This window comes from Rhea pennata, chromosome 3 (genome assembly GCF_028389875.1).
Source record: "Rhea pennata isolate bPtePen1 chromosome 3, bPtePen1.pri, whole genome shotgun sequence".
Lineage (NCBI taxonomy): Eukaryota > Metazoa > Chordata > Aves > Rheiformes > Rheidae > Rhea > Rhea pennata.
The window spans coordinates 46141683-46213771 of NC_084665.1; the positions used below are offsets into that span (position 1 = coordinate 46141683).

At 37.4% G+C, this 72089-nt stretch overlaps 1 long non-coding RNA gene across 1 annotated transcript; it reads right to left on the reverse strand.

Moving 5' to 3' along the window:
- Nucleotides 1-14660: 14660 nt before the first annotated feature.
- LOC134139248 (uncharacterized) lies at nucleotides 14661-24332 on the reverse strand. The gene is made up of 3 exons (XR_009958097.1): nucleotides 24237-24332; nucleotides 23921-24003; nucleotides 14661-15231 (listed from the first exon to the last, which is right to left on the reverse strand). It is a non-coding gene; the product is annotated as an uncharacterized LOC134139248 (long non-coding RNA).
- Nucleotides 24333-72089: the final 47757 nt, after the last annotated feature.

Genomic DNA, 72089 nt, shown 5'->3' on the forward strand with positions numbered 1-72089 from the left:
TGTCTCCCTTCTTAAGCAATCTGTATTTTAAAGGAGAAAAACTTTCTCACTTTGATCCCTTATGGTTGTATCGCTCCATTAAATTTGCAGTTCTCTCACAAACAAATTTCAAATTTGTTGTTCTTATCTAACATCACATCTTCATTTTCCCTTCAAAATTTCATTCCATCCTAGTGTGTACCCTTTATTCTTAATCTTATGTCAAGTCTTTGGCAGAAGTAGAGGAGTCTTGTTCCCAGGCTCAGCCCTCCCTGTTGTACTTTCAAGGAGCAGTAACAGAAACTGTGTTTTCCTTCAAAGAGATGAGCTTGAGACCCCCCCCCCCGGGTTGCTGGGGGCTGAGCTCCTGCCCTCCCGAGGCTCAACATGAGGTGCAGCTATGCAATACTCATGCAAGGTGCATTCGGGCAGTTGCAGGCATTTGTGAGTTTACCTGGGGCTTCAGAGCTTGCGGTGGTGTGTGTGTGTTGGGGGGGGGTTTCTAGCTAGAGTTTTATGTGTCCGGTAGCAAAGTATTTTGATCCTTTCTTTCTGAGCAAATGCCAGCAGATTTTATCCCCAAAGAAGACTGAAATCGAAAAACCCAGCCTGCTGAGCAGCTGTGCATTAAATATAGCACTGCATCCAAATTGCAATCCAGCATGCTTCAAGCATTTATTTGTAGGTGCTGCGAAAGACATTGCATGTGCTGGCTTGTGGTCAAAGCCAAATTACAAGTTTATGGTCTATAAGGCCTAATGCAGGTTCCCCACACTGAATATTATTATTTGCATTACTACTGTATTCTGTAGTCATAAACGCAAGACAAGTCCTCTGAGTGCTGGGTGCTGCACAAACAGAACCAAAAGATGAATCCTGCCTTAAATAGTGTACGCCCAAAGGGAAGGCCCGGGGGACGAGAAAGAGCAATAAGCCATTGACAATAAAGAAACCAGCAGTAGTCTCACCAGTTCCAGTGCTGCCAATTCTGGGAGGAAATGTAGCACAGAAACGCCTTGTCCTCATCCAGGTTTGCAAGAGAAGAGAGAGTTTTCTGACTATATGGCTGTGGTGTGAATGTGTACTGCGCCAGCCAGTACTACCTGAAAACCTCACACTCCCTGAATACTCCTGTAAATCTGCCCTGTTTTTTTCCAACCAGTGTCTATAACTCATTTTAAAATACTGGTTACTGATACAAAATATTTCTGTTTGGTCTAAAAATTAGCAATGCAAATGACTCAGCACGTTCTTGGACCCAACACAGGCCAAGTAGTGATCAGCCTTCTCTTCCATGTGAGGACAGCCACAAAAATGCTCAGTGTCCAGAAGCAGTACCTGCTCTCAGACGTTAAATCCGCTTCACACATGGAGCTGCAGTGGTGCAAGATTCCTCACTCCATGTTTGCCATATGGCAGTAGCAACAAAATACTTAACTGCAGAGCTTAAGTTTTTGTGTTTATCAGTCAGGTTTTGTGTATAAATAATGTTCCAAGCAGATGAATTCGGTTACACAAATAGGTCTACACTCTAAAATAGTTCATTTTTGTATATAATTCTTTAACACTGGACAATGTACACAAAATTAGCTGCAAAGCAGGTGAGTGTAAACAAGACCTCAGAAAAAAAGAAAAAAAAAAAGGTATGGGGAAGAAATGGTAAATGGAGATCACATTACCTTTTTTTTCTCTCTCTGTGTGTCTTTGTGACTTTTTATGTAAAGATTTTGAAACACATAACCAAGCTTTCTGTTGAATATATTTATGCTTTCAGTAATTTATTCCACATGCTCAATACTATTTACTTTAAAATCTTTGCATGAACTGTCTCCTTGCTTGCTTCCATCCTTTTTAAATTGCATCCTCTTTTTTTTTTTTTTTTTTTTTTTTTTCCCTGGCTCAAGTTCATCCTATTCCACCTCAGAACACTAAAATCTCACTAAAAACTCACTGTTTTTTTTTCTCTTGTCTTGCAGCCCAGATTCTTCCCTCTTACCTCAGGCTTAAAGGAAAGGATCATCCTGTTTCACTCAGTTTTTAAGATTTTTTTGAAGATTCACAGCCAGATGAAAAAATTAGGATTTATAATATCCCTTTTAACTGAAAAGGAGCAGAAAAGGCAATTGGGAAAGAACTGTGGCAAATCGCTTAGTCTCACACCAGAAAGATAAGGCAAAATTCTTGTTCCTTCCAGTAGTGCCTGAGATGGATCACTGGACAGGGTCCTGAGGTGTACTCTGCTTTCAAGAAAATTTCCTGGAGGTAGTATATCCAATTTCATGGCTATGGATCCCAGCAGGGCCGAATCCAAGATGATCTCCTGGCAGCACGTGACATACAACACTCTCAGCCTGGCTCACCATGCTGTAGAGGAGTCCCTCCTCCACTTGCACCCTCCTTGGAGATACCCGTGACATCGTCCTGCTGCATGCCCACGTGGGCAGGTGCATCCCTCTGCTCCCGCTGCAGGCTGGCAGGCAGGAGCAGACCTGCCCAGGGACTCATCCCCCTGCATGGCAGATGTTAGAGTTTGGGTTTTTTGACTGTAGTACTCTTCCACACAGACAGAAGTCCTGCTCATGTGAACAGGGCATACTATGAAGGCAGTACTACGCCATCACTAGTTTACAGTTGAGTAATTATACCCTAAAATCTGACAGATTTAGATATGTTCTTGTCCTGTAATGGTAGAAAGATTTTCAGTCTGAGATTTCTCTAAACAGGAGAATCCAGGCCTATGCCTAAACCTAGAATCCATGCATACCTTATTTGACAGTTCTAAAAAGAGTTAGCTTATGCCTTGTTACCAGGGAAAAAGAAACTTATCCAGTCATAATATGCTCAATCTACTGAAGATTGTCTGTCTTTCTCTCCCCCTCTCCTGCCCATATAATCTTGAACTTCTAAAAACAACTTCAATTTGACAAAAAAACAGATCTCTCTAACATACTAAGTATTCAAGAACATCATAAGAGTCTTTATCTGAGAAGAAGAAAAAGAATTGAATTAATTCTCCTCTCAAGACTTCCACCGTTCAGCGTCCCAGCAGGCCACTGGCCATGCAAACTGCACACATATAGAGCATACAGACTGACATACAAATTAAACAACAAATAAACACTTAGTTCTGAACTAGTCCATAGCACATCCTGCCTCTTTTCTTGATAGTTGTTAGGGATCCCTAGGCAACTGAGATTTTTGCTAGGGAACATGATATAAAACCACAGGAAACAAGAATACATTAGTTCCAATGATTCTGAAACAGTTTGTTTCAGAAAAAAATCTAAGGAAAATAAATTTAAATACTCTAATCCTTTTTCTCCCAAAGCAGCAACTTATTCTGTCTCAACTTACATGCAAAGTCAGGGTGTAATTGTGCCATAATACCCAGTTTCCATCTGATCCTTGCAAAGGTGTAAAATGCACTACTAGGAGAAACATTCCTTTCATACCCATTCCTTTTCCTTAAACCCACAGACCTCCACTCCTCCTCACTTCTCCATCTTTGCTGCTGTTCTGAAAATATCACTTCTGTCCTTGCTATAGGAGTGAGATAGAGAGCTGGCAGAGAACTGGGCAGGAGAAGCTCGTCAGGAACTGCTTCCTCAGTCAGGACAGCTTAGGTTGCAGTTGCAGCTGAAAGCACAGCTTGCTGGACATACTGTGTAGCAGCAGCGCATACTAAACGGAAATTAATCTTTTCAAACACAGTCTTGGATGCTCAAAAAGCATGTCACGTGGAAGTCCTAAGTCTTAGAAAATGACTGAAGAATCTTCTTAGTCACTTCTTACCCCTCGACACACACACACACACAATTTCCTGGTTTTCCCACAGTAAAATTTAGAGTTCTGTTAAACACCTTTCTCATAATCATTTGGAAAGGTTGTTTGTGATCCTGCTGACTGGCAGTGTAAAAGTGTACTAAAATGACATCAAAAATGGAAATCTCTTGACATGATTCAGTCCATCTTTTTTTTTTTTTTTTTTTTTTTTTTTTTTTTTTTTTTTTTGGTAATGAAGCTGGCAATTCGTATTTTCCTTGATTTTCCCTGTCTACTTAATTCAGTAAGCCCCTCCAGCAAGAAATCTTGCAGGAGGCAGGGAGTCAAGATAAATCTGCACACACAAGTCTTCTCTGCTCATTTGTCCTGTTTGTATTCAGCTTTCATGATCAATCTTATTTATGGCAGTACCAAGTGCCAGCAAGCTCAGCCTAGGTCTCCTGCTCCTCCTCTATCCTTGTGACTCCTTGAGTGACTTTCTACATTTGACATCTGTTCCAGAAGTCACCTTGATATGTCTCTCACAATTATAGGAGGACATGAGAGTAACCGAAAAGCCATGCAGATTAACTCTATTAGAAGGCAGAGAATGTCTCAAAGGTACATTTGAAATTCAGATGAGAAACCGGCTTATTGAAACTCTGTAGTTACATATATTGCCAGTATCTAAAATCATAGGATGGTAAGGTTGGAAGGGACCTCTGGAGATCATCTAGTCCAGCCCTCAGCGTAGCCCATACAGGGATTGAACCCGTGATGTCGGCATTATCAGCACCACGCTCTAACCAACTGAGCTAAGCCCCCTATTTGGTGATCTCTTCTGGAAGAGCCAGTAGTTTATCGATTACAAAAGTAACAGCCTTTAGGTAAGTATCTATCAAGTACCTTAAAAGTCAGGTCAGAATATCAGCAAAAATTTAAAGCTAAGTTCATTTGAATTCAGTAGAGTTTTTATCTAGGATTTCTGTACTTTTGACAAATATCTACACTGTCACCTTCAGCTTTTCAATGAGTAGGTATTCCATTTTAGTAGATACAATTCAACTGCAGAGCACCAATTGCCACTAAACTACTCATCTCTGCTACAAGATAATTTTGAGTAGCAGCAAGATGTGACTAATAGATGCAAGTTGTATTGAAAGGGATTGAAATCTGGTCCATTGAAATTTGTAGCTGTTTTGTCATTGACCTCAAACATGCTGGAATTTTGCCAGCAATCTCAGTTTAGTTCCCAGCACAACTAAAAAAATGTTCATTAAGGGTCGTTATGGTAGATTGGATGTGACATCCTCGTTGACAGTCTTACCCAGAAGGCTACAAATGTAATAGTTACTCCATATGATTTTCCCTTTCCTCAGTAGACTTTGCCTTTTTGTGTTAGAATGGGAAAAACTGCTAAAATGATATCATGATCATTATCACCAGGCTGCAACCACTGTGTTTTATAACCACACTACAGAGCCAGAATGCAGCCCTCTGAATAGCATATGCAAGACACAAGTGCCACTCGTGAGGTCACATCAAACCTTCCAGGTAGAGCTGAGGTGAGAAATTGGGTCAAATGATTGAATAGGATTTCTAATCACCAGAGATATGTTTGCTCCCAGAAGAACTGGGTAGTCTTATTCCCACTGTCTGTGTGGCATCCTTTGGAATTTCTAGTTTAAATTCTGCGAAAAAATAGAACTCAAATACAAATTCCTTGGAATTTTATCCTAAATTATTATCCCACAAATTGCCACTGATTTATTAACATCATTGTGATTTCAGAAGATTTTATCATTGTGTAAGAGGATAAAGCATTTCAGAAATTACAGCAATCTGATTTAATCATTGTGATCTATGTATATCATAAAAATACATTATAAACATAATGTATGTTTTTTACTAGATATGGTTAACACAAGCCCACAGCAAAATAAATTCCAGTGGACTTGGAATGACTGAAACCATATAAATTTAATCGCATGAAACTCTTAAGAAGTTTGAACATTTTTGTCCACAGAGCAGAAAATTTTGCCAAGACTATGCAACAGTTGCCAGATTCCTTCAAAATTTGTTATCTGAAAAATTAGTATCTTTGTATAATAAGACATTAACCTAATATAAATTAATCAATAAGGATTTAACTGTGGATTTCTAAAGCAAAATTAATTTTTACAATTTAATTTCTACAATGAAATCAGTCTGGTTTCAGGAGAGAAATACTAGGAGCTGTGTTCATTGATGTAAGTATTGTTAAAGGTAGATTAAAATTGACTTGCGATAAAAAACTATCTTGTCTGGAGAGAAAAGCTGTCCAGACCATCACATGGCACACAGATCTTACTCACAAATAACACAGACACATAAGATGCAATGAGTTTCATAGTTGTGTTCAAAGTCCACTGTAAGGCAGATTGAACAAAGTGCTGACTTTTAGTCTACCCTCAAAGATGAAAGCATTTATGTTTTCACAGAAATTTTTCATTTTAAGGTTATCTGGATTGTTGGTAGGGTACATTTCTTAACCTTTTCTACCTACTTTGTTGCCAAGCGAAGGAAATGGGGCTAGAGGAGGTACTGCTGCCCAGAAGGGGTGACAGGACTCAAATTAAATTACAATCAGAAATATTTCTTGTTTAAGAATACGATTAGGAGGAAGGACATGTCCTTCTAGATGCCACAAGTGTCCTGAGCCATTTTCAAAATATTTCAGGTGTGCCTACTGAACATGCTCTTGTAGTTCCTCTGTGATCCTTGCTACTTTTTGGGTAACTCTTCATTTGTTTTTTGACACAGGATTATGATACAGATTAACGGCAGAAGAAGTATCATAACATGGAAGGAAAGTACTGTGGGCTTTCCTGGTGTAAAGAGGATGATTTTCATGTCCCAAATGAGTTGCTATTGCAGTTATCAAAATATGTATTTATACACATCCAAACTGATTTCAGCAAAGGCCTGCTACAATATAAATCAAATGAAAGACAGATGAACCAAAGATAAGCCCACTGAAACAGAGGAAGAAAAAAAATACTTCATTGTAATTTGAAAAAGGTCCAGGATCAAAGGAATGCAAAAATAAGCACATAAATGAGATATTGAGCTACTAATTCTTTCCTTTTTTTTTTTTTTTTTTCCTAATCTCAGTGTCAGCACAGCATTTGAATTGGGTAGAGGTTTTTGTATTAACTCAGTGTTTATATTGGATTAGAACATTCCTGACTTTTGCAAAATCCAAAGTAAATATTTTAAACAGGCCCTTATCAGAATCAATTTTCATGATGGCATTGCTGTTTGTACATTTTTCTTCCACCAGCCAAAATGCAACTGATTATTTATAATCCATCCAGTAAGGATGGAGAATGGAACAAACCATTCTTTAAATCTCTATCAAGCTTCTTTAAATCTGTATCAAGCTAACGATTACCTTTTGGAGGCTATTTTCGCCTCATTTCCTGTGCATGTGTAGTAATGTAATTCAGAAGGAACTTCAGTGTAACCTGGCATGAAAGTAAGTCAGACCTTTTTATTTTATCTGATCATACTTACTACAGTGAAGTAAATTTATTCAGAGATTAGTTTCGTGTGAGTACATTTCTGCATAAATAGAGTAGTGAAAAGGGCCAGGGATCTTTTGCTAAATACATCTTAAGGCTACACTTACTGACGTTAGGGCTGTCAATGTTCTAGGTAACGATGTGCAGAAACCGGAGGAAATATGTTCTCGAATATGGTAAAAGACTGATTTCCATTAATTTAAGTGTTATTGTTATACAAAGTCCAATTATATTACTGAAGGAATGACTTCATAGAGGCCTGTGACAGGGGAGCAGAATCACTCTGGTGTCCAGGAATGCAGCTTTATGTCTTATCTGAAAGCCTGTGTTGTCTTCCTTTTCCATAGCATATGGGATATTTGGCAACAACTCTCTTTTCTAAGGCCCCAGAGGACTAGCATTAAAAGAAACTCACAAACGTGCAACTGATCTACTTATCCAGATCCTTTGAGAGAGTGCAAGATGTTGTTTGGAAATGTTTCACAAAACAAAGGTAAGAATCCTGCAGGTTCACTGAGTCCACAGTGTGTAGACTATATGATGCAATCCAGATGTGTCTCAAACCGGCACTTTTATATGGAAAACCTTTTATTCCTCCCGAGAAAAGGAAAAATAATTTCCAGAGAAATCTGAGAAGTATTTAGCAGCTTAATTCCACACATTTTATTTCATTTTTTGCCAGTAACAAGTCTGAACTCTATTGTACTGACCTAGTCAGGAAATGCAATTGCTTTAGATGCAAAGGGGACCTAAATACAGAATGTTAATGAAGATTCACTCTTTTTGGCACCCAGACAGGAGCACTACCCTAGGAGAAGACTGAAGAAGAAACATTTTTCTCCCAGTCTACAACTCCTGTGTAAGCTTTGGGAAACCTGCATCCTTTCACCCGAAGGATACCAGTGAATTTTCCCCCTCATGGTCTAAGACATAAGCTGGAAAATGTGTCTCATGTTCACCTTAAGTGCTTAACATCTGGAAAGCAAATAAAGTCAATGCAAAATACATTTCTGTAGGTTTTTTTTTTAACCTTATAGTTTTTTTAAGTCAACATAAGGTTTGCATGGGAGGAAGAGAAGTATCCCATAATTTTCCAGAGTTCGCCCTTACCAAGATCTTCTACTATACTGCAAGGTATACTGCAAGGTATTATTTCCATCCTGCGATGCTGCATTACAAATGTTTTCTTTTAAACAATTTATTGGCACTATTGTCAAGATATTTTTTTACAGCTAATTCACTGTCTGCCATTGTGATGCTGGTTTTTGATACTCAGGCCTGATACTGAGACTTCAGTGGCTTGCGTACACTGTTGTAAAAAGTCTCTGCAGTGCCACTTTGCACTGATTTTATCTGCATTTTATTATAGATAAAGAAGTACTATATCTGGGATGAAGAACCACAATCCTATTAAGCAAAAAAACATGTCAAGCTAGTATAGCAAATGATCATTAGGTTTGGGGTAGGGGAAAGATGAAGGAAACTGTAATGAGGAGAAAGAATAACTAGATACAGTGTGAAACTAAAGGAAAAGAGGCATGTTTAGAGAGGCAGACTTGGGAGTTATCTATGTCAAAAGATTATTCGATGTGGATGGAGAATGTGTGCAAAAAATCTTTTGTATTTTGAATCAATATTTTATCTGAGATTGCATCCTGGGTAGATAAATGTCTTGAATCATTTTCATATTTTTAGTCTGACTATAAAAAGTGCTACTGAAATAGCTTAAAATATGATAAAAATTAAGTTGGTCTACCACTGTCGAAACAAATGTTCTCTTTACTAGAAGGTTGTTCCCATTATTTTCATATGAGTTCTGTTTTAATGCTTTCATTTTTCACACAACAAAAGTCAAAAGACTTTCCCCTACATTTATCAGTTATTTTCATTTGAAGTGTGAATTATCAAAAGAAAAAAAAATCTTGCATTGATTCTCAGCTGCCTAGTGCATTCAGAATGGACATAAAATGATAGTAGTTCAATTTTCTTTCAGCTTGCACTTATATACACAACTATAAAAAGTACAGATCAGTAAAGAATGAGATTTTTTGCCTGATGAGGGCAGCCCAAAGAATGGCTTGTTTGACCATGGACATTCCTATCTTGTATCATAAATAACATGCTGGGATAAGTGAACAACACTGCTGCATACAGATCCTCATACAATGAGAAGTATTTTTACAGTTCAGAGGTAATTTCTACCGTTCATGTAAAATATGTCTCTTGCAGTGATTTAGGTTGTTACACTGGAACAAATTCTTCATAACAAGGAGTAATGCTGACAACACCGTACTTGCTAGAATAGAAGAAGGGAGAAAGTCCTGCTATGGCTACTCCTGCAGGAGTTCTGCACCTGTAACTATAGCACTGCATGCATGAAGTACAGTAAAATAGATGCACAAATGGACAGGTCGCTGTGAAGAGAAAAAAGGCGTTGCTCAACTACTTGCCAACTGTCCTGTTTTGGCACACCATGAAATAACAAAGTCTTTGTGACCTCAGTCACCTGTTAAACTGACAAATGCCAAGTCTGACATGTTTTTCGATAAAAGCCATACAGCAGGCAGCAAAAGTAGAGGGAGCAAGCGTTACATCACATATTCTGGCCAGAAGGATTTCCTACCCCGCTACATGACATGCAAACACTTTAATGCATGTTGTATTTGGTTGTGGGCATGCTTATAAAATACCAATAAGGAACAAACTTGAAAAACCTTGTCAGATCCCCAAAATTTATTTCAGAGGTTATGTTCATGGAGGGAGCTGGTATCTCACTGGATTGACTGATAGAAAGAACAGATGAATTCTCAGGCTCAGAGTCACTGGTTTACACAGACTTGCTGCACTACTGTTCACATAAGAAACTGGCAGGTTTTATACAGTGTTCTTTGTAAAATACTGACATAGAAAGGTGATTTGTAGTACTTTTTACACTCTGACTGAGGTTTTGGAAGACTTTAAAAACTTTAGGTATTTGATTTGGTATGACACGCAGACAGTGTGTGTCTAGTAACCCCTCAATGGCAGACAGACGTATGCTTATAGCCTTATATGTTCAGGGCTCCTTGAATTTCTAACCCATACTTCTGTTGACTTTATTCTTTTATTTTTGCTTGTATTGTTAGATGAAAAATAAAGCACTAGTTGGCAACAATATGTGCTTTCAAAAGAAGCACGGACACATTCTGTCTTCATTTGTGCTACTCTAGACTTAACAAGAGAATTATTCACAGAGATACAACTTGGCTATGTTCCCACGAGTGCTTTTTGTTTTATCATCAGAGAACTTTTGTTTTCAAGTCTTCTGTCAGAGTCTATAAAGGATAGTCAATCAATGGCCTATGGGGTGTGGATTTGCTGGACTTGGTGTATGACAGGAGTCAAGGTCACAAAAAAATCACCTTACTTTTTATATTATTAGCCAAACTTGTTAATGCTATATTTTATGTTGACAAATAGATATGGAAAAATAAGCTCTAATTCAACTCACTAGTTGCCTCCTAGAAGGATTAAAGGTTCATTGGGAGAGAAATATGACAACACTTGCATTGCTGCTGGCCTTCCTCAGTCTTTTCTGAGGTTAGATAATGAATTTCAGCTGTCAAGCTGGCACATTTCTTGAGTACTAATTTGACTTTTAAAAAATCTCCTTTTGACCTAATGTATATTTTTCCAATATATCCTGAAGACTTTTTCCGTAGCAACAACTTTCTAATTGAAACCTTCTATTTTTCTTTTTTTCTAACCTTTTTCTTCACCCATTCTTTTGCACAAGAGTATAGATAACCTTGCCTAGTTAAATTGTTTCTTTTTGTGAAATATTAAATCTTCTTGTTTTCATTATTCAGAAAGGCTCCTCAGAATATATAGCTTTCTGGATCTCTCACAGAGAGTTTGTTATTATTTAATTTCATATAACTATGCATCAACTCTGCTGGGCTTATATTGTAGCAAAGGAAATTCAGGCATTAGGAAAAAACTTTGTAATGGTAGGAATGGAATGGAATGGAATGGAATGGAATGGAATAGAATAGAATAGAATAGAATAGAATAGAATAGAATAGAATAGAAAAGAAAGGTTGCATAGGGAGACTGGAGAATCTTCATCTTTAGGGTTTTTAGAACTGCCACGTATAAGAGGTAAATTTCCTTATTAAACAGTCCAGATACTTTTCCCTTATAGTAAATGGACTCAGGGATTTCTTGATCTGTTTTCTAATAGTCTATTAAAGCAATCAGGGCTGTTCCTTTAAGTTTGTGTGAAAAATATTAATTTCATATAATCAGAAGAAAGGCTATATATTTACTCAGGGCCAAAGAAGAAGGCACCACACTGCTAATGTGTGCGCCAAAATTCTCCATCGCTGGGAGAGTGGACAAATTCTTCAGACGCATATGGAACAACTTCTATAGATATTTTATTCATTACTTCATAAAAGTTCTAACATGATTGATTTTCTGTCTATCACACGGGTATAATAAACAATAGAGTATTAGTTCAGAAGAGCAAAAAAGACAATCAAATTAAATTAGATATTAGGAAAAACTGTCATGATGCAAGTGGTCAGACATACTGTCAGGTGCCTAGACAGTGAAGCCTCCATCCCTGGATATATTCAAAATTCAAGGACAAGGCTCTCAGTAGCCTGCTCTAGTTGGCTGTGCTTTGAGCAGGTGGTTGGACTAGATGATATCCAGAGGTCTCTTTCAACCTGAATTATTCTGTGCCTAAATGCTTGTTACAATACAAATAATCTACAGAGTTTTATCAGTCATAGGTGATAACCAACTAAACTTGAACTCCATTATGACAATGTGGCTGAGGACTAACCTCTCTTAGATATTAGCCTTCCAAAGGTAACAAGTTTATTAGAACATAGTACCCAGCTGGGATTATCATACACTTGTGTAGATGTCTAGCTGAAAAAGTCATTTAGAGAAGCCACAAGAATAAAGGAATAAATGTTCTAACAGATTTATTGGTCTGATCTCATAGCTGACCCCACTTTTCACTTGAGGTTGGCCTAGGGACTTCCAGAGGTCCCTTCTGCACTGAGTTATTCTATGATTCTACCCTCTTCTAAACTCTTACTGCTTGGCCACATGGAGAGATTAAAAAGTGACCAACAAGGCACACAGTTTTTAATGAAAAAAAACATAATATCCCAAAGGCAGACACAAGCAAGTAAACTCAAAGAGCTCTTTGTAGTCACAAACCCTCTATCCACACTATCCATTTATCTTGTCTTTAATATATGTGCTTTTTTCCCCCTCTTTGACGAGTCAATTAATATAAATTTCATGGTAATCCCATTTCAAAAGACGAATCACGCTGACTTGTAAAGAATGACACTGAAAGGCCAGTCCACTGAAGGGTTTTGCAGAAGATTGGTGATATTTCTACATGAAAGCTAATATGCATCTGTTGTTGCTATAGTGGCAGTAATAATAACTAAAGAATATGAGCTCAGATTTAGAAGGATAAATAGCATTTCTATTTCACAATTATCTAAATTCTTTTTCTGAATCTTGCACAATATCTCTTCACAAGATTTCTGCTTTCTTTTAAAATATCATTAAATGAAGCACTACAGGAAATTTTCAGGCAAAACATTGAGGTCACCTCACTTTTATATAATGTTGCTTTGCTTTCCTCAGTAAAAGAAATTGAGTTTCTCAGCAGTCTCCATAAACCACAAATGCTACATGCTAATATTATCTTGCACATCGACTATCCTTGAACTATTAAAATTACATGCAGTCACTCCTTTTTAAGTAATAAAATGCATCTTTTCAGATGAATCATATGGATTTTTTTTAAGAAAAGCAACAAGAAAAATATTTGTAGGTTAAAATGAATGTTTGTCAATATTTATCCGATATATGCCTAGCCAAATGTATTTTGCTAATTAAATAAATAACTTTACTGAAGTTTAAACAAGCCTCTTGGCAAGCAAGAGAGCAAGGTGTATAAGGTTTTGCTCTGAGAAGGGGGGACCTGGAACTCCAAAAATTCTCAGATATGAAGAGAAATTTGTAGCTGTCTGTGTCTGTGCTAGGTCTGTGTTATAGAAAGCCTGGCAGGGAGGAAAGAGTATGCTGGCTGGTAGGTATAGCAGCATCTCTCTGAACTTGCAGGCATCTTTGAGAACTAAGAGAGCAAAGACAGCTAAGGTCTCTCAAGGCTGCTCGTTGTGCTATGGCTTTTGTGAGCTTTTGTGAATCTGCCCTCTGAGGCCAAGAACTCCTGGGTGTCTCCCTTCCTAGCCCACTGCATCCTTCATTGTCCTTTCATTAGCCCGGCACTCCTATCCACTCTGTCCTCATGTTTCGCCCAGCAGAGCAAGGCTTCAGAGTAGGGTGCTTCAGAGGTAGGGCACAGAGCTGTGAGCAAGGGTGAGGAGGGAGCAGGAGAAAAATGGTAACTCCAAGCGGACAGACCCCTGCTGAGACACACATCCTGTCAGGGACACTCTAGGAGGAGCAATCTCAGTGCTATCTCCCAGGCCAGGCTGGGCCTAAAGAGAGCCTGTTTCCACTTTTCTAGAAAATCAGTGTCTTTTTGTTTTTTTCCTCCTTTTTGCTCTCCATTTTGATTATATAAAATACACATCGTGTGATTCAACGTTTCACATATTTTCTGGTTCACTCACAGTCTGTTACACTGTTGTGACAATACCTCAGTTGTTCTTCAGGTTACACATGTCAGCAGGCAGATGTAAAATTTGTCTCTAACAAGGTTAGTCCTGTTATATAAAATAACTGAGTTATTTTTTTTCACAGTCTGCCAAGCAAGCTTTACTGTAACTACTGTTTAGGAAAGGATGGCAGCATAAAGAGTAAAATGCTGTTTTGACAACTGTTTCTTAGACTTCTGGTTCTAGCATATCGGTAACTATGACACCATTCCTGACATAGCACAATTTCAAATAAAGAAAATCAAATAATATGCTTCACTAGCTGCTGAGATAAAGACAGATTTTCTTTACCCACTTCTCTAACCCCCACATATCTAGAATTGTTTGTATGACCTTGAGATTCTGCTATTTTAACTTTGTTTTCCTTTACTTTTCTTTGGTTTTAAGCACTTGCTATAGGCCACTGCTAGAAGCGCAAGACCCAACTAAATGACCAGACAAGTAATAATAAAGCATACATATATATGAAAATCAGGTCAAGGTAATAGTCACATATATATAAGGGAATCAATGTAAGCTGTTAAAAATTATTCATATTACACTTGACCTTTTAGACAGGTATCCTTCAGATAAAACTTTGAAGTTGATAAATGTTTTCTATGAATAGAAAACACAAGACAGAATATGGATTAATAAATTTTTATTTGATTAACACAGATGATTCACTTCAGTGTGTATCTATACATAAGCTGCAAGCAACCTACTAAACGTGAAGTTAGCAGATGCAAGAATCGGGCCCAGGTTTAGGTTCAATGGGTGAAACAAAACACAACTTAACAAAAAAAAAAAAAAAAAAAAAGAATCAATATAAACATTTTTCATCTTTTTCTTGCCACAAAGAACTCCCTGAGTTCAAATGGTGAGATTGGTCACCTGGGATATGTGAGTTCTGGAGTCTGGATCCCTTTCCTGATCGTTACAGAACAGAAGAATCCTGATATGGCAAGGAGAAAACTCTTCATATGTCACCTTTCTATAAACCTCATTGCAGGTCAAAAAATGAAGAAGTATAACTAAGCCTCATTTAAAATAGGCTTGAATCACTGCTGAAAGCCCAGCCTAATTTAACTAGTTTGTTAAGCTAGCATGGAGAAGGAACATCCTTGCTTTGTTGGCTTGTTGGTTGTCGTTGACTGAAAGGGGAGCCTTATGCCTTGCGTCACACTTGCTTGTCTGGCAGAAATGACTCCAGGTGTCACTGTTAGGGGAGAAAAGGATCAGCCACATACCTGCAAACACAGAGCAAACACTTTAGTCATACAGCTTGTGCAGCCTGTTACACTAATGCATGCATTCAAAATGCTTGAAGCTCAAGGCGTTTAATGTGAAGCTGAAAATTTAAACACAGTAAAGCAGAAGAGAAGTGAGAATACTAAATAGCTCTTAATATATGTGAGAACCCAGGCTGAGCAGTGGTTGTGGATACACTATGTTTATCATTATTTCTATTTCCAACACCTCCCTTTGCCTAGATAGATGAACTGTTTTCTTGTCACCCAAATATTCAATTCAGTATATGCTACATGAACTGCAGGCCCAGTTCTCTCAATCTGTATCTGTGTAAATAATTCCACTCATTACCAGAGAGCCACTACCTATGAGCTAGAGAAGGAAATGAAGTCATCATTGTCCCTACCAGATTTTTTTTTTATTTGTTCCTTCAAATTTGTTGAGAAGACTTCATTGTTCTTGTTAATTTATAGCAGAAGCAACTTGAAACCCTGTGCTGCCTCTTTTCATAATGTGATAAATAAAAATGCTGAAATAAAGAAATATGACCAGTCAAATAAAGACACCTAGAGAGCAGAAGGAAAAGAAACCTTTGGCTGGTCTCAAGTCTCCTAGCATTCCAGCGTGTCTGATGTAAGTATGTTAGTGCTACAACTTCATACAGCACATGTGGAAGTGTGAGTCTGGGAGCACTGGTTATTTCAGTCTGACCAATAAATCACAATTACAGCAAAACCTCTTGTTAAATAAATTACTTGAACCATACTGAGAATTTGAACTGCATTTAATACCACAGAGAAAAGAAAATTTTCAGATTGATTCAAAACTCATGGGCTGTTAAAGAACTCTACCTTCAGTTACTTAGAAATGCTTTTGTTTTTCACTTTTAAATGTAAATCTTTCATTAATACATGTCCTATCTGTCAGGGTGAGAAATGGTCAGAAGTTGCTAATTAAAAATACTGCTTCCAGATTACAAGCAGTTTTTCTACAATGGAAACAGTTACAGCTAAGTGCTGTTCATGCTACAGTCCAACCTCATCAGTGTCCACACCCTGATGTGCATTTCACCTACTGGTGTTTCGTTACAGTCTTTTCGTCCAGGTGCCCCCTCTCAAGTCCCCATTAATGTCAGCACTGCACAAAAACATGCTCCTGCTGTCTCTGGGTCTGGGCTGGCTCACACAAAGCCGATCTGGTGTCACTAGGAGTCAGCATGGGTGGTCCCCCAGCAAGACCCCCTTGCTGCACTGCATAGCAGCATGGGCTGTGTTCACCGGTGGTCTCCCCATTGGTATTCCTGGCTGTATTCCTAGGAATAACTTCAGGTGTGACTTGTGCTCAGAGCACATTTGTGGGTACATTGATTGCCCAGCTACTGCATGGTCTGGCACTCTCTGTGACCCTCGTGTGCCTTCACAAGCCATGATATAAAGGACAACACAGGCTCTTTGGCTGACACCTCCATACGTTCTCAGCTCAGGCTGCATGGAGGCTGCTGGCTAGACATGGTACTACAGGGGAGGTATCCTGGGAATGCAAGACTCTTCCTGAACCGTCTTCTCCAACATAGCGTTAAAGTAACCTATCTGACCGCAGCCTATCTTAGACACTTCTTATCATAATGTATGAAGGTGAAGGACCTACTCATGGCACTATCCTTCCTGTGAATGTTCTGTATGTGAAATTGTTTATTATAGAAGGTACTTTACTCCTGAAGGTGGCTATTCTCCTTCAGATTGAATTGAGGCACAGACAGTAAAGTAACAGATCTATTTTTCCCTTATTTCCTAATTACTGAAATTCCCCTCTGAAAATTATAGAAAAGATTATTATTTAACAGTCAGAACCCAGTGGGAGCATAATTTCAGGATGGTCTAAGGACACAAGCAAGACAAGACTTGTGGGTAGAGGTAATATCATTTATTAGAAAGTTATTGTAGTTGAAAAAAACAGGCAAAGTTTCAGGCACACAAGGCTTTCTTAGGTTTTCTTTACCTGTTAAATCTTTGTAGTAACAGAACTTAATAACACAGATAATTCAGTTTTGCTTTAGCTGCCAAGATATTAGTTGTAATAGAGGAATGACAGTGCCAAACAGAACAGTTATTGAAAAACAGAAAATATTTGTATATGAAAAACATTTTCTTCTTTTGTTCCAGAGGGTTGCATACCCATTCATCACAATAATTTGCTCAAGTGCCAAACTGAATTTCCGTGACCCTGCTTATGAGTAAGAATGTTAATTTTTTGAAGTCTTCTAAAATCTCATGGACTATTTTACTAGAAGGTTATTTCAACCAAAAAAATCTGACTGTGGACCCAATCAATATCACAATCATTAGATTAGCTTAGAGATAGGAATTAGTTACCCACACTACCCAGGCAGGATGCCAAATAAGATACAGTGAATAAAAATTTAATTGCAGCATATGCTACAACCCACAATTAATTTTAATCGTATTTAATTCTCTAGTTTACAAAACAAGAACAAGTAAATTTGAAACTTTTAAGAAGTTATATTGCTTTTAAGGAAAATATAATAACTCTTTAAGATCATAAGAATAGTTAGATATGATCAGAGCTGGGATAAATCTGCGTGAATGCATGAAAACTAGCCCAGAATGCTTTTAGCAGCATTTCTTTTGGCCTCTTCTCTTTGTGGCTGGTAGGAAAAAAAAAAAAGAAACCTTGTTTTGGGTGCTATAATTTAAATATAGTGACCCCAGTGAAGTTTGGAAAAAAATGGCCAGAGAAAATTCACAAGCCAAAGAGGCGTATTAGAGCTATCAAGCTTAGCATGAGGCTTGTGCTGTCTTTGACTTTTATCACACTTATTTAAGGTTTTCATGGGTAGATGTTTAGTTTTAAAAGAGGACTATGCCAAAAATTTTACACAGGACATCCCAAAAAGTTTTAATTCTTAATTCAATGGGATAATATTATAGATTCCAAGAGGAGCAGACTCAGAACTTTTGCAGGATGTAGTATTTTTTCAGTGTGAAAAAAAAGAGACTGTGTTAAACACACTGCTTTCTAAAAAGTTGTTTAAGAGAAAGTATGATCTAATATGACAGTCTTTTACATATCTGTTCAAGTAGATTCCAGCCTAATTATGTTCTAAATTGTCTCAAGCTCTTAACAATCAGTGTTTGGGAAAAGAGGGTTTTACCAAAACTGCAGTTTCAACAGAATCTATGCTATTTATGAATTTGAGGTTATTCTGCCATACAGTTTAGAGCTACATTTAAAAAAAAGACAGAATATCAGAGCAAGCTCTAATAGAAAAAACATCATAGGAACATCAAAATGAACCATTTTATAATTCTCAAAATACTTTCATTTTTTTCAGTAATTAAAAGAAAAATCAATGGAATGAAGGGAAAATTCAAAAAACAACAAAAAACCCAAACCAAAACCCAACAACTTGTCTTTTGCCCAGATCACCAGTGCCATGTTTAGCCTTTCCTTATCTACAGTGATTTAAATTTAAAGCTCAGTTATCTCATCAAAACAACTTCTTATCTACCTGTAAGAGTATTTTAAGACTACTCAGACCTGGAGTGAGAAAAACATAACTTTACTAAAGTCCTAAAATTTGAGCCAGCTCTGACCTTTCCTTCCATTTAATGTTCTGCAATACCTTCATCATTACATTTTCTTCTGTGGTTTCCCTTTCTCGTTGAAGTCCTGCACTGGTTTCACTCTTTGTTACTGAGCTGTGGAATCAGCAATGAGGCATGGGATCCATCCACAACATAGACATCCACACTGCACACATGAGGCAGTCACGTGTAGATCAGAGCAGGTGGGGAATACCTCTGGAAGAGATTCATCTGGTACGTAGTAGATACTTCTGTTAAGACAAGATGAATTGCACCCAAGAAGTACCTGCTTTTCTCCACTGTCTAAAAAAGAAGTCAGCTTCTTCAGCAAATAGGTGTCTATATTGTAGATGACTAAAATGAGGAACATTACCTTTGACATTTATGAGAGCCTGTGTTTCTTTTTAGAAAGGACCTAACTAGTTCAGCATAATAAAGACAAAATATCTGTGTACACATTGTCATGGGTGTAGGAATATGTAAGAAAAGAAAGAAAGAGAAGAAACACTAGAAAAGAAAAAATGAAAATGTCAGGAGGGAAACTGAGAATACATAAGTAATTTTATTCTATATTTCTGAATGACCTGGAATACAATGTGAAAGCATATGTGTCTGTGTGTGTTTCAAAGTATACAGCTGGCACTGCAAAGAGTGGAATACAGACAGTGAAATCCCTAAATCACTATGGTTGATATCAGTCATTCTAGTGGAATTCGCAATACTGACTGGAATTTTTTTAAGTGGTACTTACTTAGTTTTGCATACTGGTGCATTAGCTCAGTTAACAACAGCCGGCTCATACTGCATTAGCTGAAAAACTAATGCATCTCAGATTGAGATGGTTACAAGTATTTTTGCCAGAGTGCAGACCAGAGTCTATCTGTTCTGAGAACTGCATATAAAGGGGTCATACCAAAATGAAAATATCTCCTTTTTGCTGATCCAGAGAAAGATTTAGATCTTCCTAGGACTCAGATAGTCTGGTAAGAAAGAGATAGCCACAGAGATGTCTGTGAATCTCCTAGAGATCGGTCAGAGACTAGTGATACGAGAGGGGGGAGGCCTCGTGCTATATTGCGGTGTAGGGGCATTGTGGACTTCAGCGTTCTTTGCTGTCCCTCTGCACTCCACAGTGAGACACCTCTGAAGCAGAGACAAAACAAGAGACTAACTAGCCAGAATATAGACTTATTTTCATTTCACAGTGTCACAAAAAAAAAAGTCCCAGAAAAGCTAGGGAAGAGGAAATAATTAACAGAAAGTTCCAGAGAAATTTGTGATGTAAGTTCCTTTTTTAGGTGAAGCCAGCGTTGTGTTTTTATTTAGTTCAGCCACAAAATGCTGATGCTAACACTGTCCATAGATTTCAGGCTTCTGATGATCTCACTTGCTGATGGTTGCTCGGGCTGAAGTACTATTGTTTGCCCTGTTCACAGTACATAGTTTCTACATCACAGTTTCACTGTGCAGTATACAGTTTCTAGCGTTGTTTTTGAAGGAAACAAGGTTTAAGTGATTATGCTGCATGTTTGCATGCATGTATCTGTGTATTCTTCCTAATACATTTTGAACCCTTTGGCTACTTTGAAGATGTTTTACTGGGGGGAGAAAAAAAAAGAAAAAAAGAAAAAAGGTCTTGTAAGGACCAAAGTATTCCAAAGTATTTTGTGCATCTGGTGTCAAGGGCAGGGAAAAAATTCCTCCTAAGAGAAAGACTGAAGCATCAGTTCACCCTGTGTGGAACTATCAAGGGAAAGGGTTGTTATAAATGAGCTACTCACTGGAAACTCTTCAAGCAGAATTCGTAATTCATTTGACAATAGAGAAACCAAACATAAGACAAATCCATAGGAAATCAGGCTTCAATAGCTCTGCTGCCCATGGGCTTCTGTGTTCTAGGGCAGGCAATGTGGCTTGGCTCTCATTCTCCAACTAATAACAGGAGACCAGAGAGCAAATACACGAGCCCTTGAGACATACTAGGAAAGTATAAGGAAACGATGAGGTTTAGTAGCTTGTACTCCTGGGAAAGGACAATTGCCTACATTCATTGGTACGAAACTTCTCAGTAGCTTACAAGAAAGTTTCTCATCTTCTGCTGAAAATATTAAAAGCAAAAAGTACTTTAATCTCAAGATACATGATCACCCAAAGAAATTAGATTCAGTTCCTCTTTCAGGTTTTCTCTGTTCTAGGACATAGACTGTAGATGTTTTGTGGAGAATCCTGTTGCTCTTTGACTTTCTGAAACCTATTCTATTTTTAATAATGACCTGAATTTGTAATTTGTGTCTTTTTAACTAAAAAAGCCTGACTGGAATTTAAACCATATCACCCAACAATTTTTCTTTAAAAACACTGAATTTAGTAATGTCTTATCTGTTAATAGCGTTTAGCTCAAATTTTTATTAATCTGATGAACAATAATCATTTTCCTCACCATATAATTCCATTGGAAAATTCTGTGAGCACATTCACTCTTGGCACCTCCTGTACAAGTCCTTTGCTAGATTTTTATTGCCGCAGAGACATCTGCTTTACAAAGACTACCCTAGGCTCCCTAGAAAGTCTCCCTTCCTCTATTTGTATTGTTCACCGCTTAGTCCATTAAACATTAAGTATCAGACTAGCCTAGAAAAGTCATAATTAAATAAGTGAATTGGTCTGGAAAACATATCAGTACCTTTCAACATTCACTAACTTTCTTGTGACATCCCCACTGAATTTCCAATATATTTTTAATAATCTGTGAATGGGTCAGCTAGCAATATTCTTCTTCTGCATGCTGCTGCAGCTGCATCTAATTTGAAGATCTAGAGACAGCCAGAAATCTCAACAAGCCTTCTGCAGACATGCAAATGCATCTTCACCCGATGCCATTGTTCTTTTAAGCAGAGCTGAATAAAAGATGACAGTAATCATCAATGGCTAATTTCTTCCACCGGTGAAAGAAAAGATTTTCTCAGGAAAAATGAACAAAAAATATAGTTTTCTTTTACCTAGTATGTATTAGGAATTTATGTATTACATAAATGTGTATACATATATACATATATATGTATATATATGTATTAGAATTTGTGTTATGTATATATGTGTTAAATAGTTGCCCAAAATTATTTTTTGTAATACTAATCCAAGGTTTCTGGTCCAGAATGGATAGCATATACCAGTCTCGGTTATACACAGTGAAGATGCACACCACTTTTTGAAGTGGTCTAGCTGGCTAGTTGCATGTTTACGGCTGGGACAACTTTCAATGTAAATCCAGAGTCAGACTCTTATCTTCAATGATCCCTTCACATATTGCCATAGTTTTGAAGGCAAAAGACTTATATTAAGGGAACAATGTAAAATATGCCATCTCTTGTGCTCTCTCAACAGTCTATTCCAAATATGCAGACCTGTTCCCTTTATATTATATAAAGTATCCTGCAAAGCCAGCGTGGATTTTCTTTAACTCAATAGAGTTGTTACAAAGGTCTAACTGACTTCAATCTTTTCTATAATTATCTTCCCTCGCTTCAAGTAAGTGGAAATTTTACTGTTATAAACCTACAGTTGGCTAATAATGATGTTCTAGACTTGCTTTCTCAGCAAATCCTAGCAGTCACAATTGATCCTCCTAGTTGTGTCCTCAAGACCTTTGAGAAAAATGACGTGTAAAGACCCAACTGTAACAAGTTGAACAAGCTTGTCTCAAAGAATATTGGGGATATGTTAAGGTTCCCTGTTCCAAAATGCCTCAGTGATCATAGCATACTTGCCAGACAAACCAGGATTCATGTCCCCTAAATTTGGCTGTCTAAAAGTACAATGTCTAGTCTAAGCTGCTTTTCTGGGCCCTGCTTCAGTAGCCAGTGAGGTTTGATAATCAACGCATAATTCACTCTGTTCATTTTCAGCACTTATTTTAAATGGGATGAGTCATCTCCTAGCAATGTCTCCCAACTGACTAGGGAGAGACGGATGAACTTAGATGAAATAGCTATCTTTTAGGTAGCTAAAGACAGAAACATGCCAGAAATATTAACTCTTCTGTCTTCTTCCCAAAAGAAGGAATATTTAGTGTGTGGCATGCATTTTGGTGTATAATTTTTTTATGAGCTTGTTTTGGCTAGGAGTTATGTTTGGTCTCCTTTGCTTTCGTACTTTAATAATAAAGAAAACAGAACAGAAGTTCAAGGAAGACCCTAAACCCACGATCACCATATTATTATTTCTGCTTTTGTTTTTTGATATCTTAATTTTTAAGTTAATTTTGTGGGTCTGGACTCATGATTTTTGGATGCTGCAGTGCACTATAGACAGCCATTTCGCTGCTGATACCCAAGGATATGCTAAAAGCACTAATAGACACTAGGATGTCTGACAGAAACAAAAGAGTACATGTAAGTTCACAGTGTTTTTCTGTAAGTATATTTCTTGTAAAAGTAAAACTAGAATTGAGGCATCTGGGTGCTAGTTCTGTTATTGCAGTTCCCTTGTCCAGCTATGAGTGGCTGGTGGTTGTATTAAAAACTAAGCGTTAACATGAAGGGGGAAGAACTCAAATCCTGTCAATACAGGGTCGGTTTCAGTCACCCGTATGTAACCAGCAGTGCAAACTGCAATAACCTGACTACTTCTTGTTCACACAGCTGGCTAAACTCACAGGCTGGAGAAGACCACACAGGAAATGTTAGCCTAAGAATTGGATAGTGCCTAAGGTGGTATAAGGCTGTTTTATTCTGTCTTGTGGAAGCTGTGCCTAAATAGATTCCAGAGTTAGTGGGGCTTGACAAAGAATTAAAAAAATAAATAAAGTTTGTGAGTGTTGTTTTAGCATTGTGAGGGAAGCAGGAAATGAGACATTCCCCTTCTGATCTCAGCTCCCAGTGCTGTATATGCACCTAAGCAGTGAAACAGGAGTCAAAAGCCACAGCTTCCATCAGTGTGCCCTCTTCACTAGATGCAACAGGCATGGTCCTACCATTTCAGATGATGCTATTCTAACTTGGCAGCATGCATATTGATTTTACAGCCTTGCCATCAATGACCACAACAAATTTTTATTTATTGAACTAGTGACAAAACTACTCACCCTTCAGGTGATGGATAGTGGTTGTCCTGGCAGTGCCAATAGAAAGACCAGGTAGAGAAAGGACCTGCATTCATTAGTCTCATCTGAAAATGTAAGTCAGGCAGCATGAACACAAGATTTGGTATTCCTTGGACATCATGTCTATCCCATTGCAGCATTTCTTAGCTGCTTACACCCAAGCTGTCCTTTGTACATTACTGAGGATCTGATAAAATCAAAAGGCACAAGGAGCATGGCTGCAGTGAAGATTTAGTTGCCAAGGAAAACTTCCATTTAAAAAGAAGAACAAAGCAAGCAAATAAATAATGAAGCTCACCTGTTTAAGCAGAGCTTTCCCAAAACTCTTGTATAAAAAGACCAAGCAAAACATGCTGTTCCTCTCCAGGAATCATGAAGTCTTCTGTTATTCTCCAGTGTTATTAAACTGTCAACACCTGACAGGAAAAAAACAAAACAAAACAAAACAAAAAAAAAAACCAATCAAATACCCTATACAAACATCAGTTATGCAATTTGCAGTTTGCATTTGATTCTGAGAAAACAGCTGTGAGTTTCGGAGTTTTTCCATGAGAAACAGAGCGGATCCCTTTGCTGAGGGCCAACATTTCAAATGAATGTATCATGGGAGAGATCATGAAGTTACCATTTTAATATTTTATTATTTTATAGAGCCAAAAGTATAATTTAATTGCTATGTATATATATCTTACTCTTAGTTAGGTGATAAGCAGTTATTTCCTCCTAAAGAAGCTGATAAAAATTAAAGTAATATATAGTTCAGTAGAAGTTTTCTTTCAAAATATTGAAACTTTATTAAGAAAACTGAAAAGTCTGACCTGTGCAAAAATATTCAGCTTGGCTGCAATCATCATTGAAAATTTGCCCTTCTTGGAGAAATTATTCATTTAATTGCTTGGAGATCACTTAATACTGTAAAAGTTTTTAATTGTAACTACCCCTTCAGTATAAAATAGAGAGAAATTGCATAGTTATTCACATTCTTGGCCTTCTGCATATACAATGCACGTAGTACCTAACTCATGTGATTTGAACATGAAAAATGCTGCATTAAAGAACACAAGTTGTTATTTCCACTGACATTTTGGAAGAGAGGAGACTGCAAGAAACTCGGCAAACAAAAATTGTTATTCCTGTGCCTGAAGTTTTGAAGATTTGTATTCAGAGGATACAGCGAAAAAGAACTGCTGAGGGCACAATGAATGGTTTCCTGGTGCCTTCCTGTTTTATCTTAGCCAAGATCTTTCTCTTCCACAAGCTAACAGGGCAATAATGTTCAAAAGCATATCACAGGTAAAGAGATGAGATCCTGGTAGTCAGTAGACTTTACCACATAACACTGTTTTCTTATTATGGTTCTAGTAGAATAATGAAAATTTTGTAGTCTTCCTCCTTCTACCTTTTTTTAGAGCTTCAATTACAATAGCCAAGAAGAAAAGAAAGCTGCCTTCTTTAGGGTGACCTCTTGCCACCGTTTGCCTGTGGATGAGAGGTCCTTCTCCTTGGAGCAGCCTCACCTGTGCCATCCATCATATCCTTTGTTCCAACAACCTTTTGTGGGAAGAAATGTCCAAACTACTTCCCAAAAGTTAAGGTAGGATGCAATAGGGAGAAATATTTAAACCAGGTTGTAAGGTAACACGTGTATTATGATGAATTACTACTGTTGTTTCACAGAAGGAAGATTTCACTTCCACAGATATTTTCACTGGCAATACTGTTTGTGTTATTTTTGCAACTTCACAAATATGAATATCTTATCTGGCACCCTAGTGAGATAGATTTCTGCTTTCTCCTGTAAGCTAAATGCCATAGGCTGTAAAGAGAGGGAGATTCTCTCTCAAATCAACTACATCCATTAGTAGAAAAAAAAATATGAGTTTTTTTTTCAGGACCTTGTTTGTGACCCATCACCTAACATTTTTTGAAAGCCCAACTAGCCTTGGGCCTTTATATTCACCAGATATGTTTTGCATTTTTATTCTAGAAAAAAGAGCAGTTGTCCACGATTTTAAGGCAGCCAGAGCCTGTCAAGTGTACACTGCTGCTGTAAGATGTATATGCACCTACAGGACACAGCTTTAGAAACTATCAGACTGTAAAAGGAAAATCAGAGTTTATTTTACAAAGATGAAATAAAATACCAGTTTCTGACATGAGTTCCTTGTGTATTAATGAAGACCAAGGAGACATAGATATTTTTTATAGACCATAACTAAAATCATTTAAAAGTACATTACAATCCTGTAGTTAAATATTCCTCAGAGCCACCAGCTGCTCTAGAAGACATTTAAAAGTGAAGAAAGCATTGAAAAAGCAGCAGAGATTAGGATTTTTTTTTCCTGAAATTTTTCAGTAACAGACAGCAACTGAATCACAATCATCGTTGTAAAACTGATTATTCAATTATTATTTTATTGAGCATCAAGAATACATTTAGTGCATTATAAATGTAAGCTAAGACATACTCCTTTACCCCAAGAAAGGGGTATTCTAAAAATCCGTCTGACAAGGTCTCATGTTGAGCAGGAATTGTTCAGGATTTTCTTCTTTTAAAGGGAACACATAAATAAAGACTTTATCTGGGATTTTATCAGGCAAAACTTTGCATTGTTTTAGTTTTGTTGTCTTCAGTGGGTTAAAATGTTGCAAAACTGAAAACTGTAGTAAATTAGAGACAGATTTCATTTTATCTGAACCTCCAAAGGGTGGGGTGAAAAAGTTATAGATGAATGGATCCAGCTTTGCTCTCCTTATTTAATGACGTGTTAAAAATCAGTATGATTTGGGTTTTGCATCTCATTTTTTGGTGTAAGGTGATTTGAAAACTCACAGAATCTACTACATTTTGATAGTGAACCTATACTTTAAAGGGAGCATTTCAGATAAATAGTAGCATTTTTGATTGCTATAAAATTGTAGTCATTCTGAAATTTTGAAGAAATATCCTACTTTCATGAATGAATTCACTGAACTCCTCAAATCATCCGTTGGTAATAGAGAGGAAAAGGTGGTTGGACACCTTTGACAGAATTTTGGCCTGACACTTTCATCCACACTTTGCTTGAATAGGATGTATTTATGCATACTGGGGCTCTTGCAGAGGCTGATATACCTTTAAAAAAACATCAGAGAAGTTACAGAGTCTCTCATTCATGTTTAGATATAATTCCTTTTAAACATTGCAGATCTGTTCAGCTATTCATCCTGGTAGATGTTTTTATCCTCTTATCTTTCTTTTCTGCACAGGTTTACTACCCATATTTTGCTCTGTTTGTGGATTTGAACTTGTGATGTTTCTCTTGTTCCCTCAGAATATGTCTAAATTCTGGAATTAAAGTGATGAGCAGTTGATATAGCCAAATATATCATATATGCTTAGCCATAGGAAACTGTTCCTTTGGTTGTACCTACAAGAATGTGTCAGAAGAGAGTTCAGTCAGACACTGCTTTAGAGTTTTCTTTCCCTTTTAATTTTAAATGCATGAGAAACAAAGTGATCTAGAGATCTGCTTTGTTCTCTCAGTGGTGTGCCTTACTTAGCTTCATGTTTGCAGAATTCTGAAAACACTATGAGTTTTACAGTTTTGCAAAAACTGCTATTTTCAGTTTGCTGTGTGTTTGTAAACTTACCTCAAACAGGCATGCCAATGCAGATGGCTTAGGAGCCTCAATTTTTCACAATTTAATATACCTCCTTCCATATCCCTGCTATAGGTCCACACATGTAACCACAGATTCATTCTTTACGCAGTTTCCAAAATGGTACGTTTATTTAACAAAACAAGTTTTTAACTTTTCAGCTGTACCTTATGTCTTTGAAAACACATAAAGAGCATCTTACCCTGAGAATACATGAAATGAGGTCTAGCGGTTTTGCAGTCTACAGCTATAGAGGGGCCATTGTACTGAAAGGGAACAGAATCAGTATCAAAGTCAGCATCAGGAGACAGGATTTAACTTATATTCCCCTGATCTACAACTAAAGACTCTGGCCTGGGATTGAAAACTAAAGTTTTCCCAGTCCTTTTGTTCTATCAGAGGCAAAACACTTCTTTTTTCCTTCCTAAAAGGTAACTACACAATTAGTTTGAATTGAATTGGTGTGAAAATGAACCCACAGGAGCACAAACTCTTGGCACAAACTTCAGCCACAGTTATATGTGAAAAACTATGATTACATTTCCTGGTTTCATTCATTTGTGCTATCTCGTGAAACAGTCCAATTCAAATTATAGAAAAATACGCTCAATCATTCAAAAACTAAAGCAAAACACAAATTTGAAACACGTCAAGGATAATGCTGATTATCAAAAGAAACCTTTAAGTGACAGAAAAAAATAAAAGTTTATTAAAATGCACTACAGAGTGAAACTTTCTCTTAAATTAATGATTTTTTTTTAAATCTTGGACAGTGACAATTACACCATTGCTGATTTAAAATTCAGTAAGTTGAGCAAAATCCATTAGAAGCTATCTTTTGACCTCACACAAGGCAGAATTTCTGTTCTATGTCCATTATGGACTTGTGCACAATCAAGTTATTCTTAAGAAGGTTTGGTTTAGAGGAATAGAAATGAACAGCAGTCCTTACATTGGCAATGACTATCAATTTTTCCTGTCAGCATTTTTCAAAGGATTTCAGGAACTACAGTTGGTGGTGCCCATCTGGCTAGACTTTGTGGAAAATGTAGTGTTGTGCTAAATATCAGAGGGCAAAGGAGCTTTTAGAAGGTGATAGAAACTCTGCGTTTTCCTTTGGTATCAGGTCAGCCATTGACATTTCTAATGATGCTGTGACATAATGGAATACTCCAGTTATCCGATATGCCACTGAAATTTTCTGAGGACTAAGTTTTCTCCATGCCTCTAGAAATGTCTCTCTTCCATGCATGCTTAAATATGATATAAATTAATACAATTTCTTAACTTGCCCCTGGAGTGCCAATAATTCCCAGGATGAAAAGACAACAGAAGGCTGTAGGCATCAGATGATTTATCAAAGATTTATCTCATATTTTTTTATAACACAGTGGCTTTTAAAAATGATATGTCTATAAACCTTTACCAATCTTTGTATGGAGCCATAGAGCTCAAATGACTTGTTCTGTGCTGAGTTCTGGTGCATGTATCCAGAACTGTCCATAGATCAAAGTAAATACTCGATGATTTCAAACAATATTTTAATGGTTATATGGATACAGTTACGAACATCTCTGTACGGAGTTTTCTGCTGTTTGTACAGCTCTGTACTGGCCAGCACATGTTGAATGCCTCCACCTGGAGCAACAGAATTGCAATGGGGCCTCCGAAGAAGAGTCAGACAGATGGGTGGTGCTATGGCCTTACCCTGTCCTTATGTCTTAACCACTGCATCAGTCACCCACGCAAATCTCAAATTTTTCCTTTACCTCATTATCCTCAGAGTGTTAGGAAACCAGGTCAAACCAAAGGAGCCAGTAATGTGGTTTCCCAGCACAATATATAAAATCCCCACGGCTGTACAGATTGCCATATGAGAACTAAATACTGACCTTGTTGAAGTTAATGTTTAAATTCCCGTTGATTTTAATGAGGTCAGAATTGAGCCCGAAGGATTTAAAAGAAAAAAAGCTTAATCTCCCTTCCAGCCTGGACAGTAAGGTTTTTGAGGATTCTCCAAAGCACTGGTCTAAGAGCACCTTATCCCGTAGTAGAGCTTATGTCAGTCAGTGCAGCTGTACAAAGATTGCTTTGAGTCAGGTGCCAGGAATTAGTAGGAAATGAAGTGTCACTCAGCTAACCATGTCACTTGTTCAGCCTGGAGGCCAAAAAATGTTCTGATGTTTTGCACAGAAAAGGAGTAGTATTTTGCACTGGTTTCATATTTTCTTTTCTCCCTTGTCACACCAGCTGAATCTGAATGACATCTTGTTTAATTATTCTATGTAATTTCTGAACATCTGAAGTTCTTTAGTTTCGTCCCTGTGCATCACTACATTGAGTTTTAGAAAACAAGTATTTGGGTGGAGTATGTACTGATGTAGTTAAATTTGAAGTAAAGAAAGCATGTTTTCAACCACAATCAATTCCTAACCATCCAGTTTCATTCAGCTGTCATCCATGGTATGCTTTGATACGTTTAACAAGCTGTCTCTGTCTTAACCACAATACTTTGGAAAATGACCATTTTTGCATTTATCAACATGTTGAACCTAGCTCAATTTTTTTCCTATAGGAGCAAGACACAAGGAGGAAGAACAACTTTCTCTGTGTAATACAAACAGCTGTGAGCTTGCAAAGCTTCAGAACACTCTGTATTAGTTTGTTATTAAAAAATGTATACATAGGAATTGTAGAAGCAGGGTTGAAAGATGTATTTAATTCATAGCAGATGCTACATAAAATGATATCACATTTTCTAAACTAGAAAGGCAGGACAAATCCTAAATCCAATCAACAAAAACAATGCCACTTTGTTCTGTTGCTCCATTTAATAGTTTTGATAATCCTTTAAGTTCATATAATAGGTTAGCATAACAAACATAGCATTTTAGGCATATATCTGGAACCCAGAACTCCACACTCAAGCACAAGGGATACTTTTAAAATCCACTGAGGTTGCCCCTACTAGCTTTTTACAAGGGAAATAGATATTTTTTTAAAGGCTGTATGAATTTTCAGCTACTCACAGGGAAGATGATTCATGAGAACACCCAGCAAAACCTCTGAAAGATCAACACATGTGGACCTGGTAGAAGGACAAAATGCCAGCTCTCTTTTGGATTTGATTAATTAATTGCTGCAAAAAATATTAATTTAAGCCATTGTCCTCTTCTGTTTATAAGGACCCATGGAAAAAAAAAAAAAAAAAGAAAAGAAAAACATAACCAAGTCTTGCAATTTCCTCTGCATTCCCAGGGTAACTGACAGGGAGAAAAGGCAAAATGGAGGGGTTAACTCTCCTTCCTTTATCGTTTTTAGTTTCCCTAGCTGGGATGAAATGAAAATAACTTGAGAATAAAATCGAAGTAGCATGTGACTATATCATAATGAAATGTATTTTAGACAAAATTATACATAGTAGATCACATCTTCAAGAAACAGAAAACACTATGAAAATTAATAATAGGAAAGTAGGAACCAGAACAAAGGGAAAATAAGAAGCTGGATGAATTAAAAGCTTCTTCCACTCATCCAGTCATCCATAGAACAACACTACAGTCGACAAAACGTTTGAGATCCATTTGCTAACAGCCAGACAGGAATGAAGGAGAGAAGGAAGGAGAGAAGAGAGGAAGGAAGGAAGGAGGGAAGAGAGGAAAGAAGAGAGGAAGAACAAATAGATAACTATCAGTAGTAATGTTGGCTGTTTGGTAATAAATCAAGACTTTATGATTCACAACTAATCTTTTAGTTTTACAGCTACACAATCCTTTTTTTTTTTCTTTAGAAATAAATGTGTAGCGTGTATTAACGGAGCATGTTAAGACAACATAAGACACATTTTTAGCAAAGGTTGGTGAATACCTAGTCTAATTCATGTGAATTGTGATAGGCCAACTTATTGATACACAAGTTCATAGAACTGAGCCTAGGAGTACAAAAACACTCAGGGAATTCACTGTAGGATAATTCTGAACCCAGCAATAACTATGTGCTTAACTCCTCCTCCCTTTAGTGGAATCTGGGTGTGTTAATTTAAACACATTCTCTTGAGAATATTCTCAAATACATCAGATTTCCAGTTGTTTGATTTCTACGCTAGTACTAAATTACTCCCTGCTTCCACAGAATCTAAGGGCTATCCGAGCTCTTTGGTTTAAGACTCTGGACCTTTTTCTTCCTCATGTATCTACCCCAAAAACGTCAGAAATCCTAAGCTAAGTTTTTGACTAATTAATGAGAGTTTTACTTAACAGCTAGTCATTCTGTTTTTTAAATATGACCATATTAAACATATTTCCTCAAATCCAATGCAAGACATGGTTTCTCACTATGGGTCTCAGCAATAGCATTACATTCACAAGGATTTGCACCTGCTGCTTCCATGAACCCTCACCCTAGAAAACCTTAGTTTTTCATGAGCTCTTAGGACTGCTTAAATTTCAAGTACTTTCAGTTAAATGTATAGAGAACAAATACAGTTTGACATGGCATGTTTATTAATTTGGGCTTTTTTTTTTTCCTCTCCTGCTTAATTAAGCTTTTTCAATAAGAGAACTCCCTAGTGTATTTCAGATTTAGACCAAAAATCTGTAACAGTAGGTATACAAAAGCAATTGAAAATGAACATCTCAGAGGTCTCCAAACAACATAAATAACCTGAGACTTTGCCCACTGGACAGCTATCAATTTTTAAACTAGAACAAAATTACAGATGATCAGAAAAACTGAATTTAGTTTTCCTTAGTCCAATCTACCTGCCAATGTACTACATTTGCCAAATATAAATAAACACTTCATTTCTCTTCTTTCTATTTTTTTTGTCTCTATGTGGCCAAATAGGCATGCACGTGCCTATCAAAAACAATTTATTTTAACAGATTTTATATGGCTGATTCAGAAAATTATGTCTTGGGTGAACTGAAGAGAACATGTTAGCATATAGGCCTATAAAAGGCCTTAAATGACCTAGCTAAGTGTATGTTCGTGCTTGGAAAGTAACTATCTTTGCTGCGTAGTAAATGGGAAAGCTTTATAGTTCTGGCTCTCAGCAAGAAACGTATATGTAACATTAATGATTTTATTTGATTTGCTTGTTTTTGATTTATTTTCAGCTATGTTAACAGTATGCTAGATGTAACTTCTACTATGAAGTATTTACACTGTAAAATACTGCTAAAATTTATATATAATCTTTCCAGACACATATATGCATATATATATGTGTATGTATGTATTTTATACTGGAATTAGACAATTCAGTAACTATATCACATTGAGGTAGATTGTTCAGAAAATGCTGAGATATTTGTATATGAGAGACAATTAATTACTATCAGAAGTTAATTAATTTGAATGAATGAGAAGTCAATTGGAACTAAAAACAGAATATTTGTATTTGGAAAAAAAAATAAGCCAGAATTCTTTTGGCAGTGTCAGTACTTTTTTTTTCCTCACATGAGAAGTTTTTTGAAATCAGCCCATTCCTGAAAAGCCTCTGTTTCAATAGCTTGCCATTTTCCAAAGGAAAGTGTTTCATCCTAATATTCTCCAACAGCTCTAAACATTTCTCTAGTGTTAGGCCAGCACACATGGGAAGTGTTCATTTCCACTGGCTCATGAAAAATTTGTTTCAGGACACAGATGTTTGCAGTACAATAAAACTACTAATTTGTATTTGAGTATTAACTTCTTTTCAGATCTTCTGCTATGGAAAAGTGTACTTTCTCCCATTTTCCATCTTCCCTCTTTATGACAACAGCATTTTACTTTTCATGCCAGAGTTGTAGGGTCATTAAGAACCCAAGTTGAACTGAACATTTCAAAAGTTTTAGCAAAAGATACCTTTTCCATATAACCAAAAACATAGAATTCAGAATTCCACCTATTCAGCAAATTATATTTTACTTTAAGAGTACCTGTTAAGGAATAAAGCAAAAGAAAAAGAGGTTGTACCATAGTGCAGGTCAGTTCTGAAGTCCATGTAGCTCGTAACAATCCTGCGCATTTCATTTCACAAATAGCATGTGTTGTCAGTTACTGAAGCAATGGTCCCAACTTCAGAAGCAGTTTCACATTTCTCAAGAAAAACATTGGAACCATATTTTTTGTGCCTCCTGCATCACACAGAGCCATAAGACTATGATTTAAAGTGTCTTTCAACTACTCTTAATTGTACTTAGAAGAGTTTTTTTTTAAAAAAAACGACATTCTAGTTGAGCATTTAATGCTTAAAAATACATAATAATACTTAGAGTGAAACCCTTGGCACACAGATGCCACTAGAAATTTTACCACCGATTCAATGAACTCAGGATGACAGATCCTGGCTTGGTAAACTCACAGGTGAGAGGAACAGTGTTTCTGATCTGCACTCACCAAACATGGTTGGAACAGGCAGTTCTGCTAGGTTGAGTTGTGATCTTTAGAGAAGGGACCTTTCTTATTGTTTTTCCTCTGGCAAAGAGGACAAAAAAGAAGCGACGTTGGGGGGGGGGACTCAACAGATGGAAAATGTTTTCCCCATTTCTCTGTTTCTCTAGCCAAGAGAATGGTAACTTACCACATAGTGAGGTACTAACACTGAAGGATATTTATCCTTCAGTGGAGAAAATTTCATTGTTTCAAAACATTACCATATGCCCTTCCTAACCTCTGACAGTTGACTTTCCAATTTTCTTGAAGTACGAAGTCCCATAAAGCTATGCAACCACTTTTGAACTTCTATTAATTTAGGCCTTTTACATTCTTTTCCAGAAAATTTCTCATAGAAACAAACATAGCTGAAAAGTTCTCTATATGATGCAAGGTAGAATACCTGAGGTTCCAAGTTCATTTAGAAATCAGGCTTTTTACGTCACATCTCTTATACTAAGAGGTGATATCTTCATCCTCTATTGCTTCTCACAACAGTGACAAATTGCACAGCAACTGTGCCAGCAAGTTCTGTTTTGGTATACTGTCTTCTCTAAGTCTATTTCAGACCTGTTCCTGAAGTGAACAACTTCTCTGATCTTCAGGATAACTTTCAATACATGGAGCTACCCTTTGAATTTTTCACAGTACCACCACTTTTTACAAAATGTTGCTCTACATTATATCCATAAGACCTTCTATATGTATAAGAAGATCCAGTGTCTCATGTGTACCCTACATCAATGATTTCATAAAAGTGGAGCCTTTCTAAAGGATTGTTATATTTGAGAGTTGCTGCAGCATGCATCTCTTTTCCTGCCAGATCATCTCTTCAGGTCTGAGGGATGAACTTATAACCCAAGCAAAGACAACTTCACAGTTAGTCAGGCTCAGTTAAGTCCTTTTATCAGTGTCAGTGTGATATGTCAGGCATTTTAGTGCCTGCTTCAACGTTAACAAACATTGTGTATGCTTTCAAGAGCAGAAAGCAGAACTTAAATTAATTTGGAATCCGATGAACTTTCAGGCTTTCCATATAATCATAGTGCAGCTGAAAGCTGTATGCTGAGGAGCTGGATTATTTCTACATTACTTCTAGAGCAAGCTGATGCCAATTTTACAAGCACCTCACAGTTACAGTTTACCTTACAAAACAGGAAGGAAGTTACTGATGTTCAAGAAAATTTTCATACAGTAGAATCAGTGAATGTTCTGCAAAACTCTTCCCATCATTTTATACTTCATGGACAACAAATGTTCTATATTGAATCATCTTAGCAAAGGTCACTTGCTGGATATAGATCTCTTTTCCATCAGACAGAACACAATGGGCAAGATCCATTTCATCTACACTTAGCTGCTTGCAAGGATCTTAAAGTGCCTTAAATGCATCTCCAAGATTGCTTTAGCAGTCAGTGGAAACAAATAGGAACTTTCAAAAGATTATGCTTTCTGTCTGAGACACTGATCTTCAGAGACAGCAATCTGTCATTTGGAAGTGACCGTCAATTAAAGGGGAAAAATAGAAAATCTTAGACTAGATGCCTAACTTTTAGGAAGCTCTGCAAAGTTGTTATACTCTCTATTACTTCCTTCTTATAAGCAGTAGGATAACAGGCAAAATATCATCCAAACAATATGATTCCATCCCTGTTCTATCAGACAATTGCAGAGCTTCTTCACCTCTCCATATGACCCTACAAATATCTCAGAGGGACATCAGATGCACTGTCACAAGCTCTCTCTAGCAATACTCACATCAGGACTTTAACAGGCATTAATAAGTCGTAGCTCTGCTGTATTCAGCATAGTGCTTCCATTTTACCTTTATGGGAATCTTAACCTGTGCAGAGACACTTTTTTTCCCATTAACTGGATGCAGTTTTACACTTTACAGAACAAATCTATTTATTCTTGAACTGAAGACTAGAACAGATTGTATCTTGTGGATTACCATGGGAAAATGACTCTCCAGATGTAGAGAATTATTTCTGAAAGCTATAGCTTTAATTCCTTCAAAATGATGTTGAGGACATACAAAATAATCTGCACATTTAGGCTACAGTGAGAAATCATTAGAACAAATTAGAAAATCATCTAGGAGTTATGTTATATAAGGCAAAGTTTCTTTCTTAGGTCTCCTACATACATTCCAATATTTTTGGAGGATGCAATGTTCCCTTAATTTTCAAGGACACAAAGAAATTCCAGATGGCAATAGCCTAAATGTGAATGAAGTCCAAATATAAACCAGTGGGAAAGCTGCAATCACAAAATAATCAGACTTGATTCCACTACAGCCTTGCAGTTAATGCTTCACTTATTCATCACATCCTGCCTACGAATATTTCCACAGATGTTTTGAGCGGGAAAAAGCTCCACAGGGGCTTAGGGAGCTAATGGCCAAGATGCAGGGAACACGGAAGTTCCTGCAGCGCCAGGTGGACATCTCCAATTCATAGAGTGTTCCTTAGAGGTTGTGTTCTTCCCTGCTACTTTAGCCACTTCATCTACCCATTGTGAATCTCTTTCTTCTATTGCTCTCTGCCATTATTAACAGAAGCTTTTTTACCATTTGGAACTTCTTTTGAAGATTCTGAATTATTGTTTTATTTTTGCTTATTTGTCCTTTCAAATAAGTTCTCATTCTATTGCAAAAGATTGGTAATTCGTTGAGAAGATGGTTGTCCTTGTACTGATTGCATCAGGGAACATGGATTTAACACTACTTTTACAAGCAGTAATTTCTGTTGACTGCATTTACAGATAAATTACAATCCCAAACTCTAATTGCTTTCCATGTACTCGTCACAAATCTAAATTCTAGCTAAGTGGTTCCATCCAGCTTTCCCAAACATTGACTTAGATGAGCAACCATTATTTTCCAGCTCACACTACTTATGAATCATCTATTACTGTAATTGCAAAAGAGTAATCTCACAAAACAATTATTTTATAATCTCTTTTCCTGGATGAAGTTCTTACAGAAAGCAAAGAAATCTTCTTCCAAAAGTATTTCTTCAGGGCATCTATAAACAAAGTAGGAGACATTGTTGTTAAAAATTATGTATATATATATCTCCTATACCATCCACTAGACTTTACCATCACCTCTCATGCAGTACATCAAACTTTGCCTATTAAATGCTGTACTAAACCCATACATTCTTCAGTGAGTGTCCTGAAGCTTCACTTTCTTTTAAATTGGCTGTAAAATACATTATTTTACTTCTTTCCTCAGATTTGACTTGAATTGCCTAAATCTCACAATATTTCATGCTCTATCATCTATAAATCTGGATTTAGTTTCAGTGGCATTCCAGTCATTTTAATGCAATGCCTCCCTACAATGTCTAATTTTCTCTGATGTATTTTTCTGTTTAAAAATATTTTACTTACCCAAGATCACTATGGTATGAGAACCAGACAATAATCCAGACATAAAATCACAATCTATGCTTTAAAGCCATATAAAACTTGCAATTAATGGCAAGAATTTATAGATGAAGATGTTCCTTATCACTAAATAACCAAACAAGCAAACAAAAAATGCCAAGAAAAATACCAGAACACCATAAAAATTTCTCTGGGGCAAAGGCTTAAAAAAAGAGCAACACTCATGATGTCCAAATACTCACTCGGTTATGCAGTAGGCTTAAAAAAAATAATAAAAAAAAAAAACTATAAAAGAACATTACAAATCTGTGTAAAGCAATCTTCTAACCACCCAGTGTGATACAGATATGATGAGTTTGTCTTCTAATGTAGTAAAGTTTCGATTCACAAAGGCATCAGCCACCTAAGTTTCATTTTTAGTGAAATAGATGCAAAATGCTAGCTCCATGAATCCGAAACACTTTTACTATACACTCACTGATTACTAGTGAAAGAGGTCTGTAATTCTTCAGTCTTTTGGGTCAACTGAATTTGAATTCAGTTTGAATTTATACTAATCAACACATGCAGAAAAGGAATAGTTACTTTCAGTTTGTTTTATATTTTCTTCCACAGAATTACAGAATAGTTGATGTTGGAAGGCACCACTGAAGATTATCTGGTCCAAACCCCCTGCTGAAGCAGAGTCAGCTAGAGCAGGTTGCTGGGTTTTGAATATGTGAAAGGATGGAGACCCACAAGCTCCTTAGGCAATTTGTCTCAGTGCTCAGTCATCTTCACAGTAAAGTAATGTTCTCTTATGCTCAAATGGAATTCCCTGTGTTTCAGTTTGTGCCCATCATTGCCTCTCATCCTATCACTGGGCACCATCTTCTTTTATACTCTGCCTTCGGGTATTCACACACATTGATCAGATCCTCCTGAGTCTTCTCTTCTCCAGGCTGAGCAGTTTCAGCTTTCTCAGCCTCTGAGAGATGCTCCAGTCACTTCATCATATTTGTGGCCCTTCACTAGACTCACTCCAGCAGATCCATGTCTTTCTTGTACTGGGGAGCCCAGCACTGGTCACACCATTCCAGATGTGGCCTCACCAGGGCAGACTAGACAAGAAGAATTACCTCCCTCAACCTACTGGCCAGGTTCTGCCCAAGGCAAAGCAGCTTAAGATAGAGTAGGCCTTCTTTACTCGGAGGGTGCATTGCTGGCCGATGTTCATCTCTAGGTCCTTCCCTGCAAAGCTCCTTTCCAGATGGTTCATTCCAACTTATACTGGTGCATGGGATTTTATTCCTCCTCAGATGCAGGATTTGGAATTCCCTCTGTTGAACTTCATGAGGTTCCTCTCCACCTACTTCTCAAGCCTGTCAAAGGCCCTCTGAATGGCAGAACAACCATCTGGTATATCATCTACTTCTCCCTGTTTTGCATCATCTGCAAGTTTGCTGAGGGTACATTCGGTCTTATCATGCAGGTCACTAATGAATGAAAGGCTAGTCACGACTAGTGACTGCCCTCCAGCTGGACTTTGTGCCACAGATCACAACCCTCTGAGACCAGCGGTTCAGTTTCCAGCTCACCTCACTGTCCATTTGTCTAGCCAATATTTCATCAGCTTGCATATGAGAATGTTGTGTTCTCTCCCCTCAACTAGCAAGTATCTCTGTAGAAGACTCTCAGACTGTTTAAGAACGGTTTCCGCTTCATAAATGCATAATGACTACTGCTACTCACCTTCCTGCTCTTCATGGGTCCAGAAATAGTATCCAGATTGGTAGTTCCATCACCTTCCTAGGTACTGAGGGAAGGCTGACTGGCTGGTACTGTAGTTCCCTGGATCCCCCTTCTTGTCCTTTCATATACATATATGTGTATATACATACATATATATATATATGTATACACACATGCGTGTGTGTGTGTGTGTGTGTTTATATGCATGCATGCATGCATGGATATTAAAAAAAAAAAGTATGTTGTCTCCCTACAGCACCTTCAGGAAATTTGTTCATTTCTGGTCACTGGAAAATAGTTTTTTAAAAAAACATACACAGAGCCAGCCAAATACGCATACTTTTTCCAGTCTATTATCCACGGACATTTTTGTTGTTGCATACAAATCTGTAATGGAGAGCAGACAGATATATTGCTAAAGCTTTTCACATGCTAATAAGCATAATTCAAGCTGCCATTACATCATTTCCCAGCAATATAAACACTTCTTATTCTAAAGGCCAGATTCTGATACATTGTTTATATTAAAAAGTACCTACTCCGCAAATAAACTCATTCATTTAATGTAGTGAAGTATAAAAAAGAGTTAGAAAAGATTCTGAATTGTATCTTAGTGACGCTGGCTTAAGGGGGCCAATGTTGTTTAAAAGATAAGCTATTCTGCCACATAGTTTTGTGTTATAGATTTACTTCTGGGCCATATCTAAACAGCACTTTTCATTCCTGAGTCTATGCAGAACGTGTGTGCAGGGAAATCACAGCCTGACAAAAGAAAAGACTTTGCAGCATTGAAATGTACAGAAAAGTGACCTAATTAAGGGCTTGCATTTACACTTAGAGTCTGCTTAGTGCTGTGGATGGTCTGTAGCTAGTTATTCCATCCTCTCTAAACACTGAGAACGAACCATGGATCTTAGGTGTTCATTTACAGTAGCTTTCCCTCACCAGGACAGGAAGAGCTACCATAGGTTTGACAGAAGGTCAGCCCATGCCAAACCACCAGAGCAGGCTGACACACAGGCAGTGCAGTATTATAATAAGAACTGAGAGACTGTTTCTTCTCCACTACAAGTAGCTCATTCACTGAAATCAAGAATTTTGTGACCATGGCATTTCTTCAACAAATTTATTAGGAAATTCATTCATCAATTTGGTAAGAAGTTCTGAATGAAGATAAGAAAAGTTTTCATTTCAGGCAACGAGAATGTTTTGGTAAGCTGGAACAAAAGTGTTGAGGATCTCTGTTTTAGAAAGTAGTTGAAAATTTTTTCATTCTGGATCAGTGGAAATAACATCTCAAGCGTGATTGGGTTTGTACACATAACTGAAAAATCAATTGTTTGCATAGCTGTATACTAGAAGGCCTAGAAGAGCTCCTGGCAAATTCAAAGAGGGCTCTCAATATCCTTATCTTTTACCATCAGCCAAGCCTTCTCTACCAGTGTTCCGCTCAGAATTGGGGTCTGGCTACGGGTTATCATATTAAAACTGTATTTAAATATTGCAAAATCTTTTCTGCCCAATACATGGTATCCAAGTGTGGCCTTTCAGGCATTGCCTGAAAGATCCTTTCCTGTGGCAAAGCAGTTGTAGTTGCCCATTTCCATGCTGAGTGCTTTGTCCTGTCCTACCACCCTGACTATTTCGCATCTCCCTATTCCTCCTGCAAAGCATCAGCTCTCCACTGGTTGGCTGATCTCACACTTGAAGATTTGTAACACCAGCCTTCTTCATATGACTGTTAGTGGTAGAAGCAACAAGCACTTTCATGCTTATTCCCAGTAATCCATGTCATTAGACACTACCTCTCCATGACTATCTAACCTCATTAAAGAAACTCAGATTTGTCATTAAAAATCTCCATTATGAGTACAGGAAAAAAAAAAAAAAAAAAAAAAGAAAAAAAAAAAAAAAAGGAAAAGAAAAGAAAAACATTGCCTGTGTAGCAATAAACATTTTGACTGTTCTGTAGTTTTCTGATGTTCTCTTGGATTTGCCTGTTGTCTCTCATCTCTTTTTTAGGTTGCAAGTATTTGGATTTTTTGTGTTCAAGTTCATATACTGCAGTCCTGATATAGGCTCCTGGACATTCTGACAGCACCAATAGTCATTATCAGTATTATGGGCCAAATGTCTGTGTGCAGAGCCTTGTTGTTCTAGGTGCCAGGCCCCTGCAAAAACAGCCACAAACTTATATTCTTTTGTTGTTGTTTTCTCATCCCATTTCTTTTCTCCACTTTGCAGCTTCTTTGTTCCAGCACACAGAACAGAGCAAAACTACAAAACTTTGGCAGCAATATAACCTTTATATGTATCCCTTTTACTAGGGCAGGTAGAAACTGAGAGTCAGTGTATGCATATTATATATGTAAAAACATGCCCTTTTCACACACAAAATAGCGTTCATGCTGTCTGAACCAATTAAACCCTGAGTGAAATAGCCACTCCTAGAAAGTATTTTCCATAGAGATTTTTAGTCTGTGTTAAAGGAGTTTTTTAACAGAAGACATACCAACTTTTTAGTTAGCAGGTATTATTGCAGGGGGGAGGGGGAAGCAAGTCTTAGGACAAAACAGCTATCCTTCAATAAAAGTTAGATACTTCTCTTTATAGTGTGAAACTGATGCTATTCAAAATGAGTGCTCACTTTATTTTAGCAAGATCAGACAGTCTAAAATAAGGTTTTCTTCTTTCATACCTTCTCTCACTTCTACCGTTTAATCATCAGTTAACAACACTGACATACTCAGTGTTGACAAATCACACTTAGATGTTACAAGAATTTTTTAAAGCTCCTTTGAAGCTGAATAATAATTCATTCATCTATATTCTTCCAAATTAAGACAAAGAAGGCGGATTTGAAAGAGGCAAGAAAATGTAATGCAGACTGCAGCCAAAAATTCTTGCTGTTAAACAAGACATAATGAATTCAATGATCTAATAATGATAATTACCATCTTGTGATTAATTTAGACAATAAATCAATTTTCACATCTCTATCACATATTTTAGAGGTAAACGTAAACTGCATTTATATAGGAAGTTGTGTTTTTCATGTGAGATGAGATCACTGAGAAAGCTAATGTAAACAAAAGCCTATGCTCCTCTGGGTGGAACAAACCACGTTGCTGCGTTCCTGCAGATGGAACCAACCAGCTCTGCTGTAGTGCTTAGCTTGGTACGTAGCTACTTAGCACTGTCTCACCAAACAATACCTACATGCCCTACACAACCAACAGATGACATAAGCCTCCCGGATGACTGGCAGCCAGTCTGCTTTGCTTATGTGCAGCCCTATACTTTCCTGACATGCATGGGGAAAAGTACGTGTTCCCAGAATTAATCAGCTAAACAAGATGGATATCTCTTCTATTTACAGTACAGGAAACCAGTATTGACCCTTTTTCAGAAAAGAGTCACTTGAGTATTAGGAGACCCTGAGATCTAGGCAACCTAATTACTTACCAGCTCAGGCCAGATTGTGGACAAGGTTCTCTGCACCTTCTTTTGAAGCCATGCCAGTGTGAATGCAAGCAAGCACTAGTTGTGGAGTCAAGGAAAGAGCACATAAAGCAATATGGTCCTAGTCTATTAGTTTGAATGTTCAAGTTTGACATGGGGGACCTTGGACTCTGGCTCTTGTTCTTAACAAGAGAACAAGGTCTAGAGAAAGATAAATATATCTACCATGGGAGGCTGGCTGGAAACAGGCTCTTTCACTCTTAGTTGTTTGTCTTCCTCTCCAGTTACTTAATGATTTCCCATATTTGACCTTCTTTGCGCCCAAAATATGAAAGAGTAAAACAAAAATGAAAGCAGGAAGGAATAAATAAATGTTGGATTGTGAATTCTACTGATATTGCCAGAACTAGGCCAATTCTACCATAACTACTTTTTGCAACTCTGTGACCTTGAGGTGTTGAATTTTGAACAGGATTCTCTTCATTTTTATGTTAATGTTCATAGGTTTAGCTAGCACAGGAGAATGCTGGGAAAAAAAATATTTCAGGAGAAAAAGAGTAAGAAAAAGAGTAACCTAAAACTGAAGGCTAGGCAAAAGAGGACACATGTGAAGATCTCTCGCATTTGCACTTACCCAAATTCAGGTCTGGTATATTAACCAAAGTATTTCCACTTCTTTTCTATACAGCAGTACCTCAGCTTACACCGCTCTTGGATATCTCCTTTTCCTTGAATGAAAATTAAGTCAGAGATATTGTATAAAGAGTATTTTCATTCATGGATCTGCTTACATAACTAGAAAGAATATTTGGCAAAACAAGAGTATTTGGCAAAACAAATGCCAAGTGTTCAGGAAGCCTAAAACTGTTTTTTGCTCGTTATACTTCTTTTCTGTCATTTGTTTCTGTGTCAAAAAGTCTAGCAGTCAGAGAAATTGAACTATTTACATTTAATAAAAGGCCTAGCTTCCTCTGGACTTCCTACAGTGACCAGTGTCAATATTAGAGCATGGGTTCGATCCAATCCATTAATTTCTGCATTACTCAAGCCAAACAATCCAAAACTATTTTGAGCCCCTGCAGTGTTAGAGAAAGTACGGTCCGAAAGTGAAGTGAGGAATCCTTTCCCTCCACCTGCCTAGTTATCTTTATTTGGATATTTCTGCCTGCTTCTTTTCTTCGTACAAAAGAGCCCCACTCCCGTCACATTATCGCGTTGGCAGCCGTTGCCTTTGGCAGACCAGCTCTGAGACTGCACTTGGCTTCCACCCACCAAAATCCTCATCTCCTCTTGGCAGCCACCAGCCTGGCAGCGAGGGGGATGCCTGGTGCAGGGCTGCCAAGCAGAGGGGCATGCTGCTCCCCCGGCCGCCCAGCCTCCGCTAGCTCCTCACATGCTCTTCTTCCCACGGGAGTGACCCAGCCAGGCGAAAGGTAGAGGTCCCACTGAATCATTAAAACTGAGATACTGTTTCAGTATAATTAACATAAAAATCACTAAATCTACGTATGTCATGGGGGAGGGAGGAGGAAGGAAGCACAAGAAAGTTCAGAATTTGATCATGGAAGTTACGTTTCCTGAAGACTGTTTCCTCAGCCTCTGGAAGACTGGAAGCAATACATTACTGCTTTTAAAGTGCTCTTCTGGGTGTCTCAGATACTCCTTGAATGCTGCTTTCCAGCCTTCAAGGCAGAAGTCTTTGGTATTCCAGTTTCCTTCCCAGATTGAAGCAAATTCTACCAGATGGTTTACCCTTTTCTAAGGGTAATATGCTAGAGAGTACGTGAACAGGTAGCAGGAACCTGTGAAAAACTATGTAAGGACATTCTTATAACATTAAGACAAGTTAATACTTATGTCAAGAATATACTATTTTTCTGCCATCTTTAAAGGCCACTAATATTAAAGATGGTTCTCTACAGAGAAATATTCCGTCTGAGATATCATGCTTACCCTTCCATAGTGATGTGGAACCATAATAATGGCATAATAATGGTGATGTGTACCATAATAATGGCAAGACTAAACAACCAGGCTCAGGTCTGAAAGGAAATTAATTCTCAAGTGTATTATTTTTATGTGATAAAGACATTGCTAGACAGAAGACATACGGTTGATTTATCCATGAAGAAAATCCAATGGTAACAAAAAAATAAGTGGATCAAATAATGTTATCTTTACCACTGCAGACAAAAAAAAAATAAACTGTAGATAGAATATTCTGAAATCTATATGGGAGCAATTCCAGCCCTAAAAATAATGGTAAAGTGTACTCTGCTCAAATTACAATTTGATCAATTTTCAAACTGAAAATTGTTCAATTTAAACACAGGAGCATAAAAATGAAGTCTGTAAGCAGATTATTTTGAATTTATTTAACATTAACAGAAATGAAAATTGATGAACCCTATAAGAAATCTTCCAAACCTTAGGCACTAAGACACTCACAAATCCAAATGTCTGACATTTAAAACATGCACTGACAGCTGGGTTTTATGTAAATGTAAAATTAAAGAAGTACTAATTGCTCCAAACTTTTTAACTATTCTTACATTGCCATGAAAGATACCCTGCTCTACTCTTAGATTCTAAACCCAAGGTATTCTCAGGTGAGAAAAGGGGAAAGCCTAAAAAAACATTCAGGTGTGTGAAAGGTATGAACTCACAATCCTTCTCTAAGTAAAAGGTGCAATACTCACATTTTCCTTGCTGGACATCTCTAAAATTGCTTAGCCTTAAGGAATATATGTATTCATCATGAGTAAAGAGAGAATAGCTGAAAATATAAGATGGTATCCCAAACTCTCAGTTTATTAGTCATTGTGATTAACACTTAAAACTGTCAGAGGAAAATAAGCAACATTAAGGGCAAGTGAGAAAATACTAGCAGGTAATAGCCTTTATTTTATTTCATTCAAGCTATTCATATAATATAGTCAGTCAGAACTGTGTTCTTCAGTAGTCTCTAAAATTATATCTGCCAAGCCTTTTTCTCCCAGAAGTAATCTCCTAGAATGAAGTCAAGAGCAAAGATCTTATTGATTTTTAATCTCAAGCAATTAGGATTTGCCCTGCAGTACAATGGGCATGATTCAGGTGCTCTTGCATGTTCAGCAGAAGAATATGCATTTATTCACTTCAACTGACTTTGGATCAGACAAGCTCCAAGCCATTTTCTGACTCTTTTCTCATTGGTTAGATTAAGATAACTTTCAGAAAGGAAAAGTATTTTAAAATAAAGTTTCTCTGAATTTTATAAAAGGCCTAATAATATGATTTAGCCATTATTACCTCACAGCACTGCTGAGAGTATACAGGACCCTTTCTATGGTTACTGAAATGTGAGCACACACTTGCGCTCTTGGGTTAGATGACTGAATCTGGGCCTTTGGGAGCTCTACAATGCAGTGCGACAGGCACACTTAAAGACAGCCTGTCCTGGCTAGTTTTAAATGACATCTCATCATTTTTGCTATTACAAGAGGCTGCTCAGTTGTGGTGTTGGGTGAAGATTAGGCTGAGAAGAGCAGAAAGGAAGAGATCAGCATGGAAATGGAAAGGGGAGAAACTCTTAGCCAGGACAAGGCTCCGACACCAGCTCTGCAGCAGCACTGCTGGCTCTCCACTCAGGAAGGTGTTCCCTTTTCAGAAACAGAAGTAATTTCTTTCTACATCATCTCAATCAAATGTAAAAGCTAGATCCGCCAACCCTGGCTTCCTTTGAATTGAAGTTATGAACATACGGTAAAGACCACAGTTTCTGAGCCAGCCCCAGCAAGGTATGTTTACTATGCCTCTCTAAAGCTAACTCCAAAACACCCCCAAAATGAATGTTTTAGCATTGTATTCTCTACTTCATCCAGCTTCTACATTCCTGTGAAATCCACAGCACGTGGTTTTGCTGAGAGCAAACAGATGTTGTCAACTCTGTTTCTATACAACTTATTCCCCTCACCTATTGAAAACATACAAATAAATAATTTTCCAGGCCCTTCCCAAAGAGCAATTACTACAGTTACTAAAGAAACAAGCGAGCTACTTAATATTAAGTTCTCTTCTCAGTAAAGTAATATTCTTATGAAAGGTTCTATGAAAACATATTTACAAGTATTGTGCAGCCTGATTTCGCTTCACTTTAAACTGAATGACCTGTCTTTAAATACTCATTATCCTATTTGGAAGGAAAACTTCCAAGGAAATGCTGAGCGAGTTGTCATTCATCGATAGCAGCAATACATACAAAAAGTTGATGTCAGAGAAATCATTGGCCAGTGACCTGAACACTTACTAACGAGACAGTTTATAACACAATAATCCATTGCTTTATATAATAGCTTCTAGAGGTTTAGTTTTGGCTTTCCTAAGCTCTGTGGCAAATCTGATTTTGGTTTTATATATATATGTATATATACACATATATATACATATACGTATATTGTATATATGTGTGTATATACATATATGTGTATATATATACACACATATTCATACATATATATATATATACACACACACACACATATACATACATATGTGTGTATATATATATATGCAGATCACGCAATTTAGAAGCTTTCCAGGACATGGAAAACAAATGGCCTCAGGATGGAACCAGTGGTGGGTGAGAGGGGTTCACTTGAATATTTTTTTCCATATGAAAATGTAACAGCTCTCACCTCACTTTGTGAAAGAAATGTCTACATGACTCCCTATATTGACCTGTAAGATTCTCCAGGCTTTGATTCACCATGCATTCTGCACTCAGTATTTCGGAACATTTCTTTCAGTGCCTATCTCTGTGAAGTGTGTGAACTATATATTGTTCTGTGTTCTGGAAAATATAAAGTGGAAGAACATTAAGAATAATTGGATAAAGACATTACTGAAAGATTTTGAATGTCGACAAAAGAAACAATATGTGTATAATTTTTTCAATATATTGTGTAATCAGCGTATACCAAATGTAAGTAATTGTTTGTCGGTGTAAACTAGAAACATTTTCTAGATGCCATCTGCCTCTCAAAATGAAGAACATACTTCACCAAAAGTTAATACAAATTTTAGAATTATAGAAAAACTGGATGTGGATTAGATTACTCCATTTTAATTAAAACATTTTCCAAACAATTGTTTTCAAAATTAACTAGCTCTAAGTTAAAAAGAAAGAAAAATTTCATTTTAATAATAAAGTAGATGTGCACTTCAGATTCAGTGTTTCACTTCAGATGGACAAAGGAGGGGTTTTTGGTTTGTTTATTTGGTTTTTTTACCTACCTTATAAACACCTGGAGATATGAAAAGGATTTTTCACCAAGATACAGTAAGTGTTTATTTCTATATGTAGAGAACATGTAAAATTTGTGCTTATGCTTAGAAAACTTTTATGTTCCTCAATTTAAAAAAAAAAAAAAAAAAGAAAAGATAAGACTGAACAAGGGCTGTTTGAGCCTAGACCTTGTAATTGGAAGCAGCCAAAGATTTTCCTGGGAAGTCAATAAATGTAAACAATGAGAGAGTCAAACTAAAATACAGAGATTAAGTAAAAAGGAGAACAAAAACCTGGTGCACCATGAACAGTAAAAGAAGAAAACTAAAGAGGGGAATGTAAAACCAAATACATGCAACAGCTGAGTTTTGAATAGTCGTTTTTGTGTAATTTGGATACAGAGAGCGTTCTGCATGGATCCTGAGAACCGTAAGGTAACATTTCCAAAACAAAGTGCCACAGACTGAGACAAACAAACATACCAGAAACTCCAAAGAGAGAGACAGTGCTGGTGTCTGTGCAGGCAAAGTTTAAGAGCAGCTGATCTGCCATAATGGCACCAAAATGGAGTGTCTTAATGAGCTTCCAGTTGAGGCTTTACCAATACGCAGACACCAGAATGAGTTAAAAAGAGTTTTCCTTGATAATCACTTTTGTAACACTGAGCATTTCCAGAATACACAATGTACCCAAAAGAGCATCCTGAAGACCCTGTCCTGATGTGCAAGTTTCATTCCAGTGCACAGATGTGGGCTGGGCTGATGTCATTAGGAAACACATGATATGGAGCATCTCCTCTGCCAGACTCTACAAGGGGAAATGTTCTTAATTCAGGACTGAGGGATTATCCAATTCTAAAAGTTAAAATACAGTAATTAATATTTTCTTGCCAACATATTTTCCCTATCATGAATTTTATCTTACATTAGAAAGAATGTAAATCTTTGGGGAACACATATGAGCCTAAGAACACTGGGACTGTTTGTTTATATTACTTAGTTGGAAGCTATTGGGATGTATTTTGCCATTTTCCATATTGCTTCAAGATGGATAGTAACATATGGCTTGTGAACAGCAAGTTTTGTCATTTATTGAAAAGGCCTATTTGCCTAACCCTTCAGAGGGTCTGTTCAACCCTTCATGTCTGTTTTAGAGAGAAAAAAAAATTTTTTTAAAAAGTATAAGGAGCTAGAAAGAGGAAGAAAGAGATATTACAACATGGTTTTATCAGAGGTAAAATACATAACAACAGATTTATGGCTTTCTTTTGATGAAATAATTGACCTTTTAAGCAAAAGCAATAATATAGCTCTCATTTATCTGGACTACTGATATGATTTTATATGCAAAGTCATTAATTACACTAGGGATTAGTAGCCAACCTGGTGGAAAATGGACTACAGAGGAGATGAAATGAGCAATGCTGAATCCAGCTGGAGGAGGTTATCAGGAACAGTCTCCAAGGACTGGATAGAGACTTGATCTTGCCACAGTGATGTTAATCACTTTGTCTCAAAAACAGTAGCAAATGAGCTCATGATTTGCAAAGGACACAAAATCACAAAGCATCATCAGTCCAGAGGAGATGTGGGATATTACACTGTAAGACCTGGGAGCACTTGAGTACAAGAATGATAGAACTGAGAGAAAATACAGTGGTCCACAGGCGAGGTTGTGCAATAAAAAGAAAATAATTTTTTTTTTCCTGTAAATGGGATGATCACAAGCTGAAAATGACAAAAGAGAACAAGGACCTGGCAGTCCTGACTGATTGCCGGGTGAGAAATGCCTTTGAGTTGCAGCTCCAGATGGAAACCTAGCATGAACACAGATTCAGTGCCACAGGAATGCACCTCTGAACAGAGATGTTTCATTATTTTACCATGAGCATAAAATTGTCTCACTTTTGATATGTCAGTCAGATATTCCTAGTAAACAGCTCTTCTAATCTGTACAAACACACAAAGGCCAGTTATTAATACAGGTTTAGCTAATTCTAGCTAAGGAAAATTAATTAATTATTTGACTTCAAATTCATTGTTTGATGTCAGGCTGGCTTTCTGAACTTCGCCTAGGGAAAGCCAGAGGTTACAGTGTAAGTACCATAACTTAGCTTGAATATATTATTACTAAACATGTACAAATATGTACTTGGTAAATTAGACCATACCAAGAATATGTCTCATTCTTTGATTATGGTGTTTCTGGGTAAAATAGCTATTACTCATGATATAGAATACAATATATTTCTGTTGTTCACATAGATATCATGTTTAATGTCTTTAAGGTCATTTGGACATCAGATCTAGTAACATGTTTGTCTTGTTACTGAAGTATGGGAAACCATTTGGAACATAAACATGTAACTATACATGAAAATGCTCTTAGGTCATCTTGTCCCTTCCTGGCTAATATATGACTCTTCCCTATAATATATTCCTGAGTTCTTTAGATGGGGTAAAATTTTGCTTTATTTAAGTGATGGATCTTCTACCACTTTCCATAAAAGGTTGTTCTTCTGTCTTCTATATGTTTATGTCAATGTGAAATTTAAATTATATAATTGAAAGCAGATGTATATGGTATAGTGAAATGATATCCAAGGGATGAAGTGTGGTATTCACCCCTCTATTCTTAAAAAGTACTTTTGGTTGCACAGACTGAGTAATACTAAGCAATATAACAAAAGGAAAAAAAATAAAAAGAAAAAAAGCTAATCTCTTACCTAGGAATAAACACTCTGAAGAACCTTGATTCTTAAGCCCAATCCCTTTTAATCTCGGGCAACCAGGCAGTAGATATTTAGTTCTAGAGGGCTACCCCATAGCTATTCCCTATTATTCCATATCACTTGGGCCTCAATGCTCTGTCCAGTGATCTACAATGAGCTTAGAGTTTTCAATAAAAAAATCAAATATTACAGTGGAAAGAGAGTAGGAAAGTCAAGGATATCCTCAACATCCCATGCTCTTGCAATAAGGCTGTATGTTAAATAAATTCAGAGAAGATCTCAAGAACCATACTTCTCCCCATGTAAAAAATACAGATATCCCTATCCCTCATCTCCAAAATCCCCAATAAACATTTCCTGTCTGGTATGGGGGAAAGAATTCTTCCCAACTTTAAGTTTAGCAACCAGTATAGCAACACACACATATCCAGCACCCTCCTCCTAATTGTAGGGAGGCATTTTCAACAGAGTAGGACAGCATGACTTCTCTACATACAGTAGTTGCACTGGTGCAACGGACAAAAAAGACAAAATGACCCAGAAACAAATTATATAACAAGAGGAGGGTTGAAGGAAACCTCCATCCTCTATCACAGGTGATCAGTGTTAGCCCAAAAGAACAGAATTCATAACATATAAACATTATATATCATGCCAATTCTCTATCATAAATTTAATGTCTCCATTATTCAATTTTGCTGTATAAACTTTCTAAAAAACTTACTGTGTTCCATATTAAAAATACCTTGGTTCCTTAACACCATGATTTCTTATAGAACAGTAGGCCAGCCTCCCTCAGGTACTGGAAACCTGCTACTAATTTCTAACATAACTATGCAAAAGACTTATTTAGCATCCTCTGATCTGCCACCAAGACCTCTTAATTATTCACTATAGTTGTTGGCTTTCTCAGTTCAAAGCCAATGGTGATGTCCACACTTGTCTTCAATACACACACCTTACTTTTTCCAGAGGAAAAACTAGCCCTCTAAAGTAATGGAAATATGCGTACTTTCCTAGGAAGAAGAGAGGACCAGGGAATTTGTTCAACCAGGAGGTCATAGAACAAAAGGCAAAGTGGGAAAAGGTCCTATCCTGCACAAGCATGGTGGGGAAGAGAGAGATTGGTTTTGTATGCCTTTATTTTATTTCTCTCTCTGAATTATTTTGAATCTTCTCTTTTTAAAGGAGTTGCCTGTTATTCTCTATAATTTTGTATTATAATCTAGAAATGAGAAGCCTCCATTGTTTTCATTTACGTATACTCGAATAGTCAAGGCAATTATCCTCATAGGTTCTGGCCTATTCAGGGTCCTGTCCCATGTTAAAGGTTCAAAATTTGGCTTTCTAAATTCCCAGGCATTAGTAATAAAATTTCATGTTACAGTGTTATATGAACTAAATCAGCTAAGAACTAAGCCTGAGCAGAAACAAACAAAAATAAAACAAAGGTCCTTGTATTTGCCCCTACAGGTTCCCACTTTAGTATGCTGTCTCCTTATTTACCTCATTTTCACAGCATTCTGCCTGAGGCTGTGGTTCTCTATTACAACTTTTTTGTGGGAAAACCCAGATTAAGAGGTTTTGTTTCTTTGTTTTTGTTTTAAACATGTTTTCATTTTTCTAATCAAATTTAAAGCACTGTTGCACAAACAGCACTGGAAAAAGGAGAAGGAACTAAGGGGGGTTTCCAGGACTAAGGGGCTTAAGCAAGTCAGTCTTCAATTATCAGGAAAATTGTAATATTTTGTTACAGCTTGCTTCCAATGAAAACCTGCTGGAAATCAGCCTGCAGCTGAAGCAAAAAGTCCACTGATCAGTTCATTGAAGGACACGCATTCAAATGAGTGACTAGGCTAGGTGGGGTTTAAGCAAGAGTGAGACTTCCGTTGTAGAAGTGGCGCTAAGCTGCTTTTAGAGTTTGCACCTTGTGTTCACAGATTTTTGAAATTTTAACAAGCACAGTACAACAAAAGAATATTTGCTGGTCTCTAGGAAGATCAGTTCTTCTTCACTTGTGTCACTCTGTAGAGATGTTCATTATTTTCCAGGAAGTTTCCTGGGAAACATAAAAGTTTCTAAGTTTTACTTGCCTAAGAGTAGGATTCACCTCTTCTCATTTATTCAGACTGACCATATGGCTCCAAATATACTTGTTTCTCTCTGTTCAGCAGAAAGGGACTCAAGGTGTCTAGTTTAGGCTTCAATGTCTAATTTGTTTGTTTGAAAATACGTTGTTACCTATTCAGTGAAATGACAGGCATACTCAAATATATCCATAATGATAATGGCATTTACTAGAAACGAAGGCTATCATGTCCAGTCAATGTGATTCATAGAAAACGTCAACAGAGTTACAGCTTTTAAAGCACAAAGGATGGGCTCTTCCTGTGCATATTTATAAATTCTCAACTTATATTTGAAGGGACACTCAGTGCCCAGTATTTTCTGAAGGATTGCTTTCCAGGCTTTGAAAATCTTAGCATACACTCAGCCAAGTCATGACCAGCCCTGTTCTCCTTCAGCCCTTCCCTGCCCTTCTCCCCATCCCAGGTGCTCCCTGTGTATGGTGCTGAGGGACTCTCTCTCCTCTGTGTCTCTAAAACCGTAGCAGTACAAATAGCAACATCTGCATGTTTATGATACACTGGTCTTTTCTATTCCGTTATGGACAGCAAAATAAAGAAGAACAAACTTCAGCAAACGAGTTAATACTCCCTGAAATGGAGTGCTCTCTCCCAAAGCAGTTGATTTAGACTTTCTGCTCAATCAGGGAAACACCACTGCTGTAGTTTTGTCTCAAGACATTTTGATCTTCTGATCTTCTTGACAACCATGGCATTACTGCTTAAGGGCCTATTTCTCATTTATGCAGCTATCTGGTAGTGTCATTCTAGTTCTGTAAGCTTTACTTCTTTTTAGTATGAAGAATTTCATTTTTTCCAAAGCAATAAATCTGGCATCTTTCATAAGTATTAAAAATCAGTCCATCTGATCTGGCTCATTCACAGTACAATTATTTGTTAAATAAACAGAACCCAAACCTGTATCATTTGAAATTATGCAGCTGTGCAGTATCAGCAGAGTATTCTTATTTTATTGCTGTTTAAAAGATCATGAGACTGTATTTGTAAAAAGTATGTGATATCCCATGATAAAGTAAAGGCTTCAGACATATCTGCTTGTATATAGTATGTCTACTTCTATTTCCACTTCTGTGAGACTGTATTATTGCCTTCATATCAAAAAGTAAATATGTTGTTTGTTTATTAGTTTGTCTTTTTCTATTAAATCTGTCCTACCTCCCTATGATCCAAAGATTATTATGACAATACTCATCTCCTTTTACATTTACTGATGCTTTGTAAATATATATTATTTAGATAATACATTTAAATTAAGCTAAAATCTGCAAGGAACTTAGCCTATCAACCTCAGGTATCTTCAGTGCAAATCAAGGCTATAAGTTGGGAGTATTTAGCTGGTCATTGAATACTCATCTCTAATTGCAAACTGCTGGGATCAGGAAGGGCTTCGCTCTGTAAATTAAGTAATACGGATTCCTCAAACTGGGTTAATGTTTTGAGGAAATATAGTTCATATAATTCATATTGAAATTTTACAAACTAACAGGACTCCTAAAACTCCTGCAAAAAAACAATTTCCATGAATCTGTACCTTGGGAAAAGGGAGTAGAAGAGCTATCAAGGTGGCTTTTACTAAATAATATTCTCTGCACAATTAACCGTGACTCTTGGGTACATCTTTGGTGACCAAAGCAGGAAAACAACATGAAAAATGAGAAAAAGATAACCTGCTAGATAAAAAAAAAAATCACATTGGTACTTAATTACTGCAAGAGAGAAAGTGGAAAAAGGCATCCCTTTCGCTCCTTCATAGAAGGTGTTAGCTGTTTGCATTGGCCAATCTTCTTTTATTTCCTCTTCCTCCTACCATTCCACCAGAGTTTATAAATGTAAACAGGTACAGATAAATGCTACTTTAAGCAAAGGGATAGAAGGTAATACATCACCTTTCAGTACTGCCAGCTCTATCTGGATTGCTTTTGTAACGTTGGTTAGAGGTAGTTATTCCTGGCTCCCAGCTCCCTCTGAATGAATTCCAGCTTTCACACTGCGGATGGTGTCTCACAGAAGCAAGCTCCTGCACTGTCTCTCCCCACTCTCAGCTTCCACCAGCACCCTTTCCAGCCAGAGCTGGGAAGTCCTGCATTTCTCTAAGGCAGATCTTTCTCCTGTGAGAGTCAGTTGCTGGCTACCAGTCCCAAGTGGCAGCCTGACCCAAGCTGGATAAGAATATTCCTCTCTTTTTGAGAGCTGCCACTGTTGTAGCAGGCATTATGATAGCATTTCCAAAGTGCCTGTGTCATTCTAATCCCAATTTCAAAAGCAGCAGGCCAAGATCCTCAAAAATAGTTAGCATCCATTAAGTTCAATGCCCATATTCTTCCTAATAATCAATAGCTGCAGGGCATGAGCCTGTGCTCTTCTGCTTTGCTCCCTTTTTAGCTCATCTAGGCACTGTTTGGGACAGGTCAACAAGCACAGCTCAGGGGGTGCCTGGATGCAGAATGAGTAAGACTACACACTGGCCCGAGGGAAAGACAGTTTAGTTGAATGGACGCAGGCCACACCATGCTTATTACCCCAGACCAGAGAGTGGGTCCTGGACTATTTTATGCCATATCATATGACACTAAGCTAATGTGACTTGAATTTTTAGGAAAGTTTATTCATAGTGAATCAGAAGCTGAAGACCACTGAGGGCTGAGTGGCCATCATCCCCAGCAAAGGCCAGAATCTAATCTTCTCTCTGACAGCCTGGATGCTGGTAGGCATCATCCCAAAGGAGGCTGCTCCTCTGGCATTCGTAAGAAAGAAATTAAACATAAAACTTAGCAGCAGAGGTTTTTTCAAAGCTTTTTAATGTCTCTCATAAAATCAGTGCAAGCTATATTGATCTATTTATTAACCCTGAAGTGACCTGCATTTCCTACTAGTTCCATTTCCCAGTTATACAGATACATCATCATCCTACACATGATGGCTATATTTCTTTTGTTTTTAATTAGTGCTTCCACCTTGTTTAGGTAACCTACTCCCTTCGAGACTTCAAACTAACATTACCAGGAATGATGAGTCCTCCTTTTGACACCCTGACACCCTACACTGTCAGCTATGAAGGAATGTTATCCCTAAAGAAGCTCATATCCCTATATCCATATAGAAGGTCAAAAGGTTTCATTGAGGGTATTGTGGCACCTCCCAGTTACATAGCATTTAAGACCTCATTCCAAATTCCTTCTCAATGTTTCACCAGATTTGCTTGTAAGCCAATTCAATCATCATCTTTTATTTCTTCACTGAGTCTTAGTCAACTGGAAGAGCAGTTAAACTTCAAACTCTTGATGTAGTGATAGCACTATCATCATATCTCAGCAGGTCTATCTCCCCCAGGAACACAAAGATTTTCTATGGCTGTTACTGATAGATTTAGGGGTCAAATAGCAATCTCTGACTGCCCAAATTGTTCCTCACTAGGATACAGATATGCTATAAGCAAGCTACTTATTCCTCTCTGACTGAGGCAGCTTCTATCGCTGGGTTAAAATATGTCACTATTCCTGAAACCTGTAGAACTTTATTAAATGATCTGTCAGTTGAGTGGTCTTAGCCTCTTTGGGCTAAGAGGCAGAAAACCCGGGTTAAAAGCCAGACTCCAATAAATTTTATGCCAAAGTGGAAACGCTTCAAAAGGTGGTGGTAACTCTACAATACTCAGTCGTCTGATGATTGGGTGGAAAATATGTGATATGTTGGTTCAGCTGCTTAATTCAAATCAGACAGGCAGACAGACTAGAACTTTCATCTCCTGTGTTGTATCATGGCTTAAATTATATAAGAGAACCCCTTCCAGCTGTTCTTTATTTTTCTGAAAGTGAACAAAGTTCCTGAATTATTCCCAAAATTTTTTTCCTGAAATTCACCTGAATTTATGAATAGTCAGACAAAAATTCACTTTACAAGGATGAAATCTATGACAGGACAGGACACTTTACCTTGACATTGTTCTTTGGCAAAATCTTTTGCATCAGTGCTTCCCTTCAGAAGGGCAGTCCCACAACCATTGACTAGAGAAGCTCCAACCAACCATGTCCAAGTGGACAGGCTCAGAGTGCACAAAACAGCTCAGAAAACTACAGTGATACTCAGCTGTCAGCCTCCCACTACTGTCTGTGGTTTGGGCTGGAATTCCTGGGTGTAGCCTAACTGCTCTGTAGCACAAAAAGAAATCCTATGTAAAGTAATGCTCATCTTCACCCAGAGAAGTTTATCAGGAGAGATGTAAAAATGAGTACATTTTGGCTATTGTTGTTCCATTAAGGCATTCAAACTCGAAGACTGTGAGATTTGTACTGCTGTCCTTCTCTACAAAAATACTAGAAGATTTTGGTCTTCTAGGACATGAAATAAAATAGACAGTGAGAAACAGGTCATTGCCATTACTGAAATACAATGACTCTATGACAGAACTAGGTTCTCCAGAGATCTCAAGCTAGATTTGTACGATCCCAGCATTAACCTGTTAGGTAAGAATTTAAAAGCATACCAACTCCAGCCAGACCCTGCTGTGATATTTCTGAATGCATTTTCAGGAGTTCAGTGTACTTATTCAGAAAATATAACATCTAATTTTGATATTTGAATAGCAAATTAACTTAAAAATCTTTAAGTTGTTGAAAATAGTTGTAGAAAATAATTACTGCTCTGTGCAAGCAAAGCGTCACAAAATCAGTTGGGGTTTCCAAAATGTTATCAGAATGTGTGAAGAATAGTTCTGTATTCCCCACTGGACATTTAGAAATGAAGAGGAAGGTATGGCACTGGGCTTATACGTATTCAGAAAGGGTCAGAGGATATTTATCCACCCACTAAAAGGCATCAAAATAGATAATCTGGAAGAATACTCAAAGGAAAAAAAAAAAAAAAAAAAGCAAATGAGATTCTTCCTTACACATGCTAAAAGTACACATGGAAAAAAAACATACAACATTTAACACAAACTTTTCTAGCTTAAGATTCAAAGATGAGCCACAGATCACTGGAAGCTAGGAACACAGCTTGAAGTAGTACTGTGATGCGTTTGCTTTTCATATCCCCTCACAGTATCTGCTGTTCACCACTCGCTTATCTTATGTTTTGCAAGGCAAGGAAGGTGCACACCATCCACTGGAGGTGATACAGGGCCATGGGATAGCTCAGGGTTGCTATCCTGGCACTGGAGGGATTCAACTCATATTTCTGATGAGCCTTAACACAGGATGTTAGACAGATGGCCCACTTGTATGCCAGCCTCAGTTGGCCACTGTCCAAAACAAGATACAGGGCTACAAGACTCTTGAATCTAACCAGGTAGGGTTGTTCCCATGTAAGAACTTTTTTGCCCTGAAAGTGAACTAGAGGAAAGTTTCTGCATACATGTCAGCCTGAATATGCTTTTTTTTAAAAAAAAAAAAAAAAAAAAAAAAAAAAAAGGCCTAAATGAGACTGCTGTAAGGAAGAAACTGAAATCCACAGAAACAGAAATGGACTGAAAAACAGTAACTAGCAAGACAATTAAACAGCATGCTCATAAACAACATCATCTTAGCAGACAGACACACCAATGATTAGTCAGTGTTGATTCTTCACAATAACAAAAGCAATTAAATCAGTCCAGGAAAAGAGCAGCATCAGTACAAGCCAAATCCGTTAGAGCACTCGTGATCCACAGCAGGAGTATTGCCAAACAGCAGGAAATTGCTAGACAAAGCAATTAGCTATTAGCACAAGAAGCTGAAAACAGCTCTCTTCTCCACTCCAGAAAGCGTGTACAGTATAAATAATATCTTTATTTCCATCTATTTTTCCAAATAAGAAGGCTTGGGTTCTTGAACTGTTTACATTGTTTATACCTAGCAAAGTCTAGTTTGTCTGAGTAGGAGTGAGTATAGAGTGAGCAAGTCTCTTAGGCTGAGCTGATGTGGTATGTTCTTAAACCAGGAAGGGCATACAATTTTAATTGCTCAACAACTGCTATGTAATTGTTCCTGAGATATTAAAGTTCTTCTTAAATAGTGCACCAGGTCAGAAGTAAATAGGAAGACTGCTGCAAGTCATTGGTTGACCCTTTAAGGCTTCAGTTGTTTACATGTTTAAACAGTGCATGTACAAATCCAGCTTGCTTTCTAACCCACTAACAAGCATAACAACATTTTTCACATGTTCTTGCAGAAGCTCTCTTACCATAGTCCACCTTCTTCATCACAGTGGTAGTACCTCGTCCACCTATGATGTGACATAATGTACAGCAATGGTATCACTTTACTGGATGTGATGGAACTTGCTTTTCATTGCCTGCCAGCTTTCTGGGATAAACTATTCCTCTGCTTTTTCTGACAGAGGCAATCTTAGTAGCTAACTGAAAAACAAATCAACATATAAGGAGAGGTAATTCCCCTTCTTCTGTTAAGGAATGGTAAGTGTGCCCTGGCCACTCTGTGAGGCAGCAGAGCGTGCATTCACTGGTGCAGAAATTACAATTGCGTATCATTCTAGTGCACAGCTAGCGAAGTTCCTGGGGGTGTTCCAAACACACTGTGAACACTGAATGGCTTCCCAGCAAATTTTGGTAGGAACCGAGCGCACTGGCAGACCAGTTTACAGAGGCTTGTATTGCAATTATTGTGACAATAATTTCTGGTGTTCCAAAAAATGATGCTTGGGTATAGTTCTTCAACCCACTCAGCTCCTTAGTTTTCTTAGGAAAGTCAGTAGTTCAATGCACCTTAGCACTGTTTTTCAGATCATAGCATTATATAATCACAGTACATGACTCATATTTATTAAGAACTTCACCAAAACTGAGAAAAAAAGCAATGAAAATATAAGTTGATATAACAGTACTTATTATTATATTACAAATGACTCAAGAAGTGCACCACATATGCTACTACTTCAGCTGCAAATGAGAAACAATTTGCTTAAAATTCTGTTATTAAAACTATGTATTATTAATATGTCTTAAGTGCCCCTTGAAGCCTGAAGGTCAAGCTTTGTTGCAAAGATGTTCTAACAAGCACATTTCCCAGGAAGTTAAGAGACCTTAGTTTTCCCAAGACAGATCCAAGCTGTAAAGTTCATAAAAACAAAGTTCAGCAGGGACGTGTGCATATATGTGTGTGTTGGCACCAGCGATTCCAGCTTGACCTGCTTAGAGTCTGACAGAAGACTCTCAAGTTGATACATTGACTTCAGTGTTAATAGAGTCACATCCAAACTACTGCAAACTTTATGGGAGAGATTTAAGCCTGGAATTCCATTGTGGGGCTATGTGCAATTATTCACCCTGAAAATATGAACCATCTCAAGAAATCAAAATACAGTTTTCATACCCACAACCATTGTGGTCTATAAATTATTAAATTATGAATGTCCAACCAGCCCCACACCATGATTGATGGACCTTCTTAAGCACAATATATCACAGAGGAACCAAACAGAAATATCATGTTGTTCCTGTCTCCTCCTCTACTCTTTCAGACTTGGTGAGAACCAGCAAAGCAAAGGACCTTTCCTCTGTATGTAATGAGGGCCTCTTGGGAGGAAACCTTATAGCACCTTATAGCATAAGATAAAACAGCCTTCAGCACATCACAACCATATTTAAAAAAACTGAACACACACACACACAGACTAAAATGAATGCTATGTATTATCAAATGCAGTATATTTAGGTCTAGCGATAAATACATCTACTAAGAACTTATAGCAATTCTGACAATAAGGCAGACCTTTAACAGAGAGGCTCATCAAAGACCCACACAGAAACATTTTTCCTAATCGCAAAGATGTGAAGCAACAAAAGAAGCGTATTTCCATACAAGAATCACAGGATGTCTTTCCCCCCCACACCCCCCAGAATCCAAAAAGAGAAATTTCCAACTTGTAACCTAGACCAGTAAAACAGAATCTTATGAACAATGTGAATCCTTTCAGATAGTGCATGATGTGCTGGATCCTATAGACATGAGACCAAAGGCACAGCTGGTAGTGCAAAATGGTTTATTGTTATAATGAGAGTGTCTGCTAGGTACATGCAATTTAAAAACTGTGGATCAGCAAAGTGTTTCAGAAATGTCTGCAGCTGCTGAAGTGAGGTGAAGGTCCACAATGAAGAAATGCCTGAGGCATTTTAGCAGGACTGCTAAATGCTACTTCAGTTAAAGCACTGAGTGGACTTTAAGGTGGGGTGCAGTCATACAACTAAAGGGTAAGAGGTGCAAAGAATATGCTGTTTATTTTGTTTCATTGAATGGAATAGGATTGGAGATGTGGAAGGGAATGGTGTTCACTTAATCTCCCTTTAAGGGTCTAAGCTAGGAGCTTAATCTCATTAGATTCTCTGTGGGCAATAGGAAGTCATATATTCACAGTTATGTTACGTAACTCTTATGAAATGTCCCATTGAGAATCACTTTCCTGTATACAATATAGGGAAACTATAGAGACTGGCTTCCTACCTTCAGGTGCAAGTAAAATAGTGTAATCGCTGAGAAGTCATTTCTAGAGACCTGACAGCCCTCAGAAGTCCGGTGGGGCTGTCAGACCAGAAGAAAAATGCTTGAGAATTTAACCCTAGGAATCAATGAAATTTTGAAGAAAAGTGTTGGATCCGGTGATTGTACCAGATGAACATCTGCTGCCTTCACAGATACAGCAGCCCAGAGATCCTGGGGTGCACTCTTGGGATCCAGGGAATATGGCAAAGAAGAGGGAAGCCTGTGTCACCCCTGCGCTTGGCATTGAGGTATTACCGTTGATATTACCAAACAGCTACTGGTATATTGTGTCTATTCCAGTTCAGGAAGGATGTGGACAGATGGGTGAAACTGCAGAAAAGTGCTGCAGGAATGATTAAATTACTGGATAATGTGTCTTCCAGAGAAAGAATAAATGACTGGATATCAGGCCTTCTAGGCCAAAAGCTCAATTTCAGTTTGTTATAAAGAAACTAAGAGTTTATTTGATCACAATCTCTAAATAAGTACCTTCATTAAAGCAACATTTCAGCAGTGAACTGGTCTTTAACCTGGCAGACGAATATACAGCAATATCCAATATTTGGAAGCTGGAGTGTAACTAATTCAGGCACGAAACAAGGCACATATTTTTTACAGTGAAGGAATTTTTCACTGGAACAAATTACCTCAACTTGCAGTGGATCATCTCTCTCTGCCACTTGCAAAATACATATTGAATTTTGAGTGAGTTTGTGTGGAGAGCAGGGGCAGTGAGAGAGAGATAAATATACTTTAGTATAAGGATGATTTAATTTAAGGAAGCTTTATGGTATGTGTTATAGGAGGTCAGACAAGAAGCTGTCAAATAGTCTCTTGTAGTTTTGGGATCTATGGTTTTATGAGGATTTATTGTGAATTACTTCTCATCAGAATTGGAAAAAAAAATGAGTTCCTTTTAAAATATCTTGATGAGTTCTTGGTACCCTTAATGAATTTTACTGTCAGCATTGCCATGTGCGGGTGGCTCTTTTTGCCAAAGTAGCCTTTCCGGCCAGTCAGTTTTCATAAGCACAAACACCTTAAGAAGGAGAAAGGCACATTTATGATGACAAGCAGGTGCTTTCAGTCTGAAAATAAAACTGTCTTGGATGTAACTAAGAAGTTATTCAAATCAGAGGTGCACAGAATAAACATTTTGCTGCTGCAAAGTCAGGCAAAAACATATTTTTAAAAGAGAACAAAACCCCCATAAGCTCCCCAGTGACTGCAAACTTTTAAAGCAGCTGTACTCTTGCCACGTAAGAGCTGTCAGAGATTTCTGTTTCACATACTCTAAATTTCCACCAGTTTTTCACACCTCACCAGGCTACTGATTATTAATGACACAGAAAATTGCCAGAAATAAGATTTTCTCAGAGAGCAATGGCCCTCGTGCTGAAATTGAATACAGTAGGTGTCTATACACATGTATGTAGGCAAAGGACTCTCAGAGTCATTTAAGGTAGGTTAGCATGGCTCAGCGAAGCACTGCACACAGGTGAGTGTGTTTGCCTGCTGCTGCTGGCACAGCTGCCCGCTATGTGGCCACAATTCTTCCTTACTGCCGCCGTTCTGTTCTACAGAAAGTGAGTTAAATTTATTTTTTGAAATGGTCTTCGTGCCTCACCGATCACAGCTTAATTTGCCTGCTTCTGGCTTAAATTCAGGGGCTCTCCCTCCGGTGCTGACTCCCCGCCGCTGAGGCCGGCAGAGTCTGGGCAGCGATTCCCCCGGTGCTGCCGAGCTGCCAGGGCTGCGCATCCTTCTCTGCTGCCCGGGCCCAGCACGCACAAGGCATTGACCTCTTATGGCTCACAACCATTGCTCCCTGCATTTGCAGTTTTATTTTAGCTGAATTACCTAACAAAATAGCTATACTGAAAGCTGCTTCTTTCCCAAAATGTTTAATAGCCTATGTATGCTTATTGCTAGCCCTGAAACCCTGACAATCAAGTGTGAGGATCAACCGCTGGAGTTTCTCAGTACCTTTTCTTGTCTTGCCCAATTTTCTTGTGCATTTTCCTCTCATATCACGATTTCATTTCCATCACTTGAGAGCTTCCTATAAAAGATCCTGTCATGCATCCATTTCAGCACTGCTACTAAAAACAGTTTGGTCATATACAAAATAGATTTTCAGGCAAGGAGCACCATTTGGTACAAGTGCACATTTTTGTATTGCAAGAAAATATAACTATCTGGAAAAAAAGGAAAGGTAACAGAAAAAAGCCCTGGCACATTTGTTCTGCCTTTTTTCCCTGCATTAAAATAGGGAAACCAGCCTTCTTTTTTCAAAAATCAATGGTGATAAACTTTTCTATTTTGGAGCATGAGGTATTTCAAAGCAAGAAATACTTGCTCTATCCCAGTGGATGTCTAGACTCCCAAATTCTCAATGAGAAGTACCAACGCTTTATCCCAGCAGATCACAAAATACTAGTGATTAACACTACAAAACTAAAGCTTGAATGTGTTTGGAAAAAAAAAAAAAAAAGAAGAAGAAGAAGAAAAAAGCATCCAGAATTTAGAGGGAGAAAGATATTGGAAAATAAAACCAACAAAAATTAAAATCCTACAGTGTGTTCTGAAATACCTCTACAACAGAGCCTAATGTAAATACGTGATAGGCCATGTTGTAAAAAGGTTTTACTATATTAATAACAAGGTGCTGCTGAGCACATTCTTGGCACTATATAAATAATAAATAGCGATAACAAAGCACTCATGACTTCCCCACATGTGAGTAATGCAGTCAGTACAAGCTAATGCCAATAAAATCTTTATATCTCCACATACCATTATGTATTTTCTCTACAAGTTATGTCAATGTTTGAAAGTACTACTAAAACATTGATCAGATCACTATATACTGGGTGTTTTAAAATCTCTGACATCTGGAAAATTTAAGTTCCTAAGAAAAGAAATTTTAAAAGGGCTCCAGAAAGTCAGAGGGATCTTGCTTACTGAAAAGTCACACTGGAAAGGATAGCAGAAAGCACAGCCTGTCAGTGGAAAGTAAAATGATTTCACTTGGTTTAATGTGAAAAACATAGAGAAAGCACTCAGGTTTCTTAAAAAATGGCAACTCTGTGATCACATTGAAAAAATTTGCAAACAGTAGGCAAAGGACAAAACCCATATGATTTTAATTTTGTAAATTATACAATGACTCAGTCAAATAATGTTCATTAGAGTTATAACAGCTTCTGTTCCTCTCATGCTTTCCCTCATCTTTTCTATGTTCTTGCCTTCCAGGAAAGAATTGAGGTATTTTAATCCATCCAAAACCATGAGCTCTTCAGAAAATGAAAGCTGTTGGCTTTTTATATCCTCTCTTTTTCACATCACTTATATTATTGTTTCAGGTTTTAGATTTCTGACTTTGCTGTCTGAAGCAGATATTTTTCATGGTCTACATTAGACTGATGGAATGGTTTGGTTTTTTTCAGGCTTTGCCTGTGCTCTTGCCAGCTGAAAGTGTAACTGCACATGATGGCACATCCTAAAGCACAGTTCTCTCTCTTTCCACTCTCTAAATGTATCTTCAAAGGTAGCGACAGGCAGGAGATATGGCAAACAAAATGACAGCATCACTTGCCTTGATTTCAATTCTGGGTACCTTTACTAACAGCTGAATGCATAGTCATATTCTACATTAAATAAATGTATGAAAAATAGATAGATGCTTGATCAATCTACTTCCGAATGAAGAAAAACAGGGAAATGAAATATGACACAGACTGAATGACAGAACAGTTTAGATAAAATCCTCAAAAACATTATATAGGGGTATCAAATTTATTAAACTAGATCAGATCATTCATTGATTAAGTCTGGAATCAAACCTCTGACAATAGCTAATATTTGATGCTTAGGGGACGCAAAAAATTCTTATAAAGTATCTCTGTTTTTTAGGTTGAGATGGGACACCCCTCTATTATTTAACCTGGCTGTATATCAGGACCTTCAAAGTATCTTTGCCATCCAAATGTTAAACTTTTAATAATGGGGTAAAATCATTCCATAGTTCTTTTAGAAAAGAATTAATAGTTTTTCCTCATTAGACATGCATTTTTCTAACATTACTGCTCTGCAAAATATCTAGTCGTCTTAGAAGTTCCTAGTACACTGCAAACCATCATCTGATAAGCAAAGGAAATCAACACTCCTTCCTATGGCAGCTGACATCTAAAGAACAGCCTGACTTCTCTCGGGAAATAACCTTCTCCCTTTGCATACTAAATATTGAATCTTATGAGAACTCTTGCAGCAAATTCAAGATATAGGGGCCATGCCTTCATGAATTAAACAGAGCTAGGGAATTTTTAGTGGGCAGGGAAACACAATCATTTTATCTGTTAGTGTTAGAACAGCTCCTGGCAGAGTTTTGACCTAGGCCAGTTAATATTCTCCCAAATCCTTTGGCATGGTTTGAGATACTAATAGTAAATGTATTGCCAGGGACTCATTTCCCAGTTTGGATCCAGTCACCCAGTTTTGGATGTGAAGCTGTAAAGATGTGGCCAGACTGTGCTACCGGGCCACTCATCTAGAGAACACTTCCTGATGCTGTTCAATTTACTGCCAAGGACATAACCATTAAGACAAGATTTCTAACAGATATAAGGCTTAGTGATGCACTTTTTCAGCATTTATTAGTGATATCTGATGATATCTTAATGATAACAGTACTGACCTCCCTTTGAAACCAATAGTAACTCAGTGGCTAACTTGCCCAGTCCTGCGACCAAGTTCTTATCTTTAAGCATACGCTTACACCTCATTGATTTCAGAGTAAAAATGTGATTGAATTTAGATGCTGCACTCAGTTAGGACCTTTTTAATAGTAGATCAAAGTCTATAAATGCTTTAGGTATGGTTTCTTTTAATACACCAAATGACAAACACCAATAGCATATTCTTCTCATGGTGTCATGTCCTTTTATTACAGTGAAGATCAGTCATTCTAGCCAAAGTAGGAAAAGCAGGCTTTCAGTCATACCAGCTGTGGATGTAAACTTGCTTCCTTTTAATGTCAATATTGATAGAAAATATTATATAAAAAATATATAAATTAACAAAACATCTCCCTAAAGATAAATCTACTTAATCTTTATCAGTACCATGAAGGTATTTCTGCAGTGATTGATACTTGTCCTTCTCTGTAATTCTGGACAAGCCTAGCTCAGTTCTTCAGAGGTCCAAAATAATTCCATGGCTTTGGTGAAGCATTGAATGTGACCCAGTATTTGCACTGATATTCAATTACGTTTTGCATAACCAACTTGCACTATTCAGGTTCTGTTGTAATAGGATTAATAGAGCAATAAACTAAACTATCACCAGTTCAGTTTTGGTTTGTGGAATATGCACTCTGCTTGTCTCAGTAGGAAAATTAGTTCACTGCCATGCTACAGTCATGAAAATTTCAGCTTATGCATTTTCTTAGTCCATTCTCGGTAAGTGACTAGTGAGTCAGCTACCAAAGAGGCACAGGTCATCTAACCAGCTCCTGTAGATAGAAACTGGGTTTTGGTCTAAAATAGTATGATTATTAAGCTATATATAAATTTTTGATACATATGTGATAGTTAGACATGTGTGATTGCTTCTAGTTCTTTTCTTTTTTTTTTTTTTTTTTAACAATCAAAAAGATTTTTTTTTTATTTGTTACATTCTCCATAATCCCAAAGTGTGCAACTTTCATGGTCAGGAAAAACTACCTATTGGATAAAAGGGATGTTTACATATTTCTAGGGCTTATGAGTTTAGGAGAGGGGTGGAGGTTTTGTAAAAGAAAAACAGAACTAGAGACTGTTTGTAACATTAGTGAATCATTTCAGCCAGAGAAAGAGCTGAGTTTTACAGCAAAATTTGATGTATTCTCACTATCTTGTCTAACTGTTTGTTTATTCTGCACTTATTTTTCTAATAATATAGTTTGCAGAACATATATGACTTCCGGCAGCATAACCATTCTTTTGATAGTCCTAACAAAGCTGCTAATATTTACCTTATGTACATGAATTTGGGAAGAAGAATAGGCTAGCTGTTACCTTACTGTACTTCAGGAGACTGTTGCCTATCAGGAGAATGAGTAACAGAACTTTTCTGCTAGGCAGTAAAGTTCTTTTATACAGGGTATGAGTTAAATATTCATTTCTATGTTAGTTGATTTAATTACCATCATCAGAAAATCAATAGTGAGCATTTTTTTCCACTGGAAAAAGCCTTAATCTGAGGAGACAGAGACATTTTCTAAGACATCTTTAGAAATAAACTTTGGGCCAAGAGTCTTATTGCCTGCATGAGATATAAATTAGCAGATAATTTCTAAAATGTGGACAATACAGCTTTGCTATAGAAGATTTCACACAGAAAATTAAATTTACTGTGTGCATTTCTCTTTATTGATGGCATGCTAAAGGAGATGATTTTTCTTATAGTCATGTGAATGAAAAAGTTTTCACTGTGTTCAAATCCATAATATGATTTTTTTTTTTTTTTAACTTTTGGAAATGTATGTGAAAACTTTAAATTTTTTTCATTTAGTTGAGGTAAACCAAACTAAACTTTAAACTTTAGAAAAAAAGAGTTCCCACCCTAAGAAAACCATGGAAATATCTGAAAAAATTCCCCTCTAAAACTAGAAGACAAACATGAAAATCTCACACGGATAAGAGCCATTAATCATATCCATCAGACAATAAAGGAGAGAGGGGGGGAATGCTGGGAGTATTGCACCAGACAAAAGAAGGCAAAATATTTTTTATATGAACCAAATGTCTGAATTAGATTAGGTCAACTATTATATTTTCTTTGGCTAATTTTGCTACTTTACTATCTTAATTTCATACTTTCTAAATGTCTACATTATTACACTAAAACATTATCTTGATCTGCAAAATTAAAACATTTTGCCTACAAAAGGTCAAAATATTCTTGCAATTTGGAATATATTTTGAGTAGAAAAGAGTGTTAAAGCCAGCTTTTCTACATGTTTCAGTTTTGACTAATTGGTGTTTTCCCAGCAGAAAAAGAATATTTCTTCAAAATCCATAAGGCATATGTAAGGACTCTGGCTATGACTAGTTCTTGCTCAGCTAATGCTGTGTCCATAGTGAATCACAGAGAACATTTGAAATCTACCTCTAAATGTAACATACGCAAGTATATTACAAAGTATATTTCATACAAACCGTGTAAAATGGTCATGTGGGTAAGAGCCATCGGTCCCATAATCCCTACCTCTGAGGGGCTCGCTGGAGGAAGCTGGCAGCAACCCCCAAGGTGTCCCTTTACTCAACAGCAGGCTGGGACCTAGCTGGCCGTAGAGCTCACCGGCGTCTTCCTCCAAAGCCAGGGCTTTGCAGTTCACTCATCTCAGTATGAGTTTGCCCCAGGAAGGCCTAGTGTGGCCCCCATGAGGAACCCATTGCCCCACAGGTGGGGTGCATGCAGCACCCCAGCCCATATGTCCTCCTGGGCTCTAATGAATTGATGGCCCCGTGCTGGACTGCTGTGCCTTCTTGTCACCAAGGCAGAGCTCACAGTTTGATACTGACTTACATTATCTATCTTCCCCTCCTCTTTAAAGGCAATTCCAAGTAAAAGGATGACAGAGAATAGCAGCAAGACGGTAATAAATCCTTTCTTTTTGATATTTTTATTGCTCACAATTTTTTTCCAACCCTTTTCTCTCTTTTTAGATAGCTTCCTTAAAGCTGCAGTGTACAGCCCAACTCTTTCAATCCATCTTCTTTTATTTAAAAAGTATTTTTGATGTTGGAAAAGACCTTACATAGCTTTAACTCTGGATAGAGGCTTCAGTAGGACCAAGTGCTGTTGTTGGGACAAACTGATCCAGATTCCCAAGAAAAGAGGAGTCCAGCTGTGCTTAGTTTTCATTCCCCTCTCCTTCAGCCAATAATTATCTCCTCCTCAGATATGTTTTTATTTACTTCACCTCCAAATTGTCTTGTTTCCGTTTTACTCTCATTCCATATTCTCACTGAACAAAATATATACCTGGCTTCTTATAGATCTTTCTTTACAGATCTTCAAAAGTTAAAGCTGTTGGTGGTCACTCTACAGACCAGGCATACCGCTAGTCCAAAAAGCACTTGGAGATCTGAGTGTAGTCATGTGTAATCATGTACTCCTCAGCAGTGTGCTTACAATCATTATTAGATTATTATCTGTCTTTCCCCAAAATGTGATATGCCCTCAAAAACAACCAAGCTCACAGACACAGTAGGAGGAAAATTTGACCCTGTACTGCCTATATGTATATGTATATTTTTATGTGTGTGTGTGTATGCACATGCATGTGCACACATATTATTTATTTGTTTGTTTATTTACCTATTTATTTATAACACAGGAGAATACCTAAACCAGAAAGAGACAAAACCTGAAAAAAAGCACTAGGAGTCCTTCTTAGCAGCAAGACATTCAACACTGTTCAAATGAACAGAGCCAATTCCTGAGACAAATTTAGCTTTTACTGGAAACGCCTTCTCTTGAGAAAGAGGAAGGAATGGGGGAAAAAGGAAAAAGAAAATAATTTATGACTTACCCTTTAAAATCTTCCTGGACCAATTTCACTTTTGCACTTTTTGTCACCTTTCAGCTCTGAAATGGAGATTGGCCTCAGCAATGCTAGGGCTCATCTATCCTCTCTTGAACTTCGCTGCTGAATTTGCAGGCATCAGCACAAAAGAACCCAAATACAGACTGAACCTGGACCCTGGAGGGGGGTAGGGACCTGCCAAGATTGAACTCAGTCCCCAAGCTTCAATAACCCTGTAAGACTGTGGTCAAAAAAGGAAAGGAGAAGCATTCCTAATGAATACAGTTTGAAATATGTACTTTAAAACTTAAATGAATAGGTTTTTAGTTACAGTGTAGTGCAGAGAAGAGTAGATGTGGAACAACTGCTTACACAGACATAAAACAGCCTCATTCTCTCACACTCTCTGGGTCCCTTAGGATGTGGTTGGGCAGATGGATACACATATGTGCAAAGAAATCCTCAACAAAAAAAAAAAAAAAAAAAAAAAAAAAAAGGAAAACAGACAGAGAAAAGATCTTATGTAACAGAAATATAATGAAATCCTCCAGTAATGGGGCTAAGAGCTTGCAGTTGCACATTTGCTGGCATGTTGTTTACACCAATTACATGTTTGCTGCTTTAAAAATATTTTTCAAGGACATCTCTCAAGATGTAGGCTTACAAGGATTACCATATTTTACAAAACTAGCTGAGAGAAGAATTTTAAAGACTTTTAATTCATTTTAACTGCAGTAGATCTCATTAAGCTTGCACCAGGCTGCTTAAAAAAAAAAGCATTTGGCAGTGTCTGTTGTGACAATTCTTTCCAGTCCACTCACCACTCCACTGTGTATATTGTATCTTGTATTTCCCGTAAGTGTTTGTGTAAAAGGACAGAATAAACTCAGAAGTACAATACTGGACAGCATTTTCAGGGCCTGTGCAGCAAGCACACTTATATCTACTCAGTGAAATGATACACCATATGCAACTATAAAAAGTTGTAAATAAGGCCTATAAGAAGTTATTAAGAACAAAAGCTCAAGAGTTCTTGAGAGAAGTTCAATACCCGTCATTTGCTCCCTAGCTTTAAATGGGAACTGATCACCTAATTCCCTTAAGTAATATAAAAAAAATCTCACTTAAGGTCTTTATAACCCTGCCTTAAAAGCTAGGTTATAAATTCCATCACAGTTACATTGAATATGATTAGGCTTAATAACAAGCACAATATCTATTCCACAGAGTGTATTTTGACTAAGAGTCTCTGAAATCTCAGTAAATCCTGACTAATAGCCCTGGTCTGCCAACTACCAGGATTGTTTCAAGTCTCCTACTTCCAGTTTCTCTCATTGCTATGATACTGGCATAATCATGAACTAAGACTGAAACAAAGAGATGTGAACCTAATCCACTGTATTGTGGTGTCAAAAGCTTGCAGTTACCACACGATCTATATTTCCACCTAGAAATGATGTTCATGGGGAAAGAGAAATCTGGATTTGATAAATTTGGCCAATTGTCTAGGAATATTAGACATCTAGCTGTCCTGCATACACAGTCAACTCTACAGAGCTGACACGCATGCAGAGAACACATTTTTGTAGGACATCTCAAATCAGGCATATATTCTGTGTGTGTGGATACATCTTATTACACATAACACACCTTGCATTATAAATATGCATGTGAAATTACTCAGTGGATGCACATGGGCCCAGCACATCCTGCACTTGTCAGACACATTAGCAGTATGCATACATAACTAATTGCACATGTCCAGGCCACGGTTGACTTACTGGGCACATGCAGGTCACTCCACAATCTGAATCTTTATTCAGATGTGTTGCACATCTGTCAGCTACAGTGGACACTGCGGTTATAGCTATACTAATAAATTAAATATGCCATTCTCTGGCACTGAGACTACTGGCATGGAGTGGTATCCAGACTAATTAGTAGGAAAAATTCATGATCCCTGCCAGCTCCTGAAATATACTTGGAAATTGCTGGGAAAGCATTAATTGTACTGAGTCGAAACCATAACTTTGTAATATTTTAATAGAATCAGTGAATGAGTTCCCATGTCCACATCTGTGCCTTGGCCCTTTTTAATTTATGGCACAACCTAAATGCACTCAGTGGTGCATGTGCATGTTCCTGTCCTGGAAATCCCTAGATAGGATCTAATGGGTGAAAAAGATGAGTTAATATAGCAATAGCAAAACCCAAAGAACTCATCCAAAATCAGAGAAGAAGGTAACAGCCAAGCTAAGAATTAGCAGTCACACAAGTCAGATCCCAGTCTCCTTTGTTGACTGATAGACCACA